The 70,129-nt window shown below is 48.6% G+C and overlaps 2 protein-coding genes and 1 pseudogene across 4 annotated transcripts; 2 read left to right on the top strand and 1 right to left on the bottom strand.

The window, feature by feature from the left end:
• Nucleotides 1–16,564: 16,564 nt before the first annotated feature.
• On the top strand, nt 16,565–50,337 carry LOC123829715 (sterol 26-hydroxylase, mitochondrial). Of its 2 annotated transcripts, none has more exons than XM_045855585.1 (9): nt 16,565–17,350; nt 43,885–44,075; nt 47,595–47,794; nt 47,920–48,117; nt 48,282–48,454; nt 49,080–49,246; nt 49,447–49,528; nt 49,609–49,821; nt 49,980–50,337. In XM_045855585.1, exons 1-9 carry the CDS (start codon nt 17,081–17,083, stop codon nt 50,097–50,099), a joined length of 1,614 nt encoding a protein of 537 aa, XP_045711541.1. In that variant the 5' UTR covers nt 16,565–17,080; the 3' UTR covers nt 50,100–50,337. The 2 variants fall into 2 exon arrangements, with proteins under 2 accessions (XP_045711541.1, XP_045711543.1); XM_045855587.1 differs by lacking the exon at nt 16,565–17,350 and adding an exon at nt 17,639–17,771.
• A 2,617-nt stretch (nt 50,338–52,954) lies between these two features.
• PRKAG3 (protein kinase AMP-activated non-catalytic subunit gamma 3) lies at nt 52,955–63,247 on the bottom strand. Of its 2 annotated transcripts, XR_006787603.1 has the most exons (14): nt 63,188–63,247; nt 62,795–62,834; nt 62,179–62,334; nt 61,454–61,827; nt 60,359–60,440; nt 59,909–59,967; nt 59,747–59,792; nt 59,473–59,527; nt 59,161–59,287; nt 58,882–59,047; nt 57,538–57,575; nt 57,234–57,380; nt 56,666–56,897; nt 52,955–56,075 (listed from the first exon to the last, which is right to left on the bottom strand). XR_006787603.1 is itself a non-coding variant. In XM_045855129.1 (13 exons), the coding sequence occupies exons 1-13, from the start codon at nt 63,218–63,220 to the stop codon at nt 56,781–56,783; spliced, it is 1,440 nt and encodes a 479-aa protein (XP_045711085.1). In that variant the 5' UTR covers nt 63,221–63,247; the 3' UTR covers nt 56,234–56,780. The 2 variants fall into 2 exon arrangements, 1 of the variants encoding a protein (XP_045711085.1); XM_045855129.1 differs by lacking the exon at nt 52,955–56,075 and having other exon boundaries at nt 56,234–56,897.
• Nucleotides 63,248–66,907: 3,660 nt separating this feature from the next.
• LOC123830039 lies at nt 66,908–67,044 on the top strand (annotated as a pseudogene).
• Nucleotides 67,045–70,129: the final 3,085 nt, after the last annotated feature.

Below are 70,129 nucleotides of genomic sequence, written 5' to 3'. Positions count from 1 at the left end.
TCTGCAAGGGGCCTCTCACGCAAACTACACTTCAGGGAGAAGCTGGTGCTGAACTGCCTGCCTGCAGTATGTTTCTCTTAGCTGAGCCAGTCCTTTTTATAAAAGAGTTCCTGGAACCCTATTTCAACCAATAGGAGTGGGTTTTGACCATCCAGTCAGAGCTGTGCAGCTACAGCCAATCAGAGCAACTATATTTTGGCCAATCTAGGCAGTGCCTTTGTACCAATTAAACTGTGGATCTGGAATCCTCATTTGCATGAAGATGGACCAATCAGGGACCAGGGCATGGACTTTTGTCCAATAAGCCAGCTTCCCTCTGACCCTTGGAACACACTCTCCCTTTTCACAGGAGATCCAAAGACTGTCTTCCTGGCTGAGCTGAAACACTGAAAGTGACTTGCAAGAGGGGCCTGGCTCCAGGGTTGTTCTACATTTGTGCTGTTTTTGCAGTGGTGCTATACCACAATTGAACTGTTTTGCACTGAATAAAGTTTTCTTCACCATACCCCAAATTGGGGATTCCTGTTGGCATTGAATTAGCACCAATAACCTCAGCTGACAAAGGGATCAATCCAGCAAGAACCCATGAGTTTTATATATGCTCCTTTCATAGGAGCACCAAAATATATATAGCAAATATTGACAGACCAAAGGGAGAAACTGACAGCAATACAATGACATCCCACTTAGATCAATGCATAGATCATTCAGACAAAAAATCAATAAGGGAACATTGAAATGACACATTAAGGAACCAAGGCCTTAAAGACACATTAGACCAGATGGACTTATGTGATATATACAGAACATTCTACCCAAAAGCAGCAGAATGCACATTTTTCTCAAGTGCATGTGTGACACTCTTCAGGATGGATCATGTTAGGCCACAAAACAACAAAACAAGTCTCAATAAATTTAAGAAGTTTGAAGTAATAGCAAACATTTTCCAACCACATGGTATAAAACTAGAAATCAATTAGAAGAAGAAAACTGGGAAAACCACAAAAATGTGGAATGAAACAATATGCTACTGAACAACCAATAGGTGAAAAAGAAATCAAAGGATACATTAAAAAAATACCTAGAGATAAATGAAAACAAATACAACATATTAAAATTTATGAGACACAGGAAAAGTGGTTTTAAGATCATTGCAATATAGGCCTACATCAAGAAACAAGAAAACCCCCAAACAAACTAATTTTACACCTCAAAGAACTAGAAAAAGAACAAATGAAGTCCAATGTTAGTAGAAGGAAGAAAATAATTATGACTGGAATGCAAAGAAATGAAATAAAGACTAAAAAGACAATAGGAAAGATCTGGTTCTTCGAAGATACAAAAAAAATAACAAACTTTTATCTAGACACACCAAGAAAAAAAGGGCAAGGGTTCCAATAAATAAAATCAGAAATGAAAGAGAAGTCGCAGCTGATGCCACAGAAATGCAAAGGATCATAAGAGGCTACTATGAACACTTACATACCAATAGATTGGACAACCTAGAAGAAATGTCTACATTTCTGGAAACATACAATCTTACAAGACTGAATCATGAAGAAAAAGAAAATTTGGACACATGGATTACTAACAAGGTAATTGAACTAGTTTAAAAAAAATCTGGACTTCCGGCCAACATGGAGTCATAAGTAGACACACTGTGCCTCCTCGCACAACCACGATAGGGACAACAACAATTTAGAAACAGAATAACAACCAGAACTGACAGAAAATTGAACTGTATAGAAGTGAGACAACCAAGGAGTTAAAATAGACATGTTCATCCAGATCGGTAGGAGGGGCGGAGTCAGGCAGCCGGGCGCGGGTCATGGTGCTGAGAACAGAGCGCGTTGGGACCGAGCATGTAAGCCATCCGGGGTGCATAAGACCTCAGCGGGTGGACCGTGGGTGCGCAAGCGGCAGCTGGCAGACCCCGGCCGAGGGGTGGCAACTGGAAGACCCAGCGATTTGGCGATTGGGAAGCAAGGCACTGTGTGCAACCCAGGATCCCAGCGCTGGGAAATAGAGCCTCAAGACATTGATTGAAAACACTTGTGGGGGTTGAGACACAGAGAGAGACTCCCAGCCTCACAGGAAAGGCCGTCGGAGAGTCCCACGGGGTGCACAAGCCCACCCACACGGGAATTGGCATCAGAGGGGCCCAGTTTGCTTGGGGGAAGCGGCAGAAGAGACTGAGGTCCGATGGAGAGCAGAGCAAGCACCATTGTTCCCTCTTGGACCCTGCCCCCACATACAGCATCACAACCCAGCAATTGGGGTGACCCGCCCTGTTTAACACCTAAGGCTCTGCCCCTCATATGGAACAGGTGTGACAAGACAAAAAAAAAAAAAAAAGAAAGATGGCTCAAACAGAAGAACAAATGAAAGCCCCACAACCAGTATGTTTAAGCAACTGAGAGATAGCCAACCTATCAGATGCACAGTTCAAAGCACAGGTGATCAGGATGCTCACAGAATTGGTTGATTTTGTTCACAAATTAGATGAAAAAAGGCCACAATAAGTGAAATGAAGAAAAATGCACAGGGAACCAATGGTGATAGAATGAAAGCTGGGTCTCACATCAATGGAGTGGACCAGAAGGAAGAAAAAAACATACAATCAGAAAAGAATGAAGAAATAAGAATTCAAAAAAAATGAGAGGCTTAGGAACCTCCAGGACATCTTTAAACATTCCAACATCTGAATTATAGGGGTACCAGAAGGAGAAGAGGAAGAGCAACAAGTGGAAAACTTATTTGAACAAATAATAAAGAAAAACATCCCCAATCTGGCAAAGGAAATAGACTTCCAGGAAGTCTAGGAAGCTCAGAGAGTCCCAAAGAAGTTGGACCCAAGAAGGAACACACCAGGGCACATCATATTTACATTAGCTAAGGTAAAAATGAAGGAGAAAATCCTAGAAGCAGCAAGAGATAAGGAGACAGTCACCTACAAAGGAGTTCCCATCAGACTGTCCACTGATTTCTCAAAAGAGACCTTACAGGCAAGAAGGGGCTGGAAAGAAGTATTCCAAGTCATGAAAGGCAAGGACCTACGTCCCAGATTGCTCTATCCAGCAAAGCTTTCATTTAGAATGGAAGGGCAGATAAAGTGCTTCCCAGAAAGGTCAAGTTAAAGGAGTTCATCATCACCAAGCCCTTATTTTATGAAATGTTAAAGGGACTTATCTAAGAAAAGAAAATAAAGAAAAAACATGTATAGTAAAAGGACAGCAAACTCACAATTATTAACAACCACACCTAAAGCAAAACCAAAAGAAACTAAGCAAACAACTAGAACAGGAACAGAACCACAGAAATGGAGATCACAAGGAGGGTTGGCAACAATGGAGTGGGACGAGGAGAGAGGGGGAAAAGGTACAGAGAATAAGCAGCATAGAATGTAGGTAGAAAATAGACAGGGGGAGGGCAAGAATAGTATGAGGAATGTAGAAGCTAAAGAACTTATGACACATGAACATAAAATAAAGGGGGGGAATGTAGGTGGGAGAGGATGTGCAGGGTGGAGGGGAATGAAGGGGTGGTAATAGGACAACTGAAATAGCATAATCAATAAAATATATTTAAAAAAATATCCTAACAAAAAGTGTCCAGGATCAGATGGCTTCACTGGTAAATTCTACCAAACATTCAAAGATTTAATACTTGTCCTCCTCAAACACTTCCAAAAAATTGAAGAGGGGGAAAAACTTCCATACTCATTTTATGAGGCAGCATTATCCTGATACCAAAACCAGATAAAAAATACCACAAAAAAAGAAAAGAAAATTGCAACGACATGGATGAATCTCAAAAACATTACGTTGAGTGAAAGAAGTCAGACAGAAAATAGTACGTAATGTATAATTAATTCTACTTGAACAGAGGAAACTAATCTGTGGGGATTAAAGTCAGAACAATGTTTTACTCTAGGAATTAATAGTGTATTTTTAAAAAAGGGGTACAGGGGAGCTTTCTGGAGTAATGGCAGTGCTCTGTTTTTTACTGGGGTGTTATTAACGGATAATGCACTACTTAAAATTCATTAAATTATACACTTAACACCTGTGCATTTCAAAGATGACATTTGAAAAAGAAATTGAGATGAAATTGACATAAAATTAGCCATTTTAAAAATGAACAATTCAATGGCATTTAGTACAGTCACAATGTTGTGAAATCACCATCTCTATTTAGTTCCAAAACATTTTCATCTACCTCAAAGGAGCCACCCCTACCCTCAGCCCCTGCCTTCTGTTTCCATGGGTTTACCTATTTTGGACATTTTGTATAAATGGAATCATACAATACATGATCCTTTGTGCCCCACTTCTTTCACTTAGCATGTTTTCAAGGTTCATCAACTTTGTAGCATGTATCAATTAAATACTTCATTCCATTTTATGGCTGAATAGTATTTCATTGTATAGAATACAATATGAACAATATGACTGAACAATGGTCTATGGGATGTATATACCACAATTTGTTTATCCATTCACTCATTGGTGGGCACTTGGGTGGGTTCTACTGTTGGGAACCGCCTTGCCTGGTTTCACCCCCCCCATGGCTAAGGCTGAGTGAGAGACCGCTGGACCAGAAGCCACTAAGGAGACAAGCTTATCTCCCTGGCAGGAGCACTGCTTCTGCTCCTTGCCTGTCCCCCAATGCTTGATCAGTTAGCCAGTGACAGGTGAGATTCCCCAAGTGGGGGAACCACCTAAGACAGGCATGATCATGTGGAGGCCCCAGGGAAGGACTTGGGGGGCTATGGAAAGATGGGGTGATCGACCCTTGCCCCGCAGCTTAGATAAAGCCCGAGTCCTCATTCTGCCTGCGAGAAGTCTCCAGTCTCTCGGCTGCCTTGTCTCCTCTGCCTGACTCAATGACAAGGGGTGATGCAACCCTGTGCTGGGAACTGCGGACTTCCCGGGGTGATTAGGCCTGAGGAAAGATATGTGAAATCCTGTGAAACCTGTTTGCTGAGGATGCTCTTAAATAGATTATAAAGGCCCGGGCAGGACATGAGTTTAGTCCCTTAAGTTTTGTAACTTGTTAGGTGACAGACCCTGACTCAGTGTGAGCCCTTTTAGCTCTTTGAACATTATCTATTCGTTTGATCTTTACTGCCTGACAATGATTAATGAACTTTGCCTGTATTCCTGTGCAAGTTAAAAGCCAATAAAAACCCTGTGAAGGAAGGATCAGGGGCTATCCTTTGAGAGAATGGCCAGGCTGCTCCGAGGCACCCACCCCTTGAGAGAGTAGCTGTGCTGTCCCTTTTCCTCCACAGGACTCAGTAGTCCATGTGAATTTATCTCGTATCTCATTCATGATGCCGAGGATACTGTAGGCCAGTGTCTGGGTCATTCTACCTTTTGGCTGTATTGTGAATATGTGGGTACATGCATTGGAGCATCTGTTTTCAATCCTTTGGCTGTTGTATTAGTTTCCTAGGGCTGCTATAACAAAGTACTCTAAATTGGGTGGCTTAGAACAATTGAAATGTATTGTCTCACAGTTCTGGAGGCTAGAAGCCTGAGATCAAGGTGCTGGCAGGGCTTGTTCCCTCTGAGGGCTGCAAGGGTAAATCTGTTTCATGCCTCTCCTCGCTTCTGGTGGGTTGCTGGCCATCTCTGGTATTCCTTGGCTTATAGATACATCACCCTGATCTCTGCCCTTATGTTCACATGGCCTTCTCCCTGTCTGCATGTCTGTGTCCAGACCTCTGCATTTTCATAAGGACACCAGTCGTATCAGAATAGGGGCCCACCTTACACCAGTATGACCTCCTGTTAACTAATTACATCTGCAATGGTCCTATTCTCAAATAGGGTCACAATGTGAGGTACCAAGATTCAGAGATTCAGCATATGAATCTGGGGGCCACACTATTCAGCCCATCACAGGTATATACGTAGGAGTAGAGTTCCCTGGTCAGATCAGCTTAATGATAATGCTGTGACAAATGACATTATCAGTCTTGGTATGCAAATAATGATGATAGTTATTAGAGTGTATGGTATATTTAGAATTCAAAAGACTGATTGAAACCGGACATCTCAAATCTGAATGCTCATTGGCAGAGGAATATATATTTTAAGACACATCTTTTTTGTTGATAAGTGGCTCAGAATCAGAATCCACAGGCTTGGTATCTCAGCAATCATACCTGAGACAATAGCTGAGATAAACATCACCGATTTCTCTTCTTACCTGATTTTTGTCTCTCTTGATTCTACTGGATGAGAAAAAGGCTCAAACCCCTGCAGATAAAAGAATTTTTTTCTATAATCCATCTCTGTCCTGTAAAAGTGACTTTCCTTATAGGCTATAGTGTTAACATATGAGGTCTTTGACACTGAGAATTTCATTATGATATATTCAGAAGAGAAATCGTAGTCACTGGAAGAGATACGATAGACATTTTGTTACTACAAGAGTAAATTTTCTCCCTATAGTGGATGCTCAAGCAAAGCAAGTAGTAGCTACCACTTATTGGGTTTCTATTATGATTCATGCATTGCTCTTGGTGTAGACACACAGGTGTGCATGTGTGCATACATGCACACTCACTCACAAGAATTTTCCTTAAATATTGGCATCATCATCTCTGACTTTCAGATTAAACAAACAAGGTTCAAAGAGCTTAGATGAGTCGTCCAGTTATTGAAGGAATTAATGAGTGCATGTACTACCCTGCTTCCCAGTACGTTGTAGCGGTTGCTGGTTTCAGAAATCAATGGGAAGAAGGGTGGAATATGAAGCCAAAAAAAAGGGCAAGAATATTAAGATATTGACAAATGTGATAATGTATTAATCCTGTGATCAACGGTACCCTAACAGTTCATAAAGTAATAATTAAATAATTTATAAATGATATTTTAGTGTTTTTCTCATATTCTGTGTTTTTTATACATTTCCCTCATTGCAAATGATGAAACAGACATGGCCAAATAAAAACTCCTGCTAGTTTTCAAATGGGGTTTCCAACATCAGTATTCAAATGTTATTTATGGTCACATCTCAACCTGTGGGTTTGGAAATGGAGGTGGGTTCTTTGGTTTTATTCTTGACCTCTCATTTGCTCGAGTGAGTACATTTCATCCTGGGTCCAGCCAACCCTGTACCAGGTAACAGACTTCTAGAGTGAGGAATCCCGGGGGTAAAAATCATGTGCAATGTGCACAGGTAGGGGCATGGATGTAGAATGCAACTTGGCGGAGTGCCATGCCTAATTTTTCACCGAACCCCTGCCTACTTCATCCCCAGCCTGGCCTGGGTCTCCTTCTCTCCCTCTTCCTCCCTGTCTCCCCAGCTACCTTCCTTCCTTCCTTTTTCCCTTCTTTCTTTCCTTCCTTTTATTTCTTTATAATTTTTTATGGTCATAAAATATATATCACAAAATTTTTTATTTAAAGGTTTTATTTATTTTTATTTCAAGAGAGTGGGGAAGGGAGAGAGAAAGAGAGGGAGGGAAAGATCAATGTGTGGTTACCTCTCACATGGCCCCCACTGGGGACCTGGCCTGCAACCCAGGCATATGCTTTGACCGGGAATTGAACTGGTGACCCTTTGGTTCACAGCCCTCAGTCAATCCACTGTGCTATACCAGCCAGGGCTATATATAACAAAATTTGCCATTTTAGCCATTTAAGTGTACAATTCAATGGCTTTAGTTATGTTTATAGTGTCATACAATCATTATCACTGCCTACTTCCAAATATTTCATCACCCTAAACAGAAACTCTGAACCATTATCACCACCTACTTCCAAATATTTCACCACCCCAAACAGAAACTCATTAAGCAATAAGTTCCATCCCCCAACCTTCATCCTCTAGTAACCTCTAATCTTTCTCTATGAATTTGCTTATTCTAGGTATTTCATATAAGTGGAATCATATGACATTTGTCCTTTTATGTCTGGCTTTTTCACTTAGCATAATGTTTTCAATGTTCCTGTTATAGTATGTATTAGAACTTCAGTTCTTCTTATGAACAAATAATATTCCATTGTTCTACCTTTTGTTTATCCATTTGTCTGTTGGCAGACACTTGAGTAGTTTCCATCTTTTGGCTATTGTGAATAATACTGTTGGGAGCATTGACATGCAAGTATCTGTTTGAGTCCCTGTTTCTTTTTCTCTTTTTCTTTTTTTCCCTTTCCTTTCCTTTCCTTTCCTTTCCTTTCCTTTCCTTTCCTTTCCTTTCCTTTCCTTTCCTTTCCTTTCCTTTCCTTTCCCTTCCCTTCCCTTCCCTTTCCCTTTCCTTTCCTTTCCTTTCCTTTCCTTTCCTTTCCTTTCCTTTCCTTTCCTTTCCTTTCCTTTCCTTTCCTCCTCCCTCCCTCCCTCCCTCCTTCTCTTTCTTTCCTTGTTCAGTGGTTTTGGCACCCCTGTGGACAATGAATTGACAAAAAATGTGAGGGTTTATTTCTGGGCTCTCAATTCTGTCCCATTGCTCTGTGTGTCGTCCTTATGCCGGTAGCTCTCTGTTTGTATTATTGTAGCTTCGTGGTAAGTTTTGAAATCAGGAAGTGTGCGTCTCCTGACTGTTCTTTTTAAAGATAGCTTTGGCATTTCTGGGTCCCTTGAAATTCCATACAGGTTTTAGGATAGGTTTTGCCATTTCTGAAAAAAAAAAATGCCATTCTGATTTTGACCAGCATTACATTTGAATATAGCTCTGGGTAATATTATCATCTTAATAAGATTGCCTTCCAACCCAGGAATGTGCCACGTCTTCACATTTATTTAGGTCTTCTTTAATTTTGTCAGTAATGTTTTATAATGGTTTATAGTTTTCAGTGTACAAGTCTTGTGCCTCCTTGATTTAATTTATCCCTAACTAGTTTATTCATTTCTGTCTTTGCAGATTGTTCGTTGCTGGTATACAGAAATGCAACTGATTTTCATGTGTCAGTTTTGTGCCCTGTTTGCCATGTTTTCGAGCATTGCCCGAGGCTCTCCTGCTCTGGTCTGGTTCTGAGAGAGGCAAAGGGGAGACCAGCGCCTGCACCCGTCCTTCGGGCAGCCCCAGCTGGTTAGAACAGACAGACGCGATATTCTGTGATTAAAGTGTACTCTGCTCCCCCCAGAGCCAGGGACCAGGGTCCCCCTCCGACGGCTGTCTTCAAGACTGCCACCCAGCTGAGAACGGCAGTGGGACAAGGACAAGTAAAAATACCACAAGCTTTTCTACTCTTGTTAAGTTGCCTTTATCTTGACTCAGCGTTTACTTGATTGTGGTAAACTTTTGACTGTTTTTCAGAGTTTGGACAAAGTTAATTCTGATGATGTCTGCCCCCCCCCCCCGCCAATGTTTCTGTAAAGGGACGGTCATTCAGAGCTGCCTGCTCCACCATTTTACTGACATCCTCTTTATCTTTGCAATGTAAACTTTTAATTGCTACGCAGCAGGTACAAAGGTGCACGAATCAGATGAATTTTTATGAAGTGTGCAAAGCCGTAAAACCAGCACTCAGAACCCAGAAGCTCCCGTGTGCTCCCTTCCATGGTTAATTTACTGCCTTCCCACTCAGAGAAACCGTGACCTTGTTACATGAAATGTTAAAGGGACTTATTTAAAAAAAAAGATCAAAACTGGCAACAATAAAATGGCAATAAATACATGTCTATCAACAACTGAATCTAAAAAAAAGTGACCTCATTGTGTTAGCACTCAGTGTTAGCACCGTACATTACGTTCATCTGTTTTACCCTTTACGTAAATGGAACCGTGCAGTATGTTGTCTCTTGTGTCTGGCTTCCTTCAGCCAGCATTATGCTAATGAGATCTACTCATGTATAGCTGTAGTTCATTGACTCTCATCATGGCATGTAATTCCATTGTATGCATATATTACAATTTACTCTTTATTTTACTGTGATGAGTATTTGAGTGATTTTTAGTCAGGGACCATCACAGACAGGACCACTAAGAACATCATTGTGCACATCTCCTGGTGAGCATGTTTACATATTTCTGTGGGATTTGCACCCAGGGGTGGGATCACGGTGTCGTTAGGCGGGCACAGTCCGGCTGTCATGACGATGGCTAGATTTCCGCAGTGCTGCTCATAGCAGCTGGCACTGTCCCAGGAGTATGTGGAGGTTCCATTGAGGGGGACCAACACTCAACCATTTGTCATTTTAGTGTTTCTACCTTTATTCACTTGTCTTTGTAATTTTATTCATCCTCGTGGAAGCATAGGGTTATCTTGTTGTGGTTTCACATTACATTCCCAGATGGCTGGTGTGGGAGACTGTTCCTCTCCACAGGCGCCTGCCACAGGTTCTTTCCATGCACATGCAGTTCTACAACTGACCTTGCCTCTCTTCCAGTGGGGATGGAATCTAACTTCTTCCAACTTCTTGGGATAGCATCTGACTAAAGAGTATGCTGCATCACGTTCTTTGCCTCTTTATTTTTTATGTATTATTAAAAATTGTATTTCATTGAGCCCTGGCTGGCGTAGCTCAGTGGATTGAGTGTGGGCTGCAAACCAAAGTGTTGCAGGTTCCATTCCCAGTCAGGGTACATGCCTGGGTTGCAGGCCATGACCCCCAGCCACCGCACATTGATGTTTCTCTCTCTCTCTTTCTCCCTCCCTTCCCTCTCTGAAAATAAATAAATCAAATCTTTAAAAAATTATATTTCATTGATTATGCTATTGCAGTAGTTCTAATTGTTCCCTCTCTGCACCCTCCACCCAGCACCCCCTACTCCCTCAAGCAATCTCCACACCATGATTCATGTCCATGGGTCATGCATGTAAGTTCTTTGGCTACTCCATTTCCTATACTGTACTTTACACCCCCCTGGCTATTCTGTAACTACATATTTGTACTTCTTAATCCCCTCACTTCTTCACCCATTCCCCTACACCCCTCCCACCTGGCAACCATCAAAATACTCTCTGTAGCCATGATTCTGTCTCTGTTCTTCTTGTTCAGTTGTTGATAGACATGTATTTATTGCCATTTTATTGTTGCCAGTTTTGATCTTTTTTTTTAAATAAGTCCCTTCAACATTTCATGTAACAATAGCTTGGTGATGATGAACTCCTTTATTTTTTCTTGTCTGGGAAGCACTTTATCTGCCCCTCGATTCTAAGTGATATCTGTGCTGGGTAGAGCAGTGTTGGTTGTAGGTCCCTGCTTTTCATTACGGTGAGGGCTCCTTGCCACTCCCTTCTAGCTTGCAAAATTTCTTTTGAGAAATCAGCTGGTACTGTTATAGGAACTCCCCCTGTAGGTAGGTAACTGCTTTTAACAGTCTGTCTTTATCTTTCACCTTGAGCATTTCAGTTGTGATGTGTCGTGGAGTGGACCTCTTTGCATCCGTCTTGTTTGGGACTCTTTGTGTTTCCTGCCATGCTATGAGGAAGCCAGGCCGTAAGGAGAGGCCATGTGGAGACACTCCAGACAACAATCCATGTCTCCGAGTCAGCAGGTATGTTCTGATTCTTTCTCTAGCCTCTGAGTCTTCCGAGCTGAAGTCCCTGACATAGAACAGGAATAAGTCGTCCCCACTGTGCCCATTCCAAACCCTTGGATCACAGACTCATACTCATAATAGAAAGATTGTTGTTTTACATTGCTAAGTACTTGGGCAGTTTGTTATTCAGCAGTAGCAAAAGTCTAATACAAATGACTGCTTTTACTACATATATGACTTGGGCAATTATTCTTATCTAAAAGTTGGGAACTGAGTCTGACTCGAGAGGCTATAGAACTTGCCCATAGATGGTAAGTAACAGAACCAGGACTGGAAACGGTGTCTGCATGACATCTATGTTCTTGACTGTTGTGAACATTCGAGGGGTGGGGTAGGGGAAAGAGAGATAACCGTTGAAATGGTTTTGTAACTTGCTTTTGTTTCTTCTTAATGCAACATTGTGAGTATTTTGATGGAACCCTTGCTCTTTTTGCTGTATCCTACTGCATCTTTTTTCAGTAAATTCTTTTGTTTCAAGATAGAGAGCCCCATTCAAGTGTCAGAGTGCAATGATGCCTCCAAATGCTCCCTTTGAATCCAGTGGCCCTCCCTCCATTACAGAAGCACTGGTCAGAGTGTTTCATTTCCTTTCCTTTAGGGAGATACTGACACAGCAGAGAACAAAGCAGTAAGTTATTTGATTTGCAAAAACTGAAGTTCAGAGCCAGCACTTACTATTCTGAAGTGTAGAGGAGTTGCCTTAGGTTGGTAGGAGAGGCGATGACACTGAGGTCTAGGAAAAGGAAGTCAGTTTAGAGCACTGATAATCACTGTGGCATCCCTTTTCTGAATTCTGGTTCTGACCTTACCAGCTATGACGAAGGCAATTATTTTTAATCTCTGCCCGTTTGTTTTCTAAAATATTATTAACTTTTGGCAGGAGTTAAATGAATTAACATTAAGTGCTCAGAACATTGACTGGCACAGTGTAAACCCTAAAATGTTAATTCTTCTTCTTCCTCCCTTTCTCATCTTTTCTTCTTTCTTGTTCTTATCCTTCTTCTTCTAGGCTGTGTGTACCCCCAGGGCCCGTGTCCTGCACTTCTTTACCAAGGACTTTGAGAATCCAAAAGCAGAAAAGGCCTGTACCTGCTGCCTGGAATTAAGTCCCAGGGGTTCTCTCATGCCCCGTATAAGGACATCTGAGGTATGTGGGCAGATAGACCTGAGATGATCTCAAAGTGCTCCTTGCCCCAAGTTCTTAAAGGGGCAGATGGTCCCTGGAGGGCATGTGGAAGTAGGAGAGAGAGGAAAGGAGACAAGGAGGGAGGGAGGGGAGAGAGAGGGAGAAGGAGGGGAGAGAGGGGGAGGAAAAGGGAGAGACCTGAGAGCCTTTTGGTCAGGAAATGGGTGCAGGGTGAAGTCAGGCAGAAATAAGGATGTTTCAGTTAATGGCAGCATTGGCCAATGGCCACTGAAGATGAGTTTGGGACCCTCATATGTGTTGAGCAAAATGTAATCCCTCCGTATGAGACCTGACCACAAGGACAGGAAAAGGCAGGTGCAATACTGCAGTTCTGACATTAACTACTCAGAGTCAGTGCAAACTCTCAGGTTTAGGGCACAGTTTGCAGTAAGGCTGCCTTCACTTCCGATGCCAACCACAAGTTTGGGGGTTCCCAGGCCCCCCGTACTGTTGTCCAACTGGATACAAACTCAAGGGTTCTCACAACCTCCTTAGACTTGACCATTCACTAGAATGACTTTGAAAACTAGAAAAGCTCTATATGTACAATTACAATTTTATTATAAATACATGAATCAAGACCAGCCCAAAGAAGAGACCTACAGGATGAAATTATTGTACATCAGTATATAGAGGGCTGTATCATAGTTTTTTAAGGCTGCAAATAATTCCAGTGCATGGAGTAACCATATTTTATGTCATTAGTTCCTTACTGATGGGCGTCCATGTTGTTTTCAATATTTTATTCATCTGTACAAACAATGCTGCAATAAATATCCTTGTATATTTGTGATTTTGCAAATATACAAGTACATTCATTTGTAGAGTAAAACCCTAGAAGTATGTAAATTAAAAAAAAAACTTTAAATTTTGAAAGGTCTGCAGCAATTTGCATCCTTTGAACCATGACTGAGAGTTGTTTTCCTACACCTTCCACAGTATAGTGGTATCGAACCTTTGGTCTTTGCCAATATCGTAAGTGAGAAATGGTTTCTTATGTAGCTTTGAGTTGTCTTTCTTTTATTATAAGTAAAATTCAACAATTTTGTATATGTTTAAGAACCATTTTAATTCCTCTTCTATGAATTATCCATTATGTTTTCATTTCATTTATTTTTAGACTTTCATTCAAATTATAAAAAATAATATTTGCTACTAGAGATTCTCTGTTGAGTAAAAAAATCCAGCTGCATGATTTCATTTATAAGATACTTCTAAATCAGGATGACTTATAATAATTGAAAACAGAGGAATGGATGAGGGTACATTAAACAAATGCTTAAAAACAAAGTAGGCATAAATATAAAACCAGTCAAACTAAATCAAAGCAATTGAATGTTTCAAATTTATAAGTGGTGTTATTCATCCAGAATATGTTAACAGTCAGGAACCTCTATGAACCTAATAATAGATCTTCAAAAGTATAAAACAAAAATTGTTGGAAACACAATAAGATTTGATAAATTTTATTTTGGGGATACTTAAATATTTTTCTCTCAGATATTACCAAATCAAGAAAACAAAAATAAGTAAGACTATAGAGGATTTAAATAACAAAATTAATAAGTCAATAAACAATATGTATTTTTCAAAAATACACACGGGACATTCAGAAAAATAAGCACTGCTCCATCACAAGCATTTCAACAATTCTGAAAAGCAGAACATAGATACTCTGACAATAATGTAATAATATTATCAATTAATAACCAAAGAATGATCTCTTTCACAGCAAAACAAAAACAAAAACAAAACTCCAAGATTTGCAAGTAAATAGAAACATTTTCCTTACACGACTCAGATTAAAACAGCAATCAAAATGGAAATGAAAAACTATTTGGAGGTGGATGTTAATGAGAGAAACTGTTATGGACTCTTGTTGGATGTGCCCAAAATAGTATCGCATAAAAATGTATCACATTTATTAGGAAATAAGAAACTTTCATTAAGCAATTTTTTAAAGGTTAAAAAAATTAAAAATCAAGAAAATAAGCCTGGGGCAGGGGGAGAATTAATATATAAAAACATAAATTGGATTTCCACTTCTGTTACTATTGGACTCAACTCTCTTAAGAACAACTTCAAAAGCTGAAAAAAAAAATGGCAAGAATTGACCTGTACTAGGCGTGACAGGAGAGGACAGAAATCCAGAGTTGAGTCAGGCATAGGCACCCCTTTCCTGTTCGTGGACTTGCTCCTTTTCACAAGCAGAAGCTGAGAAGTGAGTGGTTTAGACTCATGGGCCTGGGAGGGAAAAACTGGGGTCCATGAGCTCTTATACCAAAACTTTTGGGGGGACCCCAAAAGATTCAAGACTGGAAATAGGCTAGCTTTCTAAAAGACTGCAGCGCAGCCGCAGACCATTCCACTGCCAGGACTGCATTAGGGTGATCCGGGATCGCTGTGCCTTCAGGGAACTCAAAAATGAAAGTGAATCTTCCCTGAGGAAAGGGGAGTCATCCCAAACCTCCCATTAGTTCCGCCAGCAACTTAGAGACCAGTCTTTCTAGCACACAATAAAATGTAACCAGGCCCAGGAAGAAACATGGCAACATGAACAAAAACCACTGGAAACAATAGCTAATACAGCTTGTCCCACAGAGCTTCCAGATATTGGAGTTATTGGTCATAATCCTTAAAACAACTGTGCTTACCAAATTAAAAAGGATAGTAAAGAAGAAAATTAAGAATTTGCCATAAAACTGGAAATATAGTAAAGGGCATAGATTTGAAAAAAGTGAATCGAAATTGAAAACTGGAAAATATAATAATAGAAATTTAAGAATTTAATGAATAGATTTAACAGCAGATTAGACACAGCTGAGTAGAGACAAAAAATGAGCTAGATGAGACAAAAGGTTAGACAAATACCTAAGAGAGAGTAAGAGACAGGAAGGATACAGCCAAAAGGGTTAGGGTTAGTGTATGTATATATACATACACATATACATATCTTGAAGGATCTCTATCTCTCCATCTCTATCTCATCTTGAAGTCCTACTAGGAGAGGGGAAATAGAAATGGGACAGAAGCAGTGTTTAAACAGATAATGCCTGAAAAACTCCCCAAACTGAGGAAGGACCCGCAGTCACAGATTCAAGAAACCACGGCCCCTAACAGGATAAGCAGAAAGAAATCCGCTCTTAGTCCAGTCGCCGTCCCTGTGAGGTTACCTCGCCCTTGCCCCGCCCCCCCCGCTCCCCAGCTCTGGCTGGCTGTGAAGGACCAGATCTTCAAATGTCTTACTGAGAACAAGCCTTACTGTCCCGCTGGCTCCGTCACTGATGGGTTGACTAATCTTTGACCCTGTGTTTATTTTATATTTGTGTAAGTCGTGTTTTTACCTTTTTGAAAAGTGTATTTTGAATATATATGAAACAAAGGATTCATGAAGCAATACTTTTCCTTCTTGTAGTGCTTTCTGCACTTTTTGTTTTATTATTTCCCATCTTACTGAAAAATAATTCTGCGCACACGCTGACCTGGTCTCAACCTGCAGTTTGAAAAACCCCGCTTTTGCAAACTTGGCCGGGGGGCGGGGGGGTGCAGAGGAAGCGCGGGGAGCGGGTGGAACGGCATTTTAAAAACCTATTTAAATGTGGTGGTCTGTTTGGCTTCCGGCTCTCCCTCCACGAGCCAGAAGACCTCGGACACTGGGCCTTTTAGTTGAGTTTTGTTTGTTTCTGCTCTCTCAGCGCTCAGACTCCAGGGGCAACGCGGGGCGGGGCGGGGCGGGGGCGCAGGAGCGGGGCGGGGCGGGGCGGGGGCGCAGGAGCGGGGCGGGGCGGGGCGGGGCGGGGGCGCAGGAGCGGGGCGGGGCGGGGCGGGGGCGCAGGAGTGGGGCGGGGGGGGGGGCGCAGGAGCGGGGCGGGCGCCCTCGGACGAGCCGGCGGCCAGTTTAATCTCAGCAGCCGGTGCCTTAGGGGACCGGGACAGGTCTCACTGGGTGGGACCTCCTGGCCTTTGGGGGGCTCCGGACTTCCTGGAACTTTTTGTGTCAGTGCTCAGAGTTCGGACAAAGCGAACGTCAAGTTCTCCGAGCGAGTTCTCGGAAGTGCGAGGTGCGGAGTTGCGGAAGGGGCGGCGGTCGTCCGCGCTCTCGGGGTCTCCCGGAGCCTCCCCCCCCCCCCGCCGCCCCGTGCGTCTTCTGCCTTTGTGTTGCCGTGCCCCTTCCTCGGGCGGGGAGGCACACAGTTGCAGAAAGTGACTTCTGTGTGTTCCTCGGGTCCTATTTGGAGGGATCAAGGACCGCGAGGTAAAGTGAACAGTAAGGGGCCTGGCTTGCCTTTCCCCGGCCCACTCGTGGATACTGGTGCCCTTGAACCCGCTCTAATCTTTGGGCGGGACCCGGGCGTTCAGGACTCGTTTCCAAAGGCGCTGCGGCGGCGCGAGCCATGGATCGCATTGCTGCGCTGGGCTGCACGAGGGTGCGGTGGGCGCTGCTGGGAACGCGGGTAGCCGGCTTGGGCCTCGGTCCGCACGGGGCCAGAGCCAAGGCTTCGATGCCCAATGCCCTCCCGGCGGCCGCCGCAGCCGAGGCTCCCGGAACCCGGCCTGGCGACCAGAGGCTGCGGAGCCCGGAGGAGCTTTCAGGACCAGGGCCACTGCGCTTCTTCTTCCACCTGTTAGGGCAAGGCTACGTTCTGCACATGCATCAGCTCCAGGTAAGCGAGGGGCCTCGTGCCCGGGGAAGAGGCGTGAGTGAGCCCTGGGACACGGAGGCTGGGAATGGGGAGACGTTGGACAAAAAGTGAAGAACGTGGGAACTTAGCTCAGCATCGACTAGGGCTCCCGTCATACCCTAGAAATCTGTACACATTGTGTGCAAAGGGTAGGCAGAGCCCTTGGAACTGAAATGAGCAGATCCAGGAGAGCGGAGAATCAGGAGGGCGCTAGAAAGGAGGTGACTAGGTTTCAAGGGGAGGGAGCCTGAGAGATTGCCTCGGTAACAGAATGACAGATGCCAGTGTACAGGCTGCCGGGGTTACAGAACCACTGCTGAGCTCTGTGGTCGAACTGGCTACCGCAGGCTTCTTCCGAAGGAAATGGCTTCAGGAGGATTACTGAGGTTCCCCAATTAGCCAGGTAAATTTCCCCTTAGGGGGAAAAAAAGATGTCACTTCTCAGGGAGTGAAAGCAAAATCATAGGCATTAAGGAAAAGGTGTACTTACTGTTATTAAGAAATCAATTTCCAGTGAGGAGGATTTTTAAATGTATATTTTATTGATTTTGCTGTTACAGTTGTCCCAGTTGTCCCACTGTGACCTTCTCCCAGTACCCCACTTCGCTCCAGCAATCCCCTCCCTTAGTTCATGGCCATGAGTCATGCATGTGAATTCTCTGGCTTCTCCATTTCCTATGCTGTTCCTAACATCCCCTGTCTGTTTTGTGCCTACCATTTTGTGTTTCTTAATCCCTGCACCTTTCTTTCCCCCATTCTCCTTCCTCCTTCCAGCTGATAACCCTCCAAATGATCTCCATATCTATGATTCACTTCCTGTCTTGCCTGTTTGCTTAGTTTGTTTTTGAGGTTCAGGTGTTGATAGTTGTGCATTTGTTGCCATTTTAATAGCTATAGTTTTTATCTTTTTCTTATATTGTTCCCTTTAACAGTTCATTTAATAATGGCTTGGTGATGATGAACTCCTTTAGTTTTACCTTGTTTGGGAAGCACTTTATCTGCCCTTCTATTCTAAATGAAAGCTTTGCTGGATAGGGTAATCTAGGTTGTAGATCCTTGCTTTTCATCACTTGGAATACTTCTTGCCAGTCCCTTCTTGCCTACAAAGTTTCTTTTGAGAAATCAGCTGACAGTGTTAGGACAGCTCCTTTATATGTAACTTTGCTTTTCTCTTGCTGCTTTTAAGATTCTCTCCGTTATCTTTAATCTTTGGCATTTTAATTATGGTATGTCCTGGTGTGGTCCTCTTTGGGTCCAACTTGTTTGGGACTCTTTCTGCTTCCTGGACTTGTCTGTGTATATTCCTTTGCCAAATTAGGGAAGTTTTCTTTCATTTTTTTTTCAAATAAGTTTTCAATTTCTTGCTCTTCCTCTTCTCCTTCTGGCACCCCTAGAATTTGGATGTTGGTACGATTGGAGACATCCCAGAGGCTCCTTATTCTATTCTCATTTTTTTAAAAATTATTTTTTCTTTTTGTTGCTCTAGTTTAATGCTTATTTCTCCCTTATGTTCCAAATCATTGATTTAAATCTTGGGTTCATCTCCTTCATCATTGGTTCCCTGTGGATTTTTTAAAAAGATTTTATTTATTTATTTTTAGAGAGGGAAGGGAGGGAGAAAGAGAGAGAGAGAGAAACATCAATGTGCGGTTGCTGTGGGTCATGGCCTGCAACCCAGGCATGTACCCTAACTGGGAATCAAACCTGCGACACTTTGGTTGGCAGCCTGTGCTCACTCCACTGAGCTACACCAGCCAGAGCCTGGATTTTTCTCTATTTTACTTAATGCAACCTTCACTTCTGCCTGGTTCTTTTTTATGTTGTTGCAGTACCCAGTGATTTCTTTGAGTGTCCTGATCACCAGTGTTTTGAACTCTGCATCTGATAGGTTGCTTCATTTAGTTCTTTTTCTGGAGTTTTTTCTATTCTTTCATTTGGGCCCTATTTCTTTGTCTGCTCAACTTGGCAGCCTCTCTGTGTTTCTTTCTGTGTCTTAGGCAGAGCTATTTTGACTCCCTGTCTTAACAGTGTGGCCTATTATAGAAAAGCACCCATCTGGATAAATGTGGCTTCTTTAAACCCTTGGTTATTAGGCCCTGGCTGGTGTGGCTCAGTGGATTAAGTGCCAGCCTGCAAACCAAAGGGTCGCTGGTTTGATTCCCAGCCAGGACGTGTGCCTGGGTTGTGGACTGGGTCCTCAGTAGGGTGGGGCATGTAAGAGGCAACCTCACATTCATGTTTCTTTCCGTCTCTTTCTCCCTCCCTTCCCCTATGCCTAAAATAAATAAAATCCTTAACATAAATAAATCCTTGGTTGTTGGACTTCCATGCAGCCCAATTATCTAAGAATCTGGGTGATGTTTGTTTTGTAGTTTAGTTGTAACTTTTGCTGTAGTTGTGTGTGGAGGGGAATCATGTTTATCTACATCTCCATCTTGTCTGGAAGTCTCTTAATCTGCCCGTGGTCAGCCAGGTGGTCTGTGCAGTGGCCCCTTGCACCCTCTGTGCCACAGCCAATTTCCCGTAAGAAGGATTTATCCAGCAGAACACTGATACAAGGCAGGGATGAATGGTTAGCCCACTGACAATGGACACAGACAGGTAAACCCAGTATTGGTTAAGTTGGAGAAGCTTTTAGGAGATCAACGGAATTAATGCATACACTCTGCCCCAGGCATTTTCCAAGTGTTAGGATTCAATGAGATAAAGCCAACACCCTGTTGAGGTTTATATACTCTTTTCAGGGAAGAGGGATGTATGTGTTATATGCCATTGAGTTGGCTCCAACTCCTGGTGACTCTATGAATGAGTGATGGCCATACTGTCCCCACCTCAACAGCCCTGCTCAGCCACTGTAGACTCATGTCCTTGGCTTCTTTTATGGAGTCACTCCATCTCATATTTGGCCTTCCTCTTTTCCAGGCCCTGGACTGGGCTGGTGAACAGACTGGCTACCATGTGGCTGTGCTGGGCTGTAGTCAAAAAACAGGAGGAGCTATGGGGACTGGGTTAGGACAAGCCTTTGAGGAGGGCTTTGGAGGCCAGAGTAAGGCCCCCGTTCCTCTGAGGGGCCATGGTGGGCTCTTGAGCAGACATGGGGTAAAGATGGCTTCCCAGAGACACTGTCCAGGTTATGGTGTGTGCAGTAGGATTGATTATACAGGAGAGGTGGAGAGGGTCTCAGGTGATGAAGGCTTGGGCATGGCAGTACCTGAGCCCTCCTCTAGAAGTAGCTGGAGTGGGAGTTGAGGATGAGGGAAAAAATGACTCTAAGGGTTTGAAGGCCTAACCTGATCAGTTTCTCTGCACCTGCCCAGGCTGCTGCTGTCTCCTCTGGGACCTTTCCTGTTGGGTGTGTTTCTGAGACTTGGCAGGCAAATCCTATGGTACTCAGAGATGTTTAAAAAATTACTCCCTTTGGGCTCAGGTCTGAGTAACTAAGCAAGCCAAGAAACCAGAGTCCTGCATACTTCTTCTGCTTGATTTGGCCTGTAGAAATTTGAGAGGCCTGGTGAATGGTCCAGGGCGGAGGCTAAAGATTTCACATCATTTGTGAGTGGGAGTTTACTGGGAGGTTTTGCTCAGGATTTTCTATAGAACAGTAACTACCAAAGAAATTCTAGATGGTCCTAGGAGGAGTAGGAGGAAGCAGGAGAAAGCCAGGAATGTGTGTCCTTTTAAAGAACAGGCCAAGGCTAGGATTCAGGAGAGCCACCTGTTTCCAGCCCTTACATCCCCAAGATCTGGAGTCATAGGGACCTGGGCTGTCCCATGGGAAATATTAGCCCTCCCCACCCACTACATGTAGATGGTGTGAGTTAATAAAAGACAGAATCCTACACATCTATAAAACCCAGTTAATACCCCCATTGAGGAACAGGATGCATTCTAGTGACCCACTTTGTATCAGTTCAAATTCATTTGGTTGCCACTCACACTGGCTTAAAGTATAAAACAATTTTATTGGTTCATATAATCCAAAAGTCTAATAGTTGGGTGCCCTTCAGGTACAATTTGCTCTAGGGATTCGTGAGATCATCAAAGCTACAGTTTTGTTTTTCTGCAGTTCTCTTGGCTCTGCTGTCTTGCAGAAGTTAGTTGACTGGCTTGGGTTAGTTGGCCATCCCTGAACTCATCGTAGTGGCCACAGGTATACTCTAACTTAGCTTAGACCCATGCAGGCTTACCCCTAAATCTGGGGTTGGGGTCTTTCCCTCTAAGCCCATACAAGGGGGAGGAGTGGAACTGATATAAGGGCATCTGACTATAATGTTCCCAGCACCCTCAGTTGTGGGAAACTGTATATCCCACGTAAAAATTGTCACATCAGCTCAGGGAAGCATTGTAGGACTTAGGGGGGTGGAGTGGGAACTGGGACATGTGTAAATCATGCTAGTCCATACATGCTAGTTCCTTTCTCTTTCCTAAACAAAACAATGTCAAGAGTGTTGGAAAAATGAAATGTGAATGTGTTAAATGCATATGGAAATTTATATTGAATTGATATCTTTTTCAGAGATGTCAACCCTAAAACGATGAGATCAGCTATCGATTCTATAGCTCTTATGGTGGACCCCCTAGATCAGTGAGCTCCCTAATGCCCTGTGCACATACTTGTCACTCCATGTATCATGCTTCTTTTTTTTTTTTATAGTTACAAAATGTTTTCTTGTGATGAGAACTGTTAAGAGCTACTCTCTTAGCAACTTTCAAATATATAATACGATATTATTCATTATAGTCACCAAGCTGTACATTACATCCTCAGAACTTATTTATGTTATAACTGGGAGTTTGTACTTTTTGACCACCTTCACTCATTTTGCCCACCCACCCACCCCCCACCTCTGGCAACCACCAATCTGTTCTCTATGAGTTCAGTTCTGTTTTGTTTTAGATTCGCATATATGTGGATCATTCAGTATTTGTCTTTCTCTGCGTGACACTTCATTTAGCATAATGCTCTCAAGGTCTGTCCATGTGGTTGTAAATGGCAAGATTTCCTTCTTTTTATGGCTGGATAATATTCCATTGTGTATATATACCACATTTTCTTTATCTGTTCATCCATTGATAGACACTTAGGTTGCTTTCATGTTTTGGCTATTGTAAATAATGCTGCATTGAGTATAGGGTTGCATATATCTTTTCAAGTTAGTACTTTCATTTTCTTTGGATAAATACACAGAAGTGGAATTGCTGGATCCTGTGGTAGTTCTAGTTTTAATATGTTTAAGGAACCACCATACTGTTTTCCATAGTGGCCGCACCAATTTACAGTCTCTCCAGCAGTGCACAAGGGTCCCCTTTTTCCACATCCTCACCAACACGTTATTTCTTGTCTTTTTTGATGATAGCCCTTCTAGCAGGTGTGAAGCGATATCCTCATGGTTTTGATTTTCATTTCCCTGATGAGTAGTGATGTCGAGCACCTTTTCATGTACTTGTTGGCCATCTGTATATCTTCTTTGGAAAAATCTTTATTTAGCCCTGGCTGGTGTAGCTCAGTGGATTGAGCGTGGGCTGTGAACCAGGCATCGCGGGTTCAATTCCCAGTCAGGGTACATGCCTAGGTTGCAGGCCATGGACCCTAGCAACTGCACATCGATGTCTCTCTCTCTCTCTCTCTCTCTCTCTCTCTCTCTCTCTCTCTCCCCCCCTTCCCTTCCCTCTCTAAAAATAATAAATAAATAAAATCTTTTAAAAAATCTTTATTTAGATCCTCTGCCCATTTTAAAATTAGATTATTTTGCTACTGAGCTGTATGAGTTCTTTATATATTTTGGATATTAACCCTTATCAGACATATGATTTACAAATATTTTTCTTATTCATTAGGTTGCTTTTTCATTTAGTTGATGATTTCTTTTGCTATGCAAACGTCTTTTAGTTTGATGTGGTCCCCCTTGTTTATTTTTGCTTTTGTTGCCCTTGCTTTTGGTGTCAAATCAAAAAAAAAAAATGAAGGGGCTTATTGCCTATGTTTTCTTCTAGAAGTTTTATGGCTTCAGGTCTTATGTTCAATTCCTTAATCCATTTGGAGCTAATTTTTGTGTATGGTATATGCTAGTGTTTATGTTTTATTCTTTTGCATGTGGTTGTCAGTTTTCCCAACAACATATATTGAAGAATACATGCCCTTTCCCCACTCTGTATTGTTGGCTCCTTTATTGTACATGAACCATATGTGCATGGGCTTATTTCTGGGCCCTCTATTCTGTTCCATTGATCCATGTGTCTGTTTTTTTAGGTCAGTACAATACTATTTTGATTACTATAGCTTTGTAATATAGTTTGAAATAAGGAAGCATGATGCCTACAGCATTGTTCTTTTTTTTTTCCTCAAAACTTTTTTGGCTAGTCAGTGTATTTTGTAGTTCCATACAAATTTTAGAATTGTTTATTGGTAATTCTGTGAAAATTTTTCATTGGAATTTTAATAGGGATTGCATTGAATCTGAGGACTTGTTTTGGATAGTATGAAAAATTAACAATATTAATTCTCCCAGTCCTTGAACATGGAGTGTCTTTTATTTTGCATCTCCTCAATTTCTTTACTTAGTGTCATAGTTTTCAGTGCACAGTGCACAGGTTCATTATTAGTATAGAAACAAGTGATTTTGTATGTTCATTTATATGCTGCAACTTTACTGGGTTCATTTATTAGTTCTAACAGTTTTTTTGGTGAAGTCTTTAGGGTTTTCTCTATATAATATGTCATCTACAAATAGCAACAGTTTTTACTACTTCCTTTCTGATTTGTATGCCGTTTATTTCTTTTTCTTGCTTAAGAGTGGCAAGAGTTGGCACCCTTGTCTCATCCCTGATGTCAGAGGGAAACCCTTCAGCTTTTCACTGTGGACTAATGTTCACTAGGGGCAGGGGAGGTTTGTCATGTATGGCCTTTATTTGTTGTTGTTGATGAGAGTTTTATCATTAATGAATGTTGAACTTTGTCAGATGTTTTTAATGCATGTATGGAGATCATCGTATGATTTTTATCCTTTATTTTGTTAATGTGGTATATAACATTCGCTTGCAAATGTTTATCCTGGCATCCCCTGGCATAAATCCCACTTGATCATGGTGTAATGTATTGTTGAATTTGGTTTGTTGATACTTTGTTGAGGATTTTTGTATCTATGTTTGTCAGGGATATTGCCCTGTAACTTCCTTTTCTAGTACTGTCCTTGTCTGGTTTTAGTATCAGGAAAAATGCTGGCTTTGTAAAATGAGTTTGGAAGTATTTCCTCCTCTTCAACTTTTTGGAGGAATTTGAGATGATTTGTACTATTTCTTCTTTAAATGGTAGAATTCACCAATGAAGCTATCTGGTCCTCAGCTTTTGTTTGTTGGGAAGTTCTTGATTACTGTTTGAATCTTCTTACTAGCAGTTGGCCTGTTCAGATTTCCTACAACTTCACGATTCATTCTTGGTAGTTTGTATGTTTCTAGGAATTTATCCATTTCTTCCAGCTTGTCCAGTGTGTTGGTGTATAGTTGTTCATTGTAGTCTCCTACGATCCTATGTATTTCTGTGGTATCACTTGTAACATCTCTGTCATTTCCGATTTTATGTGTCTGGGCCCTCTTATCTTTTTTTCTTGGTGAGTCTAGCCAAAGATTGTCTATTTCATTTATCTTTTTTAAAATAGCTCTTCGTTTTACTGACCCTTTCTATTGTTTTTCTAACCTCAATTTCAATTGTTTCCACTGGGATTGTTCTTTCTTCCTTCTAACTTTTGAGTAAGCTTGTTCTCCTTTTATGCTTGCTCCTTGAAGTATAAAGTTGTGTTGTTTATTTGAGATCATTCTTGTTTCTTATTCTATGTATTTATTGCTATGAACGTCCTTCTTAGGACTGTTTTGCTGCTTCCTGTAAGTTTTGGCTTTTGCCACTTTTTGCATCCTTCACCTAAAGCCCCTAGTCTGACTCTCTACCGGACAGAAGCATCAAAGGCTAGATAACCCGTGACCTCAGTGTGACAGGCTTTGTCCTGCTCAACACAGAGGATGTCATTTCCAGCTCCAGCAGCTTCAGCAGCTCTACCAGATCAGCCTCTTTGCTTCCCTGTGGCTCGACTGGCAGCGTGAACAGCCCCATCATGACTCTGGGAGGAAACGGTGCCTGAGCTTAGTCTCCCTTGCTGCTCCATCTCCCCAGCTGTCCACTCATGCACCACCGCCACAAGAGTGCCCCGAAGAGCATGTCTGCTTATGCTGCTCCCCTGCTCAGGCGTTGCCACAGGGCCCAGGGACTCAGCTCCCAGCTCCTCACGTGCACGTTTGAGGCCCCAGCTTCCTTTTCCCCAGCACCCCTCCCTTTAGGTGTTGGCATGTTGTATTTCCATTCTCTTTTGTCTTTAGGTATTTTTGATGTCTCTTTTGATTTCTTCTTTGACCCAGTGGATGTTCAGAAGCATGTTGTTTAATCTTCACATATTGGTGAATTTTCCAGTTTTCTTCTTGTTAATTGATTTTGAATTTCATATGATGGTGGTGAGAAAAGAGGCTTCATATCATTTTTTCATTTAAAAATAGTTTTTGGATTTTATTTATGTATTTATTTATTTGTTTATTTATTTATAGATAAAGGGGAAGGGAGAGAGAAAGAGAGGGAGAGAAATATCGATCTGGTATCTCCTGCATGCCCCCAACGGGGGACTCAGCCCGCATCCCAGGCATATGCCCCGACTGGAAATTGAACTGGTGGCTTTTTGGTTTGCAGGCTGGCATTCAATCCACTGAGCCGCATCAACCAGGTGCTTCATATGATCTTGATGTTGAATTTATTTATGATCTATACTGGAGAATGTCCCATGTGTGCTCAAGAAGAATGTGTGTTCTGTTGCTTTTTATTTTTTTGAATAATGAAAGGCTTATTGATCGAGAAGTCCCCAACCGAGAAGATAGAGACCTAAGGGTGCGTCAGCTCCATCTTGCTGGACTAGGGTAAGGATGCCCAAGTGATAGGGGAGCAGGTGTGCTGAAGTGCCAATGGAGCAAGTTTTAATCAGAGGACCTTGGAACGTGGCCATTTATGACAAATGGGCATCTACTCCAGATCTTCCTGGATAAGAAAGTGTTCTTCTGAAAGCATTCCACTGTTCAAGTTCTAGTTCTGTCCTGGTTCTTTGTTCCATGTGTGTGTATTGGGTGCAGTCAGCAGGTCAAAGTTCTCACCTCTGCACATGATTTGGCTGCATGACTTGTGGTTTGGGTTTATTGTCTCGTTAAACGGAATAGGATCATGTTGAGCTGGTCTTGTGGTTACAAATCTCCCCTTTTTCTCGCTCATTCCTCATTCTTGAGGGAAAAAGGACAACTGGTCCAGGTTGAATTAAGATGGAAGATTAGCCCTGACTGGTGTGGTTCAGTGGGGTGGGTATTGTACAGCAAACTGTGAGGTCACTGATTTGGTGCCCAGTGAGGGCACATGTCTGGGTTGCAGGCCAAGTCTCCAGTTGAGGGCGTGCAAAAGGCAACCAATCAGAGTCTCTCTCTCTCTCTCAATCAATCAATTGTATCAAGTTCAAAAAAATGAAAGGAGTTGTTTGGATTGGGTTCTGGGAAGAAAGCATTTTGAACAGCAGAGTGTGAGCTTAAACATCATCTGGAGCTTAAACATCATCTCTGTAACAAACATTAGAAAAGGATGAGCAGAGAATTTTGTAACCCAGGTCGGAAGGATCGGAGCATTGGGGAAGCCAAACCAAACTCAAAACCATCTTTAATATCATATATTTTCCTAGATCACATGAATCTGAAAAGCATATGGACTAGTTTCTCTCCCAAGAGAGCATGCACAGATAGAGGGGAAGGATTCCCAGCTGCTCACGCCCAAACAACTTTTCTGAGAAATGGAGCAGTGTACTTAGAAATGAAACCAACAGTAGACTGAAGCCCAAGTGAGCTGTGTGCTGAGGGTGGCCAGCGCCTGCCAGAAAAGTCCCTCCAGAGTCTCCAAGGCAAAACTTCCTTGGCAACTGCTCAGGACTCATGGAGGGGAACTCCAGCTGGAGTTGGCGTGCCGTGGCTCCTGGCTGGCTTGCCAAGTTGTTACTGAACCCACACTCATGTGCCCCAATTCTTCAAAAGGCCAAAACTCAAAGTGTCAGAGTTTGGAGTAAGGAAAGGTTATTGATGGAGAAGGCACCAACCCAGAATTTGAGAGCCCTAATGATGCCTCAAATCTGCTTTCTCTGGTGCTCTTGTTATGGAATGGTCTGTACATAACTGTTGTCTCTCTGGTTTAATGTGTCATTTAAGGCCAGTGTTTTCTTATTCATTTTCTTTCTGGATGACCTATTCATTGATGAAAATGGGATGTTAAAGTCATCTACTATTATTGAATGGCCATCCATTTCTCCCTTTGTATCTGTTAATATTTGCTTTATATATTTAGGTGCACATTAAAAAATTTTTTTCTTTATTTATTTTTAGAGAGAAGAGAAGGGAAGGAGGGAGAGAGGGTGAGAAACATCAATGTGAAAGAGAAACATCAGTTGGTTGCCTCTTGCATGTGCCCCGACCAGGGACCAAACCCACAACCCAGGCATGCCCTGACCAGGAATCAAACTGGCAACCTTTCACTTTTGGAGGACAGCGCACAACCAACTTAGCCACATTGGTCAGGGCAGAGGTGCACATGTTTCTGAACATAACCTGTGTGTAGAGCTTGGAGGCTGAGCTGTGGAGCTGTGGGGAGGGCTGGACCTGTGTCCTTCCCCACTCTTTGCCCACCCCCCAGTGCCAGGTGCAGCCCTGGGCACAGGAGAGGTTCTCAGTCATGTTTGATAAGTAAGTAAATGTCACGCATCAGCCAAGGGCCGTGAGAGGTGCCAAGCAGCGGCTGTGTCTGGTGGTAAACTCTGTGAGACTCCTCTCAGCCCCTTCATCTGGGTTGGAGTGAAGATAGGACACTTCTCATAAGGGAGGTGGGCAGATTGGCTAAGCCTGGCCCTTCTGCTCTCATCTTTCCTGGTCAGAAACTGACCTGGAAAGGTCAGTACATCCAGTAAATTTTGTTAGTACATCCAGCATGGGTAGACTGTTGGGGACTGACCCACACTGGCCAAACCTGCAGAAACAAATGGCGAACTAGAGTGCTCATGTGTTTCTTTACTGAGGAAGTTAGCCCCTCCAGGGATCATAATATTCCATCACGTAGACCCTCCCTGTCCTAGTTGTCTATGGCTGCATAACAAACTGTCCCCAAACGTAGTGGCTGTGCACGTCAGAAATGGCTTGTCTCTGCTTCACAGTGGAGTGGGGCTCCAGTTCGAATAGCTGAAGATCACGAGGGTGACTCAGTTGAGGTCACATGTCTGAACCTCAGTTGTTCTGCAGGGCACATCTGCTAGGGTTGGAATTTCCAACTTGGCTTCTTGAATTGCCTGTTTGGTGCCTGGGATGGTTCGGCCACGACAGCTGAGTATCTCTCTTTCCGCGTGTCTGGCTTGGGCTTCCTCACAGCGTGGTGGTGTCTGGGTAGTTAGACTTCTTCCCGAGCTCTGGCTTTCTCCAAAGGGAGTGTTCCAAGAGATAGAAAGTGCAAGTTGCCAGTTTCCTAAGGCCTGGGCCTGGAAACTGGCACAGCGTCATTTCCACTGTGTTCTACCCATCAAGGCTGTTACAGAGCCCACCCAGACTCTGGAGGAGACGGCGCAGGCTTCACCTCTTAGTGAGAGGGAGGCCCAAGAGGCTGTGGCTGTCTTTAATCCACTACGTCCTCTTCCTAGGACCCAGGCGTTTAGGGAGAGAAATTTATCACTGCATTAGTGAGCAGAGGCCCCAGAACTAAAGGAATGTAACTGTATGGACGGCAATTTCCTCTAGGCCTTGGAGAAACCTGGTTGAATATGCTTCTCTGGAGTCTGTCCATCCCATTAAGTGTCTCTATCTTGAGAGATAAACGCTGCCAAATTCTCCCTGTCTGGCTCCCTCTTCTGGTTTTGTAATGGCCCCTCCTGCTCTGTTAACACATTCTTTCTTCGGTTTGGGTAATGCCATCGATTAGATGGCTTTTCTTTCTCAGCACTCACATTACCTCAAGCCTTTCAGAGATTATCCGCCAGGTTACCCTGACTTGGCTCAGGTGTTTTTCTGCCTCATCTGGCAGACACTCACAGGTGCCCCTGAGGCCACAGCAGAATTAGGTGCACTGCCTTTCTAGCCTTGGAGATGGGAAATTTGAAACTAGGTGTTAAGGCCAAATATGCAAATACCACTCATCAGCTGCACTGCCAGAGTTTTTTATCTTACAGATAAAGGGATAGGTCAGCACATTCAAGGTAGCAATAATTCTGATTGGGAAAAATTAGACCGACTTCCACGTTTCAGTAGGGGACTAATTAAACAAATTATAATACATGTGTATGATGAAATTTTATGCAAGCATTAGAAAGAATAGGGGCAGATCTTTGTGTGTGTTAACATGAATCACTTGCTAAGAGACGGAAGGAAAGTAAGGAGCAAAACTATATATTTCATCATATGTGGATAATAAGGAGTATGAGGTATATATGCATTTATGTGTTGGTGCTGTGCATAAAATGTCTCTGGGAAGACACACAAGAAATTGATAGTGATGGTTGCCTCTGTGAAGGGGTCTTGGAGTCTAGAGGTGAGAACCAGGAGAAGATTTAATTTTCGTTGCAGGCCTGCCTGGACCTCTATCAGAGCTCCTTCTGGCTTCCCCCTGCCCAGGCATAGTTCAACTGCAAAAGAATGGCGAGCAGGAAATAAATGATGTCTGACCAACATAATATTTTGAGGTTTTTAATGGCCTTTCCTGTTGTGTTTATGGCTGGTTTTGGGGTCCTTACTTTTGATATGCACCTCTGTGTCTACATCCTCTCTTCAGATCTGCATCTGTTGCTGGTCATCGACTACTTGCTCTTGAAATACTTTCATTGCTTCCCTCCAGCCCAGCCCAGCCCACAGGCAAAGCCGGGCTTGGCCTACTGAGGTTTGCCTCTGGCTGTGTGAGGGCTGCAGAAGGCTGGCGCTTCTGCTTCCTGCAGGCCTCTCGGGGGTCATCCCAGGCGATGCCTTTTCTTGGATGTCCCTCTCCCTCAGCCTGTTGTTTCTCGGGAGTGCAAGATCAGAAGGGAATTCTTACTGCCTAACTACCTGGTAACTTAGGACGGTTCTGCCTTCTTGCACCAAATCACCTCTTTTAAATGGCTGCACACGTGCACAAACTTTTTTGCAGCTTTTTTGGTAAAATCAAAAATTCAGAAACATGCCAAATGACTGTCAACAGGAAAAATAAATTGTGACACAGTGGGACACTATACAATAGTCAGAATGAATGCACAAGATTTTTGTGTATCAGTATAGAACTCAAAGTTGAGTGTAGAATGATAATACAGTAGATTAGTATTTCTATAAAATAAAAACCACACAAAAATTCTATAGACCATTATTGGATACATGTATATAGTAAAATTATATAAACATTGACAGAAAGGGTACACTGCAAATTTTGGGTAGTAGTTGCTTTGTGGAGGGAGGGAGGGAGAGAGAGGATAAGAAAGGAAATTTGTGTCTGAAATGTTTTCATTTTTAAAAGATTTGAAGCAAATATGACGAATATTAACAGTTCTTAATTCTGGAGGGTGGGTACATGGGTGTTTGTAGTTTATTTTCTTTCATTTGCCACGTTAAAATGCTCACAGTAAAAAAATACAAGTAATATTGCTCATCATGAGTCCAGGGGTATCACCGGTGTGGTCTGATCTTGGAGGGGATCATTCAAGGCAAAGTTTGGAGGAGGACGACCTGAGAATGCTGTTAATTATTTAGCACCTTCTGTCACTTTGAATAGTGAATTTCACTTGCGTGAGGGGTTGGGGCTAATCCCCCGACAACCCTTGGACAACCCTTGGACGGCAGTGGCCCAGCTGGACTCCTTTTCACCTTTGACCCTGCATGTCCTCCGTCCTGGCGTCTGTCAGTGCCGGCAGATGAGTGGCCTGGGCTGAAGCCACAGCTCTGCCCTTGACCCGGCTGCTGGCTGCCCACTTTCAGGGTCAGGTTTGTTGACACTAGCAGAACAGCCCTTGGGATTTGTGAGTTCGCGTTTGTCCTCGGGCTGTTTACTTGCTGTTCCAGAGCAGTTTTGCTGTGCCCACACCCTCCCCAAGGAGCCCCTATCTGTGTACTACGCAGCTCCCTAAGAAGAATAGGACATTGTGATCCAGTATCGGTTTTTTCAGGGGGAAATTTTTGGATGATTTTCATGTTCTTTTTTTTTTTTTTAAATAACAGCTCCATTGAGATGCAGTCACATAGCATGCAGTTCACCCATCTAACGATGAAATGGCGCTTCAGTGTATTCAGAGCTGTGCAACTGTTGACTGGAGAGACGTGGTTCTTGCTGACGCATGTAAAGAATTACAGATCAACAGATCTATTAGCGTGTAATCCGTTTATTAGTGACCTGTTCCCGTGGAAGAGAACGGGACTGGGTAGAGTAGGGGGTGAAAGGCAAAGTTTTAGGGCAAAGCAGGGAGGCAAAAGTTGAGGGGCTGAAGACCAGGGTGGCAAGCCCCCAGGCAGCCTGAGGCCGGGGGTGGGGGCCAGAGGCCCAGTGGCCCAGGAGCCAAAAGCACCAAGAGTGCCCCAAGCCCGAGAGAGAGAGACAGAGAGAGAGACAGAGAGAGAGACAGAGAGAGAGAGAGAGAGAGGGAGAGAGAGACACACACAGAGAGAGAGAGTGGGTTCTTTGTTCTGAGGACTTATGTAGTTGGTGGGAGAGGGGATAAAATGTTACATATTGATTAATGGATAAATGCAGTACCAGCTTTCCTGGGGGAGGTGACCACCCAAACTTAGGTATGTGTGGGGGTCTGTCAGCCAGAATCCTTATCTTGCTCCAGTCCTCATGTGTTCATCTTGTAAAACAAATACTTGACAGGAGGCAGTTGATTAAAATTGGGGCAGTTACCCAAAGTTACTTATGGGCTCTTTCTGTAAGCATTAGGGAATCCCTCGTAAAACAGATAGCGACCAGAGGTAGGCAGTTAACCAAAGTTGTTCAGTGGGCTTCTTCTTTGGGCACCATGGACCCTCTCCTGCATTCAGGCCCTGGGATGGAAGCACTGTTTCACAAGGTTTTCTTTCCCAGAGAGTAGAAACGCTACATAGAATTTCAAGGACTTCCCTCCTCCTGCGCTAACATGGTGTTTCTTGTGATGTCGGAACACCTGGCAGTATTATCAGACCAGGCTCAGGACTGCTGAGTTAGCAAGTGAGACCTGTCTCCTCCCTCCTCCCTGCCTCGGTTTACTATTTATTCTGCCTAATTGGTAAAAGGCGTTTCCTGGCAACCAGGGTGCTAGACGCTGGCCAGTGACAGGTTGCAGTCTCAGTCCTTCCTGTGCCGTCCCCTGCCTCACCGTGATCGCCACTCCAATGTGAGGGCCTCTCCGTCCCCTCAGAAAGAAGCCTTGTGCCCGTTAGCTAGCGGTCAGCCCCTCCCCTCGCTGTGCAGGGACTGTGCTCCCCACGCCATCCACCTGCCTCACGGCCCCTGGCACCACGAATCTGCTTTCCGTCTCTACAGACTTGCCTATTACGGACATTCCATTGAAAGGGACGGAGTCAATATGTGGTCTGTTGTGGAAGCCTTCTTTCGCTTAGCAGGTTGTTTTCAAGGTTCGTCCGTGTTGTCGCAAGTGTCACGTGCCACTACTTGGCTCCTTTTCAGGGCTGAATAATACTCCATTGGAGGGATATACCACAGTTTGCTCGTTCCTTTTCCTGTTGGTGCACGCTTGGGTTGTTTCTACTTTTTGGCTTAAGTAGTACTTCTTGAGTTCTCAAGGTAACTGGCAAGGGTATTAATTAAAGTGGTGAGCGCTGATTTTATTCAGTGTCTACTGACAACAGGCGAGCGGGATGAACTCCATTCCGATGGCGCAGAGGGCGTTTGAAAGGGAGCACGAAGGAGTGGGGGAGGGGGACCCGCAGGGGCTGGAGTGGCGTCAGGGAAGTGAAACATGTCAAAAGCAGGAAGGGAGGATCGGTTCGTGCGAATCTCGCATCTGGGTTCGCTGAACAGTGTTTATCTGACTGAAGCGAGGCTCCTGTCGTCCCACGGAGACTGGGAGACACAGGGGCCTGCCTGCAGGTGCGGGCCGGAACGGACAGCAAGTTCTTCGGGCAGCCTTGACTGCCCTCAGGCAGGCACTGTCAGGGAGGCTTCGTCCTAGCGGGCAAGGTCACCCTGGGGATGGGACCCGGAGCTGTTAGAGACTCTGTTGGTGTGTTCCAGTCTTTACAGGCCAAGGTTGAGGCCTCGTCTCGAGGAGAGGGCTGGGCGGAGCCCGGCTAGGATTCAGTTGAGGAGAGATTCTTCGTCACAACCCAAAGCCCATTGGGAGCGCAGGCCGCAGCCAGGCCCCCATCAGGAGGGCCACTGGAGGTGACAGCAGCCACCTCACCCGCCTCTGCTGGCCCCTGGGGGTCCCAGTCTGGACGATTGCCCTGTACTGCCCAGGCTGAAGAATCTAGAAAACCTCTGCCAGGACGAGGCTAGGGAACAGGAAGTTAATCCTGTTCCGTCATCGTTAGGGGCAGCCGATCCTTTCTGAGGTCGGTGGCTCTCCGGAGGTTTCTAAATGTTTCTAGGCTCAGGTTCTCTGTGGCCAGAAGTCACTTGAGGGTGGGTGGTGGCAGTCTGGGCAGTTTGGGCCAGATGCCCTGCAGACAAGTGCTGAGAGAGAGAGAGAGAGGAACAGTTCCTCCCTTGACCCCCAGCCAGTCGGGGTTGACCCCTGACATGCCACAAGCCAGAGGTGTTGCTCTTTCCACAGCCATGTGACCGGTGTGACCAGTCCCTCCAGTGATTGTCTCACTCCATGTCCTGATCCTCCTCGTGTCTTACGCTCACATGAGCCCTGGTTTCCCCCGAGGTGCCTCTGTCCTTTCTTCCTTGTCCGCCTCACACCATCTTGGAATATCTCCCACCCCCTGGCCCGTGGGCCCAGCAGGACTGTTTGAAGAGCTGTCATCCCATATATGTGACTATTGCCATTGATGCCCACGACTGCCCGAGGGCAGGAAGCATAGCCAGTGGCAAAAGAAGCGCCAGGTTAGCTCTCTCCCTGACTCGTCCTGCCACTTGTGAATTCCCATAGCCTGCTTCCCAAGGGGCTGGTATGGGAAGAAAGTAGTAGAGTGAGAAAAGTTAATCATGTGGCTTGGGTCTGACAGCCTCTGAGCCTCTTTCCACCTCCCCGGCTCATAATGAAAAATTCTGTTTAAATGGGCGGTACTCTTCTGCTGAATTGCCACGTTTATAGTCCAGACTTTCTTAAGTGTGTGTTCCTCTGGGCACCGAGTCTCAGTGGTCCTGTTCCTTTTTTCAGTTTCTCCTGTAAGAGTCCGTTCTGTTTTTCAGTGGCACCTGCTTCCTGGAGATGGTCCAGGGCGGCGCATGTCCCAAGGAGCTGCCTACTGCAGGGTACTTTCCACTACAGAGATGGCACCCTTGTCTGACTGGATGCTCCTGGGGATCTGACTGTGCAGCGCAGTTCATCTGTGGAAGGGTCTTTGAATAGTGGGCTCCCCGCCGCCCATCTGCTGCGTGGGTGGCGATAGCAGTGCCGTACCTGGAAGAGGTGTCTTCTGCAGTCAGTGCCAACAGTGCCCTTGAGAGGATGGTAGGGGACCTGTGTGGTCTGTTTGCCGGGACAGGCCAGGCCTGGTACCCCTCACTGTGTACCTCATTTCCCTTTACCGCCGGGCTGTGTAGCTGGCAGTCTGGGCACAGTTGCTATGCTTCCTTGGCTTCATGAGCCAGAGTCCCTGGTTTTGGAGCCCAGTCTCGAATTGTAGAAGAGTTGCCGTGACGGGAGATGGTGTGTTCTCATGGCCATGGTGCTCACACGGGCACACAGGCCTCGCCGACTTGTCGATTCCATCAATGCTCATCCAAGGAGCCCTTTCCCGTGGGCATCCGCCCGGGCCAAAGACAGCAGGTGTGGGTCTCGTGTGATCTGCTGCCATGATGTTCATCCCCGAGGAGGCTAAGACTTGACCCTCCAGGCATTCTGCTGCCTGGCACCAGCCCATACCACCATAAGAACCAGTGGAAGCATAGCCAGGTGAAACTTGGGAGGTCTTTTCCAGGGGAGTACCACGGCTAACAGCTGTGCCTGCTGAGCGGCGTTCTCTTTTCCATGCAGAGTTTCAAGCCATGGGTGGGGGTGGGGGACGTTGCCCAGCCGCAAGCCAGTATACCCCGTGGCCTTCAGTTTGGCTGAGTCACCCGTGAGCCGGGTCTCCGGTGTCCCCAAGCTCTGTCAGGAGTCTCAGCGTAGCGAGGCTCCCAAGAACCACGAGGTGTTGGCAGAGACCACGCGTCTTAAATCAGCACATCAGGAGGGCATCTGACCACTCCATGCTCAGTTTACTTCTTTTCCTGGAACTATCACTTCCACATGTGGCTTGTTAGGTCATGCCCACTTCGTCGCTGTTCTTGTTTTTGCTCCATTTCGTAACAGGGACATCAGGGCATAGCAGCACTTCGTTTGGCAGTCTCCCAGCGTCCGCCAGCAGTGCCGCTCAGACAGGGACTTCCAGGTGGTGATGGCAGGCCAACATCACATCCAAAGCCCCAGAGGACCGTTACCTAAATGGCCACATATTTTTTTTTTTTGCCACAGGCTCCAGTCTGCAGAATTGTCTTTTGCTGCTGCATGCTGCTCAAGAGTTCCGTTGAGTGCTGACTGGTCCACGTAGAAGACAGTGTGTACTATGGGGGGGGGATAGTTTTTTAGGTGCATCTGTCTAGTTCTTGGATCAAGACAGTGATCTCCCTTCTGCCCCTTCCCTTTCCCTGAAGTCCTGCACTACCGTATGGATGCCACACGGCTGAGCCGGGACAGCTGGGTGGACTCCCAGCAGTCCCCTCGACCCACTGCCACTCTTCTAAATGGGGCATTTCCTCGTTGGGAATGTGCTTCACAGTCGAGAGAAGAATCACATGCACTGAACGTGCCTAATCTCATGGCACACTCAGCGGTCTCTATTACAATGCCTTGAGTGTTGAGGCTCGTCTCCCGTGAACCTTTTGTATGTCAACCAGGTGAGGCTCTGTGGGGCTCGGTCAAACACCAGTCTGTGGCTGTGAAGGGAAACTCTGAGTAAAGCAGTTTACCCTCCATCGTGTGGGCGGGCCTTGTCCAATCAGTTGAAGGCCTGAGCATGAACAGACTAAAGTCCCCAGAAGAGGAAGGAATTCTGCCCCTGGACTGCCTTCCAACTCGAGCCTGCAACATGGACTCCTGTAGGAATGTCCAGACGTCTGGTCTACCCTACAAATTTCAGACTCGCCAGCCCCACAATCGCATGAGCCAGTTCCTCAAAATAAATCAATACACATCCATGTTCGGGAAGTTCCCACTTTGTGAGTCACCAGGTTGTACAACTGTAAGCAAAGCCACATATAAAGAAACCACTTTGACCAGGGGTTAATCGATCTAAACAAGAGTTTAGTTCCCGTGGCCTTCTATCATTCTGGATGCCCGTAGTCCTACGTTCTGCTCCTGTATTTGTATTCGTTTGCCAGGGCTGCCATAAAGCACCGCAAACTGAGCAGTTTAAACAACCGAAACTCATGGCATCACAACTCTGGAGGTCAGAGGCCCCAAGGCAGGGGCTGGCCGGGCTGCTTTCGTCTGAGGGCTGGGTGGGGAGCCCGCTGCTGCCCTGCGAACGCCTGTCTTCACTTCCGTGTGGCCGCCTCCTTGGACACTTGGGCGCCTGCGTCCACGTCTCCTCTCTTCAGGAGGGCCTCAGTCGTGCTGAATTCGGGACACCCCTAGTGACCTCACTTCTAACTGCACGACCTCTGTGCAGGTTCTGTATTAAAATAAGGTCACATTCAGAGGTTCTGGGGGTTAGGACTGACTGCCACATAGGAGTTTTGAGGGGACACAATTCAACCCATCACAGCCCCCCTAGCCTGAAGGGCATTTATCTCAGACTTTATCCAGGCTCCCATCTGGGAAACTGGTTGCCCAGAGCTAGCTTTTCAGAGTCTGTTTTGGGGGTGCAAGAGAAGGTTTGGCTGTCCCCAAAGGCCTGAGGGTGCCTGTTAAACAAACCACGCTCTCTAACCGTGAGCGACTATCTGATTACCTGGGAACTCACGTTTTCCATTACTGGTCTAGGCTGGTTTACAGCTGCCCCAAGGGAAGTTGTGGTTTCTTCTCTTATCACCCACAGTGCTCATCAGATCAGATGGTGGTTTCCTTATGGGTGTAAATTTGCACCACAACCAGCTTGGTCAGTCTTAGCTTATTCTTCCTCCGTGCTCATATTATCCATCAGATCATCTGTTCGTGGCCAGGGTGGCTAGGAACATGGGGTCAGTCGTTAGCTGACCAAGAGATTTCCGTTCCTTTCTCACCCAGCAGAACTGGCATGGCTCTCTGTTCTGCAAGCTGGTGCAACCAAACTTCTGGCATCTCGATAGGCATTTGCCCAAACCTGTGTCTACTTTCTCCTCTTTTGCTCTTTGTAAGAAGCGACCTCAGTCTACCTCTTAGGGGCTACCCGCCCGTGATGACCAGGGAGTATTTTACTGGTGGTCATGGTGACCTGTCCAAACAAAGCAGTTTCACTTTCTTGGTGACACAGAAGGGAGAGGAACAACCATGAAATGCTTTCAAAAATTTTATGGGACCTTCTTCTCTGTTGCTCTACACACCAATACAACTAACTCCCCAGGGCTCCCGGGGACAACAAAGACCCGTGTCATCTTGTCCCGGGACACGTCAGCAGCCAGGTCTGCTGATGCCCGCCAGGATCCCGTCCTGTGCCTTGCTAGTCAGCCTGCAGGAGCTCCCTGTCTTTTTTTCCAAAAGGATATTGTGATTTATCGGCTCTGGAGAGGAAGGGGTTAAAAACCCCATGGCATTAATCTTGGGGGCGGAGTTTATATCAGGCACTGCTTTTTAGCTGCTAAAAGACAGCAGTTTTTCTTTGTCTGCTAGAGGGATTCAGTGTCCTCATTCCACCAACATTGTTTCCAGAAACCACTCGGAATGTTGTTGGGGAGCTTCAACTCGCTCATCCACAGCGCGTCAAACAGTGAAAACTCGGGACATCAGAGGAATTTTCCTGACACCTTGGGAATGCTCACGATGAAACATTTCCTTGCTCACATTTCTGCAGCGAGCCCATGGGAGGGGGTGGGCTCACAGGCTCCTCACTCACCCGGCCACTTTCCCTTCTGTTCTGTCTTCCATGCAAGTCTCAACTATTAGACACCGCTTGCAGAAACACGGACTGAAAGGTTTAACACAGGCACTACAGGAATTTTGCAGAGGCTGGAAGCTGAGGGAGTCTGGGGATGGAGGACGGGGCAGGTGGAGGGGGGCGTGTCTCCCCCCCCCCCCGCCCCCGCAGAGCACAGTTTTACACTATTGTCAATTTTCACTGGCCACTTACTGACTGTAATCGATAGGACTGCAGGAAGACCCCTACTCCTCTGCAATGCCAGTCTCTTTTTTAAAACAATTTTTATTTATTGATGGGAGAGAGTGAGAGAGATGTTGTTCCACTTACGCATTCTTTGGTTGATTCTTGTATGTGCTCTGTCCAGGGATCGAACCTGCAACCTAGACACATCAGGACGACGTTCTAACCAACTGAGCTACTCCGCCAGGGCTGCACTGCCAGCTTTATTTGACCTGTTCTGAACCGCACACCCCCTACTGTGAACATCCTACCCCTGCCACACCCTCCCTCACACACTCATACACTTAGCCAGACCTACTAGATCTCGGAAATCGATTTGTCTCCTACTTGGCCAGGTCCTCAAAGAGCATTGTAGCCAGCCCCGTGTTGGGCACCAAACACATCCAGCTCACACATTAGACAAGGCAAGGAAGGCCAAGGCCTGACGAATTCTGGGAAAGATACAGTGGGCCACATTTAGATTTAGAGTCTATTACTTGCATAGAGAGTGAAAAGAATAATAAGCTCAAGGTCCCAGTTTCCCCAGATCATTGTCCCTCACACACCAGAGGATAATCCTGAAACAAAATTGGCCAGATGACGGCAGTGTGAGTTCTGGCGTACCCCATTGTTGATGAGCCCCCTTATTTTGTGAGGGGGGTAAGGCTGAAAATCCACACCCCACCAGAATCCACAGAGCAGGAGCAACTGCCTCACGACAGCCTCCTAGGGGACACGGAGGCTGGAGCGCGGCGGCCTCAGGGCAGCCCCTTGCAGGCATCCGGTTCCTGGAGGACCGCAGGCCCTCAGCCCAAAGGCTCACGGGAGGCTGGGTTCAAGCCCACGTACAAGGCGGGGAGCGTGCCTTGGCAGAGCTGTCACCCCACAGAGTGACAAAGGCTGTCAGTGTTGGGGCTGGAGCTGGAACAAAATCTGCTGCCAAGTACTCCCTGACTCCTCGGCCGCCCCTGCCAGCTGCGGGTGACCGGGCCGAGACAAAGCACATGACAGCGAGACGGGTGCTCCTTTCCCATAAAAATTACCCTTGTTTAAAAAAAAATCCTGTAAGTATGGGTTACGTGCTGATTATTTGTGATTACGTGCCACATTTAAGAGAGAGGGTCATTTTGACTTAGCTGAAATTATTTGCAGGAATCGAGGGGGCAGAAGGTATAGAGATGCAGAAAGAAGAAAACCCAAATCGCCCCTAACCCTAACACCCCGGACGTGTCCGAGTGGCTTGCGCCTTGCGTGGGCAGGTGCTTCATAGGCATTCGGGAGATGAATCCGTAAAAACCCTCGCGACCCCGGGGGCAAGGGAGCCTTCCCCCCGCTTGCTCGTCCTTGGTGCATGGGCTTCCACACTTGCCCCCGTGTGTCATCTGCATGTACGTGGTTTTAAAAATGAAAGCATACCATATAGTCTCTTTCGCTACTTGCCATTTACTAAAAATATAAATATGAATCGCTTTCTGTATCAGTGAACACCTCTCTAGCAGTTTTGAATGAATGAATTCCACAGTCCCGCTTTGGCATGTGACCGGGCAGAGGCCAGCCCTGCCACTCGTGCTGGAGAAGATTCCTTAGGTGACTTTGCTCTGCGACGCGGGGCTTAGCCCGGGGCCTCTCGGAGGAGCTCGGGGCTTTCTAAGCGGCTCAGGTTGCGGTCTGAGGGTTGGCGCATGGACGCAGCACACATCTCTCAGCAAGTGTGCTGGTGTCTTCCTAAAATAGGTTCTCACATAAATAGATCCTCATTAGGTTCCACTGAGTGCACTTACCGAGAAGAGGACTACAAAGGAAGAGGGGAGAAAGCAAGGGGCGGGGGGAATGGCCCAGAAAACTCCAGACTGATGGCTGGGAAGTGGTGCCATAGCCTCTGGGTTCCAGGGAAGAAGCTGGGGCCTGAGCGAACGGTCGTTGGGTCGGTCTTTTACAGCGTGACCTTTTTACCCCCCGGGTCCAAGATCACGGTAGACGTGCTGACACACGAATCACGGTCTAGAGAAGAAGAGAAACTGCCTATCAACTGTGCCCCAGAGGTAGCCACTGTGCGCATGTCCGTAAAAACACAACGTGTAATTTTACTCGAACGTAACAGAAGGAAAAGAAACAACTTCAGAGAAACATTTCTTCAAAGTTAGGTATTATTTCTTTCAAAGAGTCCTGTAAAATGAAATCATGGAGACACATATGAAGAGGCTGGAGGTATTTGTGAGGGTCTCACCCTGGGGTGATTGTACCCCTCAGGGGACACCTTTTGGTTGTCACGCCCTGAGGCAGGCTGGTGGGTAAAGACATCCTTCCATGCACAGGACAGGCCCCATGACACAGAATTATCCAGCCCTAAATGTCAACTGCGCGGTGAGAAACGTTGGGTTGTTGCATAGTTGTGGTGTTTTAAATAGTGCATCATTTTAAAGGGCCTACGTTTGCTTCTAGTTAGTAAGTCTCGGTTTCCTTAGGGGTCGCAGGGCAAGTGGCTGAGAGCATGGCCTTTGATCAGGTGGTCTGACCTTGAACTCTGCCTCACCAGCAGAGTAACCTTGAACAACCAGTTTGGGCCTTAGTTTTCTCGGCTTCGAAATTGCGGTAATGGCAAACCTATGTCATACAGCTGTGGTGAGGACTGAATGAGCTTGGGACAGTGTCTGGTTTATGCTAAGCTCCATGGAAATATTTGCTATTATTATTACTACTAATAATGCTAAATTATTAATACCTTGAATAAACCAAACAGAAAATACAAATTAAGTGTACTTTTAGAGTAATTCTCCTACGAAATTTAGGAGACAAAAATAGATTGATAGGAAAAGTATTTTTTAATGGAAACTTTAAGAAAAATACATGAACCTTGGCTGGTATGGCTCAGTGGATTAAGTGCCGGCCTACGAACCAAAGAGTCGCAGGTTCTATTCCCAGTCAGGGCACATGCCTGGGTTGTGGGCCAGGTCCCCAGTAGGGGGCGTGTGAGAGGCAACCACACATTGATATTTCTCTCCTTCTCTTTCTCCCTCCCTCCCCCTCTCTAAAATAAATAAATAAAATTTAAAAAAGAAAAAGAAATGAAATGAATGTCTGGGGCCCACTTCTCAATCTAAGATGTGTATATATGAATTCAGTGATCCAGCAAGGCTTTCCTGGTTTCTTGAGTTACCTGGTCAATGGTGGGTAACATTGTTTCAGAAAACACTTTCTTTCCCCAGCTTTAGATTCAACCAACCTGAATGCACTGTCACAGTTCACAATTCAGAGCAACAGAACAAGACCTGAGCTGCAAAGCCACCGCTGTCCCCTCCAGCCTCCCTCAGTGATCTCGTCACTTAGTCTCTGCTGTGTTTCCAGTGTTTCTCTGCGAAAGCAAACATAGATGCTGTGTGTTCTTACATAGCCCCTCTTTCTCAGACAATAGTATCCTACTTTTCCATCAAACTATCTGCCTTGGCCATCTGTCTTTCCGTACCAGGACACAGGGAGCTGCTCTGTTCTCTCGTAAGGTGACAAAGTATTCAGTTATGTAGATGTCCTGTACTTTGCTTACAAATGTGTCTGTAAGTTTTACGGATATTAACACACTGTCCTCCATGTGCGTTGTGTCACTTTAGACTCCCACTGGTACCGTGTAACAGGCCTGTTTCTCTCCAGGAGTTACTCTAGTTCACAGGCAATCCACTGGTTAAAGCCATATGGCACCAGCAGGCATCCTGGGAGGTGGAAGTGGAAACACGCCCACGTGGACATTGGGGCGTGTTAAAGCTGCCCTCCCAGGAACTGGCAGAGTGAACGTTAGCCCAGGGCAGATTCCGGGCAATTGGATACTATATTGAGGGCAATCATGTTGCCTTGGTCCCAGGACAATTCACCTTAATGCCAATAGTCAGAGTTTCTCTAGACTATGAGTTGGGTGAAGTTTCCCTCTGTAATTTGAGTGACAGATCTCTATAATTTTGATGTCTCTTTTACAGAAGCCCTTTGGCCTAATTACTACACTGGAGCAGATTCAGTTCTCTTAAAATCTCTTTAGTAACATTGTGAAAGATGAAGTCCTCGAAGCCACTATGTTTCATTTTCTTTCAGTTTTTGTCAATTAGTAAATTTAGTCTCACTATTTGTGGATTTTTTTGAAATGTTACCTCTGCCAAACCAAAATATATTTATTTCCTCCCTCATTTTTCAGCAGGTATAAAGCACCATAGAAATATCCATTTCATAGATGCTATGGGCATTGTCAAGTGCTTTGGAAATTCTAAGATAAACTACTTGAGAATTACATTACTTAAAACAGCTAATCATTTTTTTTTATTTAAAAAATTCACATCACATGGTTTACTTCATAGTTGGATTCTTCCTCATCCAGCTTCTTGTTCTTCCTGGGGTTTCTAAGTGTTACGTGAAGTATTTATCCTGAGAGTAAGCTACCGGAGATTGACGCGCTTCTGCGGAGGAGCCGTGGGCACCCTACCACACCTCGCCAGAGGGCTGTTTCTGTAGAACGTGCACCCCCAAATGTCTATACCTCCACACACCCCAGTTTGCCACATAGCCCATTGTTTTTCTTTTTTCTTTTTTTTTTTTTTTAGATTTTATTTATTTATTTTTAGAGAGGGAAGGGAGGGAAAGGAAGGGGGAGAGAGAGAGAGAAACATCAATGTGTGGTTGCTGGGGTTTCTGGCCTGCAACCCAGGAATGTACCCTGGCTGGGAATCGAACCTGGGACACTTTGGTTCCCAGCCCGCGGTCAATCCACTGAGCTATGCCAGCCAGGGCAGCCCATTGTTTTTCAACATCTCATTCCTCCGAGGACTGTGGTTCCCGCAGTTCCACCAGACACGCATTCTCTCAGTACTCTGACTCCTGTGCGCCCGTGCTTTCTTCGGTGTTCTCTGTGGAACCACAGGCCACCCAGTGCCTGCCCCCCACACTGTGATTTCGTCCAACCCTCCTGCTTCAGCGTGGCCATCAGGCCCTGCCTGATCTTCTCACGATGAAGTGCCTGCCTGGTTGGGTCATGGTTACTCAGCTTCGGTTGAACCCCACAGATGCTGTACAAGGCCAAGTACGGTCCGATGTGGATGACCCGTGCAGGATCTCAGAGCCATGTGAACCTGGCCAGCGCCCCGCTCCTGGAGCAAGTGATGCGGCAAGAGGGCAAGTACCCGTTACGGAACGACATGGATCTATGGAAGGAGCACCGGGACCTGCAGGGCCTGGCGTATGGGCCCTTCACCACGTGAGCTGGGGCCTGAAGGGACTGGAATGGGGCCCCCGCGGGCCAGGCCCAAGGACAGTGGCACCGGGCAACCAATAGATAAAGGGCAGGGCAGGGTCTCCCCAACACTCTGTCAGGAAGGCAGTGGTTGGGATTGACTGAAGCCTGGGGACCATTCCTTGACTCTCCCACTAGTATATTGTAGGACTTCGGACAAATGAATAACTTCCCCTTCCTTGGCCCTGCGTTTCTCACCTGTAACATGGGAGCATAGACTAACCTATCTTCGAGGTAACTAGGACCTTTCCAGCTCCATTATTCTGCCTTATGGTTGAAAATATACCAACTCAGATCATAATGGGACATATCTGTTTATAGTAAAAAAAAATGTTAAAACCATATGAGCTGGGAGGGCTCAGTTTAATTTTTAAAGATTATGTATGTATTTATTTATTTATCTCTAGAGAGAGCGATAGGCAGAAAGAGAGGGAGAGAAACATCAGTGTGTGGTTGCCACTCCCACAGCCCCTACTGGGGACCTGGCCTGCAACCCAGGCATGTGCCCTGACTGGGAATCGAACCAGCGACCTTTTCATTTGCAGGCTGGCCCTCAATCCACTGAACCACACCAGCCAGGGCTAATTTTTGAAATATTTCCCAAATTATGTATTGTATGCTTGTTGTTGGATGTACGTTCCACACATGCTGTCCATACACAAGAGATAGATGTAGGTTCAGTCTTGAAGCTATGCCTAGAAAAGTTGAGATTATTTTGTCAGCGACAGATTGGAGGATGGGCTGAGCATGTTATATACCCATATGTCTACTGCGGTAAATAACTGAGAATCACTGGTGATAAACCATTCCCAATGCCACAGGTTGTATTTGGGCATCTTACAGGCTTTTTTTTTTGTTATTGTTGTTGCTATAATATGTTAACAGAGCTCTAAAAATGAGTGGCTTTTTATTTTCCCTAGCTGCTCAGTGTCCCTGTTTCAGCCATTTCTTGAGGGAGTAAGGTCGGTGCTGGTGGCAGGAATAGTGCCAGCAACAATGTGAGTGACTGTGTGTTTATGACATGCCAGGCATCGGGCTAGTCTCTTTCCATTTACTATTTCATTTTATCCTCACGTCATGCCCATGAAAGAGACTTTTATTCCCATTTCACAGATGAAGAAACTGTCCTAGAGGGCTTTTTGCCTCACTGGGCAGAAGTGACAACAACTAGCAAGTGGTGGAATAGACCCCTGATTCCGGAGCTCAGGGACTCACTGCCTCCGTGTTTTGGGAAAGAAAACGGGCCGGTCGGAGGGTTTGTCTCCTCTGTCTTTGATGCCGATACACGCATTTTCCCATTGCACGGTTTTCTTTCTTCCCAGTTCTTCACAGGTGGACAGCCTCAGAACTTAATGATTCCTGGGCCCCTTATGCACAGTCCTGGGAAGAGAACAGAGAATGGGACATACCTTGAAGAGCTCTTGAAGGACAAGAGCTCTTTAACTTGCCCTGACTGGCGTGGCTCAGTTGGTTGGGCATCATTCTGCAAAGTGAAAGATCACTGGTTCAATTCCTGGTCAGGGCACATGCCTGACCAGGGTTGTGGGTTCGGTCCCCTGGTGGGGCACATATTAGAGGCAAATAAATAAAATCTTAAAAACAAAACAAAACAAGACTCTTCAACTTGATATCTGACTCTGAGGGTGAGATCTGGGTCTCAGACTCCCCGAGTCAGGCCACCTGTGGACTTCGAGGCTCAGGTTTAGAGCCAGAGCTGAACATTACGCCCCTTTGTCGTCGGTTTGTGCTTTTATGCTCTAACGCCAGTTTCCTATGCATGTGATGCCGTCCGTGTGTATGCAAAGGCCATTTTGCTAACCTATGATAATAAGGGTGTTTTTGTTTTAATATACATAAATATTTATATTTACATCTTACTTTATGAAGCATGTTTCCCCAAGAAATAGTTCATCAACCACAGAAATGCTCTCATTTAATCCCTGCAAATCTGATCCCTGCTGTTGGAGAGTTTCACTCCTGGAGAAGCACCTGCCGCCTGCAGCTTCAGTAAATGAGTCTACTCTGGCTTCCATGTCTTTCTCGGCGGCACTTTTAGTTTATGTTTTTTCAGGGGTTTTTTTTTGCTATAGTATGTTAATAGAGTATAATAAAGAAAACTGGGGTTCAAGGTTCCTTTAAAATCAATATTTCTAAAAACACCCTTATGATGTCTCCATTTCTTTTTTTTTAAAGATTTTATTTATTTTTAGAGAGGGAAGGGAGGGAGAAAGAGAGAGAGAGAGAAACATCCATGTGCGGTTGTTGGGGGCCATGGCCTGCAACCCAGGCATGTACCCTGACTGGGAATCAAACCTGCGATGCTTTGGTTTGCAGGCCGTGCTCAATCCACTGTGCTACACCAGCCAGGGCTTAAAATCAATATTTTTAAGAATTAAAAATCTGATTTTTGACTTAAGACTTTGAATTGAGTTTTTCCTTTTAAAATACCTTATTGATTTTGAAAATTTAAAAGTAACACTTATTGTAAAAATTTCAATAATAAAATACTGTCTTTCTACCTCTCACTCCTGTCTCATCCTCCTAAGTAGTCCCAGCAGTCGGGCGTGTATTCTTCCCTTCTTTCTGTAGAAACATGCAGATATACACCTAGATGTGTGGGGCTTCCTCCTCTCCTCTTAAAATTGGACTACATTGTACAATACTTACTATTCTGGAACTAGCTTATAAAAACAGACCCATCCCAGCTTTCTTAGGAAAGGTAACGGGTGTGGGGGTATCTGAGGGTGGGGGCAGCTTCTGAACATTAAGCGCTCCCACCGGAAGCATGCACCCCACAGTGTGAGCTTCCCTGACTGATCAGAGTGGGGACCAAAGCACCCGCTGGATGGCCGTGGCAAGATGGTTGAAGGCATCGGCCTAGTGGGGCTCCCTGTCCCCTTGGCTTGTTGGGCAGAGAAGAGCATGAAGATTCAGAATAGGGGCACCCCGGGAACCCTAATTGTCTCCTTCTTTATTCCTTGTCCTCTATACGGACGGACTGAGCCACTGCAGCGCCTCCTCCTTTCACATACAGAAGGCTCTGGAGCTGTGTAATTCTAAGATAATCACAGTCAGCAGTTAGTAGGCACTCACCACGTGCCGGGCACCGATCTAAGCACCGGCCAAGCCTACTGTGAGAGGCACTCTTATTATTCCCATTTTACAGAAGGAGACACGGAGACACAGAGGAATTCAGTGCAGCCTGCCCACGGCCGGTCACTCAGCCAGGACTCATCATGCCTGTGATTTGCCCCTCGGCAGCCTGGCTCTAGGTGTCCACCTGAACCACTGCCACTCTGCTGTAGTGAGATTTTAAAATGTTATGATTTGAAGATTCTAGCCTTGGAAAGTTTTGATGGTGCTATCATTTTCAATCTCAAAATGAGATTTTCCTAGAGTCCGTAGGGTGCCTGAGGGGCGGATGCCCTCCCATTGGAGCCCCATCGGATACTTACATTTGTGCCGCCCCTCTGTCCCCCGCAGGCAAGGACATCACTGGTACCAGCTGCGCCAGGCGCTGAACCAGCGGATGCTGAAGCCAGCTGAGGCTGCACTCTACACAGATGCTCTGAATGAGGTGATTGACAGCTTCATGGTCCGACTGAAAGAGCTGCGGGCAGAGAGTGCCTCTGGGGATCAGGTGGCCGACACGGCTCACCAGTTCTACTACTTCGCCTTGGAAGGTACCTTTGTCGGGAGAGGGGCTGGGCGGGCGCGGTCAGGGGCAGGGTGGCTTACCCCCCTCACAGCCCCCTGGGTTCCGTGTGCCATGGCCCTGCCTCCCGTGTTGGCCTCTGTGCACTGCCAGCTATTTGCTACATCCTGTTTGAGAAACGTATTGGCTGCCTGGAGCGCTCCATCCCCCAGGACACCGCGACCTTCGTCAGATCTGTCGGGCTCATGTTCCAGAACTCCCTCTACGCCACCTTCCTCCCCAAGTGGACCCGTCCCTTGCTGCCCTTCTGGAAGAGATACCTGGATGGCTGGGACGTCATCTTCTCTTTCGGTGAGGGGCCCAGGAGATGCAGCTGGGGGGTGGGTCCCAGGGGCCATGTGTTGGCAGTCTCCCACAACCACCTCCCTCATACTAGCAGCTGTCGGAGTGGCTCCTGGTCCTTGGAGAGCATGACTTTTGACCTTGTCCTCCCCTCTTGTCCCCTGTCCCTGTAGGGAAGAAGCTCATTGATCAGAAACTCAATGAGATAGAGGCCCAACTGCAGACAAAAGGGCCAGATGGGGTCCAGATATCTGGCTACCTGCACTTCCTGCTGAGCAGCGGACAGCTCAGTCCTCACGACGCCATGGGCAGCCTCCCTGAGCTGCTCATGGCTGGAGTAGACACGGTGCGTGAGGGGGGCCAGCGAGGCGATCAGGGGCTCCCATCCTGATCCAGTTCCCCATTACCCCCCACCTGAACCTGACCTTCGCCCCTCCAGGTACCTGCTTCTATTTCTGTGACATGGATGTAGAGCTAGAAGGAAAATGGAGGTGGGGAGGTCATTCAGCCCTGCAGAGGCGGGCAGGGAATTGTCCTCTTGTAGGAGGGATTACGTCACCTTCCGGAGCCTTGCCGAAAGCCGGGAAGCTCCATCTCACACCTAATCAAACTCTCTCGCTCTCTCGCACTCTAATTGAAGTCGAGAGTTGGAGAGCCTGTCCATCTGCAGCCTCTTTGTAGGACCTCTTTTCATGTTGGGGTTTTAGGTTTTATTTTTTTTTTTATGTTGGGTTTCTCTGTGTTAGAGTCTCCTCTGTTGTTCGAGTGCCATTCTCCGTCATTGGTCCTCGTCCCACGGTGGAGTCACGTTTAGCTCGGAGGGCCCCCCAGACCCCCGTCTTACTCTGTCATGCTTATGGCAAAGTACTTCTCCCCCACATGTTGCACGCACCCACTCGCACCCTCCCATCGCCTACCTGGCTTCTTTCCCGCAAATCCCTTCTCACTCCCTCTCCCGCTCTGCTCCCCAGACGTCCAACACGCTGACGTGGGCCCTGTACCACCTTTCAAGGAGCCCAGAGATCCAGGCGGCCTTGCATGAGGAAGTGGTGGGCGTGGTGCCAGCGGGGCAGGTGCCCCGGCACAAGGACTTTGCCCACATGCCCCTACTCAAAGCTGTGCTTAAGGAGACCCTGCGGTAAGCTGCTGCTCCCGGAACACAGGGTCTGTGCGTGGGGGGTGACGCGGGAGTGGGCAGTGGGGCCTGGTGGGCTGAGGTTCGTTGGCCAGAGTCGAGATGGCGGGGCAGCCTGGGGAACCGAAGAGGTGGGGTGCAGGGGCGGGCACTCTGCCCCTCCTCGGATCCAGAGGCAGGCCTGCCTCTTCTTTCCCCTGCAGCCTCTACCCTGTGGTCCCCATAAACTCCCGGGTAATCATGGAAAAAGAGATTGAAGTTGGTGGCTTCCTCTTCCCCAAGAACGTGAGTGGGGCTGGACGGCTGGGGTTCCCCGGGGTGCCCCACGGCCCTAAGCTGATGTGCTGCCCGTTCTTCCTCTGAAGACCCAGTTCGTGTTCTGCCACTATGTGGTGTCCCGGGACCCTAGCATCTTCCCTGAGCCGGAGAGCTTCCACCCCCATCGCTGGCTGAAGAAGAGTCAGCCTGACACCCTCGGGGTCCAACACCCATTTGGCTCTGTGCCCTTCGGCTACGGGGTCCGGGCTTGCCTGGGCCGCAGGGTCGCGGAGCTGGAGATGCAGCTGCTGCTGGCAAGGGTGAGTGGGGAGAGGCGGGAGGTGCGTGGGCCAGGGAGGGGTGAAGGAGACCTTGGGGAGGGGAGGAAGGGAAGCAAGCGGGGGGGCGGGGCATGCAGGGAAGGGCAGTGGATGCAGACCACAGACGTTAACTGCCCCGTGTGCATTGTACCTCCCAGCTGATGCAGCAGTACGAGGTAGTCCTGGCTCCTGAGACAGGGGAGGTGAAGAGTGTGGCCCGCATCGTCCTGGTTCCTAATAAGAAGGTGGGCCTGCGTTTCCTGGAGAGGCACAGCTGAGTGGGGCCCCTGCCACCCTGGGGCTCCCCCTAGAGGCCCTGGCCCTGGCTGTCTGGGATGAGGGGGAAGGGGACTGCCGGAGACCAAAGGTTGGAGACACTCAGTGCGCTTCCCACAGAACTATGTGCTTTTGCTACTTTTATCATTTTGCGCATCTCCCTTCTAGATAAAAGGCCACACCCTTGTCACATTGCTATCCTTTGGAAAGCAGAATAAAGGGAGTTTTGTGGTCATTGGAGACCTTGGTCATTCTTTTTGATGAGCGAACCTCTGAACCCCTTTCTGTGTTTGGGAAATGCCCTCTCCCCACTTAGGAATCTTGGCGGGAGGCGGAGCTGCCTCCCTCTCTGGAGAAGGAGAGCCCTGTGTGCTCTCCCAGGCCTCACACAAAGGCCTGGGCCTCGCCTGGCACTGGCCGAGGCCCGGCCTGAGCAGGAGCAGTGGGGGTGCTCCCAGACCCTGAGAACAGCACCCTCTATTGAACAGAACGTGCTTGGATACAGGCAGTGAAGTGCTACACAAATTGTTGTAGGAACTCCAGGCCAGGCCTACAGGAGTGTGACTTCTAGGACATCACCAGGGCACTGAGCAGCCCGGGGAGCAACACGTGCCCACACTCAGGAGATTGAGAGCTGGGAAGCTCTCATTACACTGTTGGCCCCAGAGCTGCTCCGTGTCTCCCAGGTCTATGCTGGCCAGAAGGAAGAAAGACAGGAGGGAAGGAAGGAAGGAAGGAGGGAGGGAGGGAGGGAGGGAAGGAAGGAAGGAAGGAAAGAAGGAGGGAGGGAAGGAAGGAAGGAAGGAAGAAGGAAGGAAGGGGAAGAGGGGGATGGAGGGAGGGAAAAAGAAGGAAAGGAGGGAAGGAAGGGAAGGATGAAGGAAGGGAGGGGGGGAGAGGGAGAGAGAAGGAAAGGGAAGGAAGGAAGGAAGGAAGGAAAAGAGTCGGGGAGGGAGGGAGAGAGAAAGAAGGAAGGGAGGGAGGGAGGGAAGATTCCTTCCCCACTCCTGCCCCTGAGTACCCCTGAGGCCAGTGGTCACTGGCCCTGGACCTCTGTTAATGCCTCCAGAGAGATCAGGAGTAGCAGGTGTGTGTCCTCTGTCTCACTGCCACTTTCCAAATCTCTCACATACATTTGAGAGGTGGAACCTGATTCCCACCTGGAACTCTAGCTGCAAGGAAGTCTGAGGATTATGGTTTTTAGTTTCCAAACCTCTTCCGCACAGAAAGCCAGCCAGAATGAAAGCGGGTTTGCACTGAGACCCAAAGTACCGAATCAGACAGAAACCTGAGAACTCGGTGAGTCCCAGCTTCACAGAGGCCCAGTCTGGGTTGTACATTTCTGCTGAGTCATAGAAAACAAAAGTCAGGTTTCTTATGTCTGTGGGATTTGAGTGTGCACCCATTAGAAAAGCACGCAGTTGTCCTAACTAAAATCCTCCAGTGGTCTCCCTCAGTGTCGCTCAAGTTCAAAACCCTTCCTGTGGCTTGGAAGACTCCTGTCCTGCCCTGCACACCGGCCTCCATGCTTCCCTGTCGGCCTCAGCTCTCCCCACGGCTGAGCCCAAATTCCTTGTATTTCCCCCGAGCACGGTGTGCTCTTTCTGGCCTCGACACTTTGTACTTCATGTCCCCTCTCCTTGGAACACCCTGGGCGTTCACCAACTGTCACGTCATCGCAGAGAGCCTGCTTTTCCTTAGAACTCAGCTCAAATGTCACTGCCTCTGCAAAGCCTTCCCTGACCTCCCTGCGCGAGTGTGAGCGCTTCCCTCTGTGCGTCCCCCACCCCCTTCTCCTACAGAACTGAGTGCTCAGCCTGTTCCCCGTGTTGTAAACGTGCCTGTGTCCCCAGCCAGCCGCGGGCCGCACGGAGGGCACCAACCGAGCCCCTTTCGGTGTGGATCCCAGTGTCTCACTCTGGGTCTGGCTCTCGGGAGGTGATTAATAAATTTTTGCTGAATGAGAAGAGACAGGAATTGGAGGAAGGAAAGGGAAGGACAGGGGTGCATAGGAGCTTTCCATATTGAGAAGGGAAACCCGGAGGGAGCTGGAAGGAAGTCCGGATTAGAAAGGCGTGGCTCTGGACCCTGCCTGTGGAGGGGCTCACAGTGAGAGCTCCTTAGAAACACGGAGGACACTGGGGCTGGGCCCGGAGGTGCCAGGATCCCTGTCACTGCGTCACCCAAAGCTGACTTCCGCCTTTCCCGGCGGGCTGCTCCTTCAGACCGCCCAAGGTGAGCTGTCCAAGCCACATGAACGCCTTAGTGCCGGCTCCTGGGTGGGGGGATAGAGCTTGGAATTGGGGATCTGTAGCATCTCTCCAAGAGGGTCCGCACTCACCATCGGCAGCTCAGTGAGTGGCTGCATAGGCTGATTTCCCACTAAAATCTATGAAGAGCTTATATATGCACAGATAGAACATTATTCAGCCATAAAAAGAAATGAAACACTGATTCATGCCACATCATGGATGAACCTTGAAAACCAGAATGAAGGAAACCAGAACCCCCCCCCCCAAAAAGGACCACATCTTTTTAAATGAAAGTTATTGGGGTGACATTGGTTAATAAGAGTACGTCGGTTTCAAGTGTCGGTTTCTGTAATACACGATCTGTGTATGGCCTTGTGTGTGCGCCACCCAAGGTTGAATCACCTTCTGTCACCACGCATTTGGGAAAGACCACATCCTTTGTGATTCTGTTTACACACACTGTCCAGAGTAGGCAAATCCATGGGGACAAAAAGCAGATTAGTAGCTGCTGGAAGCCTGGGGTGGAGGGAGGGAGCATGGGGTGACTGTTAACGCGTGTGGAGTTTCTATTGGATGGAGAACATGGCCTGGAATTAGATAGTGGCGATGGCTGCAGAACTGTGTGAAGGTACTAAATACCACTGAATTGTACGCTTTGAAAGAATGAATGTCAATGGCATGTGAATTATTTCTCAGTTGAAAAACATCTGCGGAGCTGAGTGGCTAGAAATAGCTGCCGACGGTAACAGTACCTCCAGCGGCACCGCGGGGCGTCCTGGGCCGGGGCTGTCCCGCTGCTGTGCGTCTCTGCGTCCTAAAGTGCAGCCGCCAGTCGGGAACCGGAAACGCAGAGCCGAAACAAGAGCTGGGCAGTTGGTGAAACGGTGATGTACGTGTGAGGATCAATTAAAGAGCAGGTGAGGTGTATGTAGGTACAGCCTCCAAGGCTCCCCCAACAGCTCTGGCCACCACTGACGAGGGAACGCTGGGTCCCCCAGGAGGAAAGGGCCGGAGAGCTATTAACACGACTGGGGAACCTGGCCCACAGACAGAGCTCTGGGAAGAAGAATCAAAGACTTCTTCCCCGAACAGAGAAAAATGAAATACAGCATGGCCAAAGAGGTTTTGTTATACTAGATATTCTTTTTTTTTTTTATTTTTAAAAAGACTGATGAAATGTACCTGGGGAACAGCACGTGTACACCATACGTGCACATGAAGTTCTTTCTCCTATTCTGGGGCAGGGGGGTGTGTGAAAATGGCCTCTGTCAGTTTACATTCCGGCATAATACCTGCACGAGACACTTCATGTAAATGAAAAAAGTACTTTCTTTGGTGATGCAATAGTGTGGGCTCTTTCCTTTGCACATTTCTCTCTGGAGGGTGAAAAACAGCTGTGGTTTGAGGTGTGGCACAAAGCCCATCAGAGGCCGGAGGGTGATGAGGCACACTTCCAGGGTCTGGGGTCTCAGGACGGTGTGCTGCCCCAGACGGCATGGGGAGGGGGGGTCCCGGGAGGCTCCCTGATAACCCACCCTGACCCGACTCTGTAAGGAAAGAACAACAGTAGGATTTGCAGAAGGGTGCACATTAACTCAGCACAGCACATGTGCCTTCAACTGAAAGAAAGTTCTCCCCAGGGCGGTGAACTGCTGGGACCTCAGCGGGGTGGAGACCCGTCGGCTCTGGAGGGCAGCAGAACGGGTAAAGACTGCCTTCCCCAGGCTGCCTGTTCCACCTAAGGCCTGTGCTGGGACCTCTGAAGGCCTGGGCACCCCAGGGCACCACCCCCCCCAAAGCCTGAGCCTCCCGCACTTTCCCTAGAGCCAGCTCGGTCAGGGGCAGCCTGCCCTGCCCACCCCCACCCAAGGATGTTGTCACTTGAGTGGGCATACGCCTGCATCCCATCCTCCCAGTTGAGCCCAAGACCCAGTACCTCCCTAGGTAGGGCCAGAGCAGAGCCAGCCCCTGACCTGTGGGCTAGAGCCAACTGGAAACATAAGGTGGGGGTCTGGGAAAACACCTGCATTTGCTGCCTGGCCCATCAGGCTCCTCCCTGCCTGCACTCTGCTGCTCTGTGAGGTGAACGGGGAGGGAGGGAGCATGCTTCCGATATGTTAGCCTCTCCCTCCCCACTGACCAGCTCTACCTGCAGTGTCCCTGGTCACAGTGAGGGCCACACAGCAGAAGCTCGGACTTGACTTTGGAATTTCAAAACCCCAACTCTCAAGATGGGTGTCAGAAACTCAAGACACACACAGCGGATTTGGAAGAGCATATGATGGGTCAGAGAAAAATGCCCCTTCTTCCCACTGGGTAGAGATTTACAGGCCGGTGGGGCTTGGAGAAGCAGCATATAGACAATTCTGGGGTCCCTGCGAGAAGGAGCTGTGTCTGGGGCGGTGGGAAGAACAACAAATACCCCAGAGAGGTTTGGAGGGCACAGGCTAGAAGCCCCCTGGGGACCCATGTTTCCCAGGAAAATCCGAAAGGCTCACAATAGAACAGGCCAGTGGCTGTCCATCTCAGCAGGTGGGCTTGGGACAGCCCCACAGAGCTTCCTGAAGCCCAAGGGGTGCAGGGCCAGGAGCTGGAATGTCCTCATGGCCCAAGGGCAGGCAGGCCCAATGAGGCTTCATGGCAGTGAGTGAGGGGTCACTGAGCAGGGGTCATGCCCACCGATGACCCACCATGTGACAACCAGGTGGAATGGGGGTGTGCAACAGGAGGTGACCCGGGTGGATGATGATGATGGCTGAGGAACAAATTCTTACACCATTGAAAGCCTCCTCCTCCTCACTGAACCCCAGGAGAAGATGGGAGGGGAACCTCAAACTGACTGAGATTAATTGCTACCACCTGGAGAAAGGGGCTTCATAACAGAAACAACATTCAGTGTTAGAAAAACAAAGTTAAGCTTCTCGCAGACCGGAATTTATGGAGTGAGTTGTAGCTACTGTGCAAGGAACTAATATTTTCTCTGTGGCTTTGTTATAAATAAAAGATGAAACAGAAATGTCGGTGGAGTAGCACTGTGTGCACCCAAGGAGCGCCGCTTCCGGCACTGGCCAGTTACAGACGTTCCTTCGCGTCTTCCAATTCGGAAAGTAGGAGGGATCTTGCCACAGGCTCACGTCAAATGACTGTAGCGTTTTCTGAGTGAAACATAAAATCTAAGTTCACGGGTTGCTCTCTTTGTTTTCTCTATCGTTCCTCCTCATGATCTGAACTCGGGGCCTTCGCCAGGCACTGGGAACACTGCTGGCGAGAGCTGAGGACGCAGATGGAGGGGAGACCCCACTCCCACAGGCAGCTCTACCAATAACTGTTGCTCCATGGCGCCCCCAGCAGCCCCGAAATGTCAGTGCAGGCAGAGTAGGAGGGCAGTGGCAACAAGGTGGGAACCGCCAAGGCAGTTCTCACACAGGAAGGACAGCTGCACTCCCAGGAGCTGGGACGCAGAGCAGCAGGTAGTCCAGAAGCCGAAGGATCCAGAGCCCCTGACTAAACCTGTGGGCTCGCCGCCCCGATGGGACAGAGGGGAAAGTGACGTGGGTGGACGTGGAGCAGTCGGCCCTGGGGCAATCCCAGTGCCTCTGGTTCAGGGACCTCTAGGCTTGACTCAGCTTTTCTCCTTAATCTCACCATCCCATAGTGCTCTGGGCATTCCCGAGGGCTTCTGGGAGCATAGGCAGGGCAGGGGCATTTAGGGAGGGCTGGAGAAGCCTGTGAGGAAAAGAGAAGGGAAGACGGTGACCGGACGGGGAGGGGAGGGTGCCTTTCCGACAGGAGAACGTCGGTCTTGCCACCCCACTGCCAAGCAAGTGGGATCCGCTTCCCACCCCTCTGCAAGCCCCGAGCAAACGCACTCCCAGGCGAAGGTCTGAGATCAGCAACATTTACTGAGAAGAGTATTAGAAGCTCCCTCCTTCTAGCTTGAGTTCTTACTGAGCAGGGAAATGCCACTTAACAAAGTTGCATTCACTTGCTTCCTCCCAGTAGCGGCATTCCAAGCAGGGGGAACTGAATTGTGAAAGGGCAGGTCGTTCTCCCCGGGGCACCTGAAGTCACCTCACGCTGCCCTTGCCTTTGTCCTGGCCCCTGTGCCCCCCTCTCATGAGGGGCTCTGTGACCTCGACTGAGAAGGGAACAACACCACGGCCCCACGGTGAGTTCTGACTCTTGTGGTTTTTGTGGGGCTGCTCAGCTAGAAGCTGGGCCACTCCCCATCCTCAGGGTGCCGCAGCGTGAGATCTGGGAGCCCAGAAAAGACCACGGGGCTGGTGCTGAGGCCAGTGGCCCAGAGCAGAGCCTACCTGAACCAGAGTCGAACCAGCTAGTGGGGGTGGGGGAAGATGAGGGCCGACGCCCCAGCTCCCTTCGTGGGCTCCGGGTGGGGAAGGCGGCCTGGGAAGGAGGACTCGGATCTTCTCAGGCACTGAGGGCCTCGATGCCGGCAGGGCTGAGCACCAGCGCCTGGAGGATGTCGGAGAGGGACACCACGCCCAGGAGATGCTGGCTGTCATCCACTAGCACCAACCGGTGGACCTGTGGGCCCGCAGATGTCCAGTAAGGGGCAGGGCCATGCGGCTATGGCAGCCAATGAGGTTGTTGGCATCAAGAATCAGGGGCAACAAGTTGACATAACCAGGGCAGCAGGAGAACGGCCCTTAGGAACCAGTTAAGGGAGGTTCTGACCTCCCTCGGGTGATCAGCTGGCCGTGGCCATGACCCTTGGGCCCCATGGACAGGACTAGTGGCTGTCCAGTGTGGACAGCCAGAGCTTGGCCATGAAGTAGGAGGACAAGGCAGGTGCCTGGCGTGCAGGGAGAGCTGGCGCCATCCGTGGGAGGGGCCGGCTGTGTGCCTCAGGAGCGTGGGTACCTGCTCCCGCACGATCCGGTCGATGACCTCCTCCAAGGCCTCCTCGGGCTGGCAGGAGAGCACGCCCTCCAGACACAGCGTCCTCTGCCGCAGCGCTTCTCCCACACTCATGTCCAGGTGGTTGTAGGTGTGCTGGGCGGCCAGGTGCTGGCGGGAGGGGCGTGCTGCTTAGTCGCCCCGGCACCCGGGCTCTAGCCCCACAGACACCGCTCCCTACACACCTAGAAATGCCCTCCTGGCCCACAGACGCCTCCGATTCCCACCCCGCAGCCTGCCCGCCCCTCCGTTCCCCACCGACACTTACGATCACGTCAAAGCGGGAGTACAGGCCCACGACCTGACCTGCAGGGAGGGGGGTGGGGGCACAGAGACAGGGCATAGGTTCCGATCAGAACCGGGGTGCCGTGTGAGGGCCTGGGCCGGTTCAGAACCCCTCGCCATCCCCGCCCCTGGAGCACTGCCTCCAGAGCGAAGCACCGGGCTGCCGCGCTGACCCCACAGATCAGAAAGCGTCAGGGGGAGAGAGGGACGACCTGATGCCACGCCTCCGGGCGGGACACAGTCACATGAGTGCGTCCCGTCACCTACGCAGTAGTCGAGCCTGAGTCTGGTCAAGCCTTCAATCCAATATCTGGTTTGCAGAACACAGGCGTAGAGGAACGAGGCTCAGGCCGCCTGTGGCAGGCAGATGGGCAGACCCGGGGGCGGGACTCTCTGTGGGACCCATGACCCAGGCTTTCCATCACCCGTGTCGTACAAGTTAGGTGGGGAGGGAACGGTTTTAGCTCAAAAGAGACTTGTGGGGCAAAAGAAACAGATGCAAAGTATAGTCCTTAATTGCCTCTGGTTTGAAAAAAATCAAATGTGAAGAAAAATGTTATTCTTGGGGAAAATGGGGAAATGAGACTTAGGATTGAATAGTAGACAATAGCAATTAATCATGTATAATTTTGCTAGGTGATATAAGAAATACACTTATTTTAAGAGACACGGGCTGTCATGTTTAGGGCTGAAATGGCATGATGTCTATAACCTAGTTTTAATTACTTCAGCAGGAGAAGAGAAACTGATGTGGTAATATGTGAATCGTAGTTAATCCTGTCAGTGGTTGTGCGGAGTTCATTATACAGCTTTTTCTACCATTTTCATGCATTTCAAATTTTTCATCATCAAAAATAAACTAGAATGCAACTGATATCTACTTCGTTATGGCAGTTCTCACTTTGAAATTATTCACGACCACGGTTTACCAAAGCAATGATCTCGTAATTCCTCTCACCCTTTCTCAGAGCAAGACACTGAGGTCTGACTGGGTCCCCCGGCCCATTCTAGGATGAATTAAAATGAAAAACCTCCTCTGCTGTTTCCTCTGGTCATGCTCACTTAGTCACACATAATCCTTTTACATCATCCTGTGAAGTCGGGGGAGGGGTGTTACTGAGATTCCCGCTTTACACATGGAAAACCAAAGGCACAGAGAGGCTAAGGAGCTGGACTGAGGCTCAAAGCAGGCAGAAGCTTCTAACTGGGCCCCAATTAGAACTCCCCCCGGGTGAACTCCACCCGGGCCCCAAGCTGAAGCTGCACAGACCTCTGTGCCCCCCCACCGCCCACCACCCGTGCCCCCAGCCCCATCCGGGGGCGGTACCGTCTTCGTTGACCACAGGCAGCGCGGACACGTGCCGGTCCACGAAGATGTCCAGTGCGGTCAGGACGGGGGCCGTTTCAAGCACCATGGCCAAGTCTCGGAATGTGCCGATGCCCAGATCTTGGACGGTCCGGGAGAGGAAGGAGGGCCGGGGCAGCAGAGAGCCCTGGAGGGGTCGGGGACATGTGGGGCCGTCAGGGTGGCGCAGCCTCCAGGGCTCCCAGCTGCCCCCTTCCCGATGGTCGGGGTCACCCCTGCCCGAGGCTGTCCCAGGCTCACGAAGATGTGCAGGAACTTGAGCAGCCGCTTGTGCGTGATGATGTGGAGCACGTCGCCTGAGACGGGGTCCAGGACGGGCAGGCGGTGGATCCGGTTCTTGATGAGACTGTAGACGGCTTCGAACAGGCTGCAGGGCGGGAGGAGTGAGCCTGAGGCAGCCCGAGGACAGACACCCTCCGGCCCAGCCCCCTAGAAGGGAGGACAGGGTGCCCTGTGGGCCTCTCAAGATGTGCAGGTGAATTCGGAACTGGGGGACGGGGAAGGAGACTGTGCAGAGCAAAGAGGCTCAGGTGGGTGGTTGGGGATGCTCACCTGTCATTGGGAGAGATGGAGACCAGAGGCTTGACACAGCCCTGGAGGTAGATCTCTGCAGAAAAAGCCCAAATCAGGCCAAGGAAACTGACTACCCTGCCTTACCGCACAGCCCACCGGAGAGCAGCCCCTCCCTGAGGGCCCCCGGGCTCCCCGCCACCCTTCCTCTGCCCCCTCTACGATATCCCCACTGACCGTCCTCTCCCTCAGGCCCTCGGGCCCACGGTCACCCACACACCCTCGGCCCCTTTCCAGGTCCCCTCTGCTCACTCACCCCTCCAGGTCTCAATCTTATGTTCTTCAATCTCGTAGATCTGGACCTAGAGACGGACAGGGATCCAGCAGTCAGACAGCGGCCCCTCGGGCACCAAGCTCCCCGAACTTCCCACCACCCAGCCCGGGGGAGCGCCCTCAGGGCTCCCAGTCCACTTCTCACCAGGGGGGACCTGTAATACCGATGCAGCACCAGGATGAAGTCTGTGATGGTCAGCATCCCTGTGGGGTTGGGGTACAGGGGCATCAGCCTGGGGCCTTGTGGTGGGAGGCAGGTTGGGGCTCAGGCCCCCCTAGCGTCCTGGTACTGAGACAACACTGGCAATTATGGGAAGAGGGGAGCAGGGCAGCTCTTCCTTTGCCTGAGAAATGGGGTTCTCCCTTTTCCCTCCAGTTTCTCTCCTCCCCCCACCCTCTTCTATTCTCCTAATTGCTTGCTTCCCCTTTTTTCCTTCTCATCACCTATGACCTGAGACCATAGGGGACTAGTGCTAGAGGGGCCAGCTGGTGGCCACCCCTCCGCAGGTGGGGAGATTGAATGCAGAAGCACCTCACGAGGTCCCTCCCCCGAGGGCCCGTCCCCACCACCTCTGCCTCCCCAGCCCCTCCTCACCCACAAAGCTCTGCTTCCTGCTGTCCCACAGAGGTGCCGCCCGGACACCGTTGGCCACCAGGGCGAAGAAGGCTTTCTTGATCTGAGGGCCGGGGAGAATGGATGGGGTGGGTGTCTCACCGCTCCTCAGCGGTGCCCCGTCCCCACCAGGGTCCCCCTCTGCGTGGCCTCCTCATGGACTCCTGCACACGAGCCAGCCTGCCTCCCTCGTGTCATAGCACGTGCCTGACACCATCCTTGCTGGGGACATTTGCTCCAGAGATAAGGCTGCTGGTGGCCAGAGGCCCCTGGTGACCTCCCCGCCAGGCCCTCAGAGTGTGAAAAACTGTTTCCACTCAGAAGTCAGATGCGTGCACACACACACACGCAGTCTAATGTTGTTGATCTAAGTCCTAGACGTATAGTTATTGACATAGAATTGATGAAATATTTTTCTTTAAACAAATTTTACATGGACTCATTTGGGCCTCAGCCTGGGCAATGCTATCTAAGCATGCTGGTTGTATTTCTAATGCGTATCTTAAAAAATACAAAACTACTACTGGAAACACATCCACTTATATGTCACTGGAATCAGATTGCGTGGTGTGGATCACACAGACATGACGCCTGGGAAACACTGCTTTCCAGCAGGGGGACAAGGATGGGACCGCAGGTGTCTCGGAGCTCCGCCCAGTGGGAGAACAGGGGCCAGAGCTCGTCTTATTTACCCGGCACCGAGAGCCCCCTGCTCGCTGTCCTAAGCCAGTCTTCAGCATCTTCCACATCCATTGTCCAGGGCTTACAAAGTGCGCCTACCTATCCTGGGTTGCCCCAGGAGTCCTCTGAAACTTGTAGGGCCAAGTGGGCATTCCTACCCCCACCTTGGAGAGGAGAGAGGTCATGTGACCGACCCAGGACCCTACAGATACCAAGGGGCAGAGCTGTGATGACCATGAGAAGTTTCCCACAGAGGGTAGCAGCCCTCCCTGCACTGGGCTCCGTGGTGCTGAGAAAGAGCTCTGGAAACGGACATGCAGGGAGGACTGGCTGGAAGGTGTGAGGGGCGGTTGCAGCCCCGTGAGGACAGAGGTGGGCAGAGCCGTGTGGCCTCACCTCCAGCGTGGTGTCGAAGATGACCAGCTTGGAGCTGGTTGCCATGGCATCGTAGCAGGTGTGCTTCTGCATGAAGTGCATGTAGACCTGGGCCCCCGGCTTCTGCAGCTCATCATCCAGGCCCTGCCTGGGTAACGGGGCCTGCAGGGGTGGGCACGGGGCGGGCCTCTCTTCCACCGGGCTAAGCTCATACCCGCAGGCTGCTGTGGCTGGGACCTCTGTGCCCACCTCCTGGCCGTCTGTGCTGGAGCCAGGGGCTGAGGCTCCGGACTCGCAGGGGAGGATGTCCAAGGGAGCAGCCTGGGCCAAGGGCGTGGCCGCAGGGAATGTGGTCTCCAGCCCGATGGACTCAGCAGCTGGCCTGGATTGGGGATCTGTTTGAGGGGGAGAGAGCAGTAATTCCATTGTCCAAAATACTTACGTTATCTGCTGTGTCTGTTCATCCTCACAGCAGCCTTGGGAAGCCTGGATTGTGTGTGCGTCCCATTTTGCAGGTGAGAAAGCTGGGTCTCAGGGAGTCGCACGAGATAGCGGCTCTGCCCCGGGTGACCCAAGTTGGGTCCCCGCCTCTGCCATGCGGTGGTCCTCTCCCATGTGGGGAGACTGAGGCTAAAGACAGGGATTGGGTCCAACTCCGTGTTATGGAAGAATCAAGGGCAGGCTTCTGGGACTTCCCACTGCACACCCCCCGCCCCCATTTCCCGCAGAACTGGCCTTGGCCTCACCTTGCCCCAGGCCTGGCAGGTCCTCTTCCTCCACAGCCTCCTGCCTTGCCCACCTCGAGGCCTTGGCCCCCCGTCTACTGCGGCTTCTTTTTGAGCTGCTGGTCGTGGCTGGCGATGGCCATGAAGTGCCAGCTCCCTGCTCTAGGAAGCTCAGCTCTGGAAGGGGGAATGGGGCCTGTTTGGTTAATAGGGCGTGATGTAACGGAATCAATTAAAATGTGATTAATAGTGTTATTGAATATTTGTAAGCTTCCAAAGGGCTTTTCTCCCACATCTTCTCATTCAAACAAACCTCACAGTGCCTCTTATAAGGGAGGCACTGTGACCGTTCCTAGTTCATTAACAGGGGCCTTGAGATTAGAGAGGGTAAAAAGTCTGCCCCCAAGCACACAGCTAGTAAATGGTAAAGTCGGAACCAGGGTCCAAGCCTTCAGATCCCAGACCCACCTTCTCTGCTGTGGAGAAGGGCAGGAGCGAGTGAGAAAGGAGGAAGAAGACACAAAGAGGAACAAAGAAAGACAAGAGGGGAGGAAGACAAAAGCCAGGCTGGTGGAGTGGGGGAGACTGGGGGCCCAGGGGAAAGGCAGGGCCCAGCAGGTTGGGCCGCCCCACCTACCTCGGTTCTGAGGTCCCACAAGGCTGCTCCAGGACGGGGTCTGTGGGGAGAAGGGCGTCTGAAGGGTGGGGAAAATGCCCTGCGTTCCGGAACGCAGGTCCTGTCTTGCTTTCCCACGGTGCACACGTGAGCACACCCACACACACATACACACATAAACACCCACCCCACACACACCCATAAACACACACACCCACACACAAATACACACACTCAGAAACACACATCCCCAACCATTCCCAGACATGGAACCCCGCACCCTCACGTACACAAAGAATGTGTGTACACAGACACAAACATACTCACACACAGAGAAAATCCAGGTCACGCGCACACATGCACACACACATTCACACGCCATGCTGTGTCCCCTGCCTGGAGCCCCCGTGGTACCCTGCGCAGTGCGTGCTCCAGCTCGGGCTCCATGCGGCCGGCAGGACCGACAGAGAGCAAGTGCTGGACGCCGTGGCTGGGCAGCACTATTCTGGGCCTGGCCCCTGGCACCCCGCCCTCCCGGATCGGTTTCTCTCTGGGTGTCAGGCAGCTGGGAGGGAGGGGGCCGCCCGTTCAGCTCAGCGGCTCCAGCCCAGCAGCCTGGGGGTGGGGTGGGGGGGAAAGGGGCAACCTGGAATCTTGGTGTCCGGTCCTGGGCTGCCTCCAGGGTCTCGGAGGACAAGCAGGAAGGCCCCTGCTGTTGGGGGGGCGGTGGCTTGGATCAACGGTGGGGGCACTGGGGCTCGGGGGAAGTGGGCCCTGTGTCCTGGGTTCCTTCTCCGAGGGCCTCTCTCGTCCTTTTCAGGCGCCTGGCAAAGGAAAATGGAGGCGGGCTGAGCTCAACTTTCCTCCTTGTACAAACTTCAGTTGTGGGTGGTACTGGAGTTAGAAAGGGCAAGCTGCAGCCAGCTGGAGGGCTGGGGATATGGGGTGTGTGGGTGGTCCTGGGGCAGGGGCCGAATGTGTCCAGATGTCCCCATTTGAGTCCTAGGAGCCTGTTCCTCTCTCTATGGTGGAGGATTGGGACAGTTTGGGCAGGTGGGGGAGGCTGTGATGATCACTTTCAGGGTGCGCAGTGGGCTTGAGGGCTTGGGGCTACACTGGGCCACGGGTGAGAGACCCCTGTTTCCACCTGTGGCGTGGAGGTAGATCCAGATGTGTAGCAGCCCCCAGCCCCCTCATCCTGCTGCGTTTCCTGTCCCTGCCTCTTTTGGTGCCTACAGGATCCCAACCTGGCTCTGGCGGCTGCCCATCCCCCCTCCTTGGCATTCCTGGGGCCTGAGTCACCGTCCAAACCAGAAACGCTGACCCAGCCGCTCCGGCGCTCCGCTCCCCCGCCCCTCCCTCCCCTCTTTCGTTCAGCTTCTCCCATCGCAGTCTCTGGCCCTGGAGTGGACACCCGGGAACGGATTACCAGATTTCCTATTGAATTCGTTGAACATATTTCCCATCATCCCTCAAACGCCCCCCCCCCGCCCCCGTTCAGCCTGGGGGTGGGGGTGGGGGTGGGGGTGGGGGTGGAGGAGAACAGAGCAGGGAAGGGACTTTGCCCATCTGAGCGTGTCTTGGGTAGCACAGGGGTGAGCGCCGCTGTCCTTCCACACTATGGCCCGTTCCTGCCTGCAACTTCTCAGGCACGGCTGATGGGACACCCCAAGTGATAGAAAGGTCAGGTGGACCATCCCTGGATGTGTGTGATGCATCAGACCTGGAAAACCCCCGCCCCCTATGCTCCCCCCCCCCCCCGCCCCCCGACCCTCCCAGACAAGCCAGGCACACATCAGGCTCAGCTGACAGCACTGCCTTCTCCTGCACTACTTTCCTGTCCCCTCCACCTCCGCCATGGCCCCCGCACAGGGCCCGGGGCAGTGGCTCCTTGTGAGAAAGTCTCCCCTGATGGCATCGCCCACACCGCACAGGGCCGCTAGTGCGTGTTCCGCGGGCCACTGCAGTGTGCGATGGGCTCGCGTTTCCATGGCTACTCACGCCCCCGTATCTTTTATCTCCACGTAAACAGTGCACACCTGGGTGACCAAATTTGCTGGCTGGATGTGATGGACAGCCTGTTTGGAGGCAGGCTGACCTGATTAAAATTTATGCTCTGCTGTGTGCCTGCCATATGACCTTGGCAATAGCCCACCTCCGCTGAGTCTGTTTCTGTAAATGGGAAATGAGGGTGAAAACATTAGTTGGCCGAGACCGCCAGTTGCCTCTCCATGTCTATTTTTCTCTTCTTCCTTTAGTAATAGAATCACTTAAATTATAGCTGGAATGGCTGCCTATCATCAACACAGGTTCCCAATCTTCCCTGAGGCTAAATACGGCCTTGTGACTAAATCTGGCTAATGCAATATGAGTGGGAGTGATGTGGGCAACTTCCAGGTCAGGCCTTAAAAGAAAGAAGCATGAGTTCCTCTCTTACTGTTGCCTGGAATGCTAATGTGATGGCAGGGGCTAGGGCAGCTATCTGGTGTCAAGATGAAAGATGTTTATTAAAGGTTGCAGCGTCACCCTGCCAGGTTTGGACTTTCAGCAGACTAGTATAAGAAAAAAAATCGAAACTTTCTGTTTTAAAAAATTATTTTATTTATTTAGAGAAGGGAAGGAAGGGAGAAAGAGAGGAAGAGGGACATCAATATGCGGTTGCCTCTTGCGCACCCCTTACTGGGGACCCGGCCCACAACCCAGGCTCATGCCCTGACTGGGAATTGAACTTGAGACCTTTTGGTTCACAGCCTTGTGCTCAGTTCACTGAGCCACACCAGCCAGGGCTTAAACTTTTCTTGTTTAATTCATTTAAATTGGGTCTTCTTTACAACAACCGAACATGTATACTAGCTAATGCAGAATTTGGTATCTGGAAGTAGCATTGCTTTAAAAGCCTAAAATAAAGGTCATTGATTTAGAGAGTGGACAGCAGATAGCAAAGAAAAGTATTGTTTGCTGGTAAGCTGGTGACCGTTGCTATGTAACAGCAAAACCTAACCTAACTCTGATACCTGTGATCCCTTGGAAGGGAAAGCACATGCTAACAGTCTGCAAACACTCACTGGGACTTGACAGATACACTGAAATTGTTGCCGTGTGTTGGCTGCTGCTGGCTGCTGCTGCAAGCAAAGTCCCACAAGAGAGATGCACTGAGGCACGTTCTAAGAGGTGGTTTGGAGGAGGCAGACTTAGCCAGGGCTGCACCTGTGGTCCCAAATCTGTCTCAAACACACCCTGTTCAGCAAACAGTGCAAGCCAGCCCAGTGGGCAGGGTAAGGGATTTCCCTTTAAATCAAGCATATTTGTTTCAGATGGCCTCAAGATAGCTCCTGGCAGTTAGAGAGAAAGAGTAGGAAGTACCCCGAGTCCGGAGTGTTCAAGCATAAAACTTACATCTATATGAGACTCTGGCTGTGGTTACTCGAACAGGAAACCAGTCAGAAGACTTTTAAGATTTTGAGGGTATTGTATTCATGAAGAAACCCCAAACCTGGTCAGCAAACCCTGGTGTGACACCCCCACTCCCAGCTATTCCCACTGCCCCAAATCTGCACCAGCAGGAAGAGGGGTGTGAAGGTTGTAACGTCTTCGGTGGGGCTGCAGAGGACATTAAGCAGGAAGAGCTCCCAGGAGCAATGCCAGAGGCCACCAAGGAGGGTGGAAAGGGGGGATCTTCCCGGACAGCAGGAGCAGGGGTGGCCAGACGCTCTGCCCAGCTTCTCCCAAGGCTAGGGAGCAGCTTTGCAATTCCTGCCCAGCTGGACTTAGTGACTGTTAAGAGTCAGAGACTGCCAGGCGTTTGCCATTCTCTCTTGTTGAGTAGATTTTTTTTCAATTACAGTTTACATTCAATATTCTTTTGTATTAGTTTCAGGTGTGCGTTAGACAATCATGTACTTTACAAAGTGTCCCCCTGATATGTCCAGTACCCACCTGGCATCTTACATAGTTATCACAATATTACTGACCGTATTTCCTATGCTGTGCTTTACATCCCCGTGACTATTTTGTAAGTACTGATCTGTGCTTCTCAATGTCTTCACCTTTTTCACCCAGTCCCTCAGTCCTCCTCCCCTCTGATAACCGTCAGACTGTCCTGTGTCTATGAGCCTGTTTCTGTTTTGTTTGTTCATAGCTTCTCAGCCTTTTGGCTAAGATCAAGTGTAGTAGCTGTTTTGTTTGTTCACTTATATTGTTCTTGAGATTCCACATGTGAGTGAGATCATATGGTAATTGTCTTTCTCCGACTGACTTGTTCCACTCAGCATGATACCCTCTAGGTCCATCTGTGCTGCTGCAAATGGTAAGATCTCATTCTTTTTTATAGCTGAGTAATATTTTATTGTATATACCACAGCTTTTTTATTCTTGAGTGGATGTTTTAATTGAGTTTATCCTGTTCTTCCTCCCTGTTGTCTGTGGGGAATGGGGCGGGGGCAGGCAGGATCACCTGCCTTCTGGTTTATAAATCACCAGATCATGAGGACCTACCTCATCCACACCTGGCCCCTCAGACACCCTGGGCTCCGGGCCAGGCTGCGTCTGGGTGGAAGGCTGCCTTCCCTCCCTTCGGGAGGCACTAGATGTGCCCTTTGTAAGGAGTGGACAGACCTTGGACTCTGGCACAGCAATATCTACTTTCCCTTTCTTTTCCCTCAACTAGTAAGTCCCCACGATTTTAGCTAAGGGAACGATTATAGTTTCCAGCTTCCTTTGCAGACAGGATGGCCACGTGACTAAGTTTGGCCAATGGGGTCTGAGCAGCAATGTTGTATGCAACCTTTCAGGGTACTCTCAAAAGAAAGGGGTTGGTTTGCCCCTTCCTGCCGGCGGGGATTAGGATATGCTGGTGGGAGCTGAATCAGCCATGGGAACCTAGTGGTGGAAGTTGCGGGTTGAACCTCTGCACTGTTATAAGGGGAAGTAAACTTCTGTTTTGCTTAAAGCACAGACAAATAGAACCTTTGCTACAGCAGCCAGACCTCTCTCTAACTAATGGATTTGCATTGCAGGATTGGGGGTAGGGTTAGAAATTACAGGTGTATATAACGATGCTTCACATTCATGCAGTACTTAGTAGTAGCTACCAGATGCTGCAAAACACATTGTGTGCAGTACACCATGTAATCCCTCACGATTCTTTGTGGTGGGTACTTTTATTATTAGTATTTTACAGATGGAAGAAATTGGGTCACCAAGAGATTGAGTAACTTGATTGAAATCCCAAAGCGAGCGAGATGGAGCCCAGTCAAAGCCCGAGTTTCTGTCCTCCAGCGGCACACTCCCAACCACCAGGCTTCGTGTAAATGAAGCACAGGCCTGGCATGTAATAGACGCTCTGTAAGTGGTTACTGAAAGTATTACTTTGCCATCTGCTTCCAGTCCTCTAGGACCTCCAGCTACGAGGCTCGGCTGGCGGGCACGAGCAGGGGCCCTTCACTAGTCATCTCGCGGCGGCATCGCGGGTGGGGGGCAGGAGGGTGTCTCCAGCTGGGGAGAGATGCCAGCACTGCTCAACAGTACACTCACAGCGATTTTCTGGTTGTGAAAACGGAGCCGTCTGCCTGGCCCTACCCGTTGCCTCTCGGAGCTCCTGCACCTGCTGCCCCAGCCCCCAGCCCCCCAGCCCTCCCATGCTCGTTGGCAGGGCACATCAGCAGAAGGCACTGGCTTTGGCTGGGAAACAAATACTCCTTGGGTGTTCAGCTTTAGTCTCTGGTCATGGTATCTTATTTCTAGACATCCTACTTCTTGGCTTGCTCTCCAAACGGGGTGCGATAAGGACACTGCACCCTGGCCCCAGGGAGTTTGGTTGCCGTCCCTGGGTAGCTTACTTGTCTGGGACGTGGGGTTGGGATCCTCTTGAGGTATTATTTTTATATTACAGAAGGAAAAACAGCGTGAGGGGGTCCAGGAAGTAACCTGGGTGAGACCCATGACGGGCACGTCATAAATGGGGTTCCCTGCACCAGAGGGGTCTGGAGGCTGTGGGGGCAGCTGCTGCATCAGTCACTGGGCACTGGGCACTCTGCGTCCCACCCTGTGTGTGTGTGGCTGACACCAGGCAGCATCAAAGCCAGGGTTCCAAGGCCCTGGACAGACTTAGCGTCTTATTAATGTAATTTAGCCTGCCCTACATTACCCAGCCTTTTCTGTGGGCTGCGGAGATTGACGCGAACAGATGGCGCTTTTATCTATCCAGTATCCCTTTCACCCTCTCTTGGCAGCCCCCCGAGTGTTCCTTCAGGGAACCGCAGCTCCTCCAATCTCAGAGCACAGGGTTTTCTGAGGGGCTTAACTATGGGTTCTAGGAAATACGCTTCTGATTCGGGCTTATCCAGTTGCTGTGGTAGAATAATGAGCGGCCAGAGGGGACGTAAAGGCAGGGTCTTCACCATTGCAATCTGACAAAGACTTAATACAGGAGGCTAAAAGCAAGAGAAGTAGTCCATTAACACCTTGGGTGTTTCCGTCCACAGTGCCCAAAGGAAGAAGCCCATAAACACCTTTGGGTGTCCCCCCCACAAAGCTGGCACCACCTTTACCTGTCAGTCAATGTGTAACCAACTATATATGTCCCCAGAACTAAGGACCCGGCGTGCTTGCCACCCCAGCCTTTGGCTGCCCTTACCCTGCTTTGCCCTGAACCTCTGCCTCCCCACCCCCCCAAAAAGGCCTGTTCTCGTCCATGAGAACATATCACTAATAAACCCTGCTTGCACGCTAATAGATTTGTTGATCTGTAATTCTTCGTGGCATTGGCAAGAACCAGGTCTTTCCCGGTAACACAGCACATCATATTCTCCTGGCCACAGTGAGGGGGGCATTGACCTAATTAGTCCGATAGGGGTGAATCCTGGGAATTTGGCTACAGCTAATGAGAACTCTCTCCCACTGGATGCGGAGCTGTGAAATGTGTGGAGATCCTGCTGCCATGCAGAGTGGAGCTGCCGGAGAAGGTAAAACATAGGACAGAAGACCACGACATGATGAGAAAGAGCAGGTCCCTGTGGCATTCACTGAGCCCAGATCAAGCTGTACCTGAACATCTACCCTGGATTTTTCACTTACATTAACTGAATCTATTTTTGTTGAACACAGTTTGAAACCAATCTTCTGTCACCTGCAGTTGAAAGAGTTCTGGTGCCAGAGGGAAAGAAACAAGACCTAGACACCTTCAAAGGCTTCTGGGGGTGGTGTTCACTCACTGTGCTTTCCCGAGGAAAAGGGCACATCTGAAAAAACAATTGGGTGACAATGGGGGCAAAAAGGTACTTGGAGAAAACACAGTGAAAGATGAATTGGAATGAGATGAGGGTGACGGGGGAGGGCTTCCTGAAGAAGGTGAGTTTG

Source organism: Phyllostomus hastatus, unplaced genomic scaffold (assembly GCF_019186645.2).
Source record: "Phyllostomus hastatus isolate PE091 unplaced genomic scaffold, TTU_PhHast_1.1 phas_contig_137, whole genome shotgun sequence".
In the NCBI taxonomy this organism is placed as follows: Eukaryota; Metazoa; Chordata; class Mammalia; order Chiroptera; family Phyllostomidae; genus Phyllostomus; species Phyllostomus hastatus.
This window is presented reverse-complemented; position numbering and strand designations above follow the sequence as displayed.

Excerpts from the sequence above, each read along its gene's own strand:
- LOC123829715 (XM_045855585.1), top strand. The coding sequence starts at position 17,081 with ATGGATCGCATTGCTGCGCTGGGCTGCACGAGGGTGCGGTGGGCGCTG. Across the intron at positions 44,076-47,594 it reads GCGTATGGGCCCTTCACCAC|GCAAGGACATCACTGGTACC; the intron begins GTGAGCTGGGGC and ends TGTCCCCCGCAG. Across the intron at positions 49,529-49,608 it reads GCTTCCTCTTCCCCAAGAAC|ACCCAGTTCGTGTTCTGCCA; the intron begins GTGAGTGGGGCT and ends CTTCCTCTGAAG.
- PRKAG3 (XM_045855129.1), bottom strand. The coding sequence starts at position 63,220 with ATGGAGCCCGAGCTGGAGCACGCACTGCGCAGG. Across the intron at positions 59,968-60,358 it reads CAGGAAGCAGAGCTTTGTGG|GGATGCTGACCATCACAGAC; the intron begins GTGAGGAGGGGC and ends CCAACCCCACAG. Across the intron at positions 56,898-57,233 it reads ACCGGATCGTGCGGGAGCAG|GTCCACCGGTTGGTGCTAGT; the intron begins GTACCCACGCTC and ends GCGGGCCCACAG.